The sequence below is a fragment of the Pistacia vera genome, unplaced genomic scaffold (assembly GCF_008641045.1).
Source record: "Pistacia vera cultivar Batoury unplaced genomic scaffold, PisVer_v2 Contig73, whole genome shotgun sequence".
Taxonomy (NCBI): Eukaryota; Viridiplantae; Streptophyta; class Magnoliopsida; order Sapindales; family Anacardiaceae; genus Pistacia; species Pistacia vera.
The window spans coordinates 306,849-378,937 of record NW_022196590.1 but is presented as its reverse complement, the minus strand read 5'-3'; the positions used below and the strand labels follow the sequence as shown (position 1 = coordinate 378,937).

The 72,089-nt window shown below is 35.9% G+C and overlaps 3 protein-coding genes and 5 pseudogenes across 3 annotated transcripts; 2 read left to right on the top strand and 6 right to left on the bottom strand.

The window, feature by feature from the left end:
- The window catches only part of LOC116115041, a 1,922-nt pseudogene extending 730 nt beyond the window's left edge, over positions 1 to 1,192 (bottom strand).
- A 6,061-nt stretch (positions 1,193 to 7,253) lies between these two features.
- LOC116115040 lies at positions 7,254 to 8,598 on the bottom strand (annotated as a pseudogene).
- Positions 8,599 to 17,675: 9,077 nt separating this feature from the next.
- Positions 17,676 to 19,808, bottom strand: LOC116115025 (shikimate O-hydroxycinnamoyltransferase-like). Its single transcript, XM_031401166.1, is given in 3 exon segments — positions 17,676 to 18,805; positions 18,808 to 18,835; positions 19,354 to 19,808. Coding segments are annotated over 3 exon segments (1,377 nt in total). The 5' UTR covers positions 19,771 to 19,808; the 3' UTR covers positions 17,676 to 17,873.
- Positions 19,809 to 22,725: 2,917 nt separating this feature from the next.
- On the top strand, positions 22,726 to 23,543 carry LOC116115039. The gene is made up of 2 exons (XM_031401178.1): positions 22,726 to 23,408; positions 23,504 to 23,543. The coding sequence occupies exons 1-2, from the start codon at positions 22,726 to 22,728 to the stop codon at positions 23,541 to 23,543; spliced, it is 723 nt and encodes a 240-aa protein (XP_031257038.1).
- Positions 23,544 to 33,643: 10,100 nt separating this feature from the next.
- Positions 33,644 to 36,985, bottom strand: LOC116115038 (annotated as a pseudogene).
- Positions 36,986 to 37,188: 203 nt separating this feature from the next.
- On the bottom strand, positions 37,189 to 38,962 carry LOC116115037 (annotated as a pseudogene).
- A 12,915-nt stretch (positions 38,963 to 51,877) lies between these two features.
- On the bottom strand, positions 51,878 to 53,654 carry LOC116115036 (annotated as a pseudogene).
- A 3,609-nt stretch (positions 53,655 to 57,263) lies between these two features.
- On the top strand, positions 57,264 to 58,331 carry LOC116115035. Its single transcript, XM_031401176.1, has 3 exons — positions 57,264 to 57,581; positions 57,627 to 57,960; positions 58,177 to 58,331. The coding sequence occupies exons 1-3, from the start codon at positions 57,264 to 57,266 to the stop codon at positions 58,329 to 58,331; spliced, it is 807 nt and encodes a 268-aa protein (XP_031257036.1).
- The last annotated feature ends 13,758 nt before the right edge of the window (positions 58,332 to 72,089 follow it).

The window sequence follows — 72,089 nt, the reverse complement described above, 5'->3', positions numbered from 1 at the left end:
TAAAGAAGGGTCAACGATCCAGGCCGTCTAGGATTTAGCAGAGATCGACGAAAAGATGGTAGCAAAGAAATTGGTCTGGACTGAGCTAATTCAGCCATGAAACAAGAAACATATTTTATGGAGTATGCGTATGCTATTCGGTGGTCGAAGGTGCACGCCACCACAGACCCGCCGCAATGAGTCAGTTGCCTGTAAATCAAATTCATATAATATATATTGATTACATACTTATACTGATCATAAGGGAATTAATATTTGAAGCCTATTTAGAAAAAATTTAACTGCCATCAACCGCCTCACTTGTGATTTACCCAAGACAATAACACTACTGATGTCCCCAGATTCCCCCCTTAGCTCCCCAAATTACGTGTCAAATTATTTTAGAGTAAATATAATATCAAAAATGTTTCTTCGGAATACACTCATTCGATTATCTTGTTTCCATCGATATCCGCAGGAGGTGATGGAAATAAAAAAAACATTAATTAATTTACGCATGTCATGTTCTACTAATGGTGTTGTGTTATATTTCTTGTAAAAAATTAGGTCACATTATATTTCATGTAATATCTATTTAAAAAAAAAAAAAAAAAAATTACTAAATCTCATATGGTAGTGATAATATACAAAACCATGTTCATGTAGTTGTTGATGCAATCCAAATTAAGAAGCAAAAGAACTTTGAGGGATGAAGGATAAAGACCTGAATAGAGAGCACTCCATCTTCTGTTAGGCACGAGCTTGCCACTCAATTACTTTCGTCAGGGGATACAAGTTGAGTTCACTCAACTCGACGTTCGCAAATGCTTCAACAAAGTCCAATCCACGGTTGTTGCAAAGGAGCTCAGGTCACAACAGGGTTGGGGACGACTCACCGGCGAGGGGTAGTATGACACTAGCGTTGAGCCAGGGGCCTTCTTTAGAATAGCACACATGGAGGCAAAAGCATGCTTTGAAGTGACTGGTTAGGTAGCAAAGAAACACACAACGTCAACGGTGGCGGTGGAGCAGCAAGTCGAGGTTGGAGAATGGAAGCCAATGATCCTTCAATGGTAGCACGGCTGCCAACACCTCCTTCTTGCTTACAGTCACCGTGGAAATTCCTCTGCAACCATCTTTTGCCTCTTTTTCCTCTCTCCTTTCGCCCTTCTTTTAACAAGATGGTTTGTGAAGAAGCAGAGGGGAAGGGCATAGATTATAGGCAAAAATGTAGAAATTTAATAGTAATTTATCGGAAATGACATTTTGCACCTCACACTAGCCCATATTAATATTTTTATCCTAAAAGAATTACGATGTAAGGGTATATCAGTCTTTAAGTACTCATTTATTAAGGTAAAATATGCTCTCAATCCCTAGTGAATTTAGGTGAAACACTCTCATGAAAGTGGCTACAAGTTTTGGTTTGGTTTATTTTAATTTGCATTTAAATAAACTTTTAAGTATGTTTATATTATTAAAATGTACATAGGTCAAATTTCTTTAGCTATATGGCCGATGCAGGGCTGGAAATTTCTAGAAATTTTGAAAAGAGATTTAACTTAGCCTTGGCCTTGATTATATATACGTAAGATCGATATTATTAAGGATAAATAAGAAAAGAAAAGAAAGGAGTGTGCAATGCAATGAAATTCACACGAAAGCGTAAGAGACTTGTTACAAAGAAGTTGAGTGGGTTCGATAGAGACTCTTAGGTGTTTTATTCAAGGGTTTTGAATTCGAGTCTCTTGAATAAAAATAAGAATAGCCACTAGAGTCTTATATGACCGATAGGTTCAGGTCTTCAGAGATTAACTTGACCTGAGCTTAAGCTGGGCCGAACAACCCTGATCAAAAAAACAAAAAAAAAAGGAATGTTTAACATTTAAAGTAATGGTAATTAAGTTATCCCACATTGACAAAAATTTCATCAATTTGCTAATTCAAATTGTCTATTATTATAAGAAGCAAACAAGGCAATGAAAGAGACCCTAGCTGTGTTTCCCACAACAAAAGAGCCCTAACTGGTAATTAGTTAGTCCGGACAACCCTGACCATTGAAAAAAAAAAAAAAAGGAAAGTTTAACATGTTAAAGTATGGTAATTAAGTTATCCACATTGACAACTCTCGTCAATTTGCTACTTCAAATGGCTATCATTATCAAAAGCACACAGGAAACCAAAGAGACCTAGCTGTGTTTCCTATGATAACTTCACTTCAGGTCTTTCTAATCGTTGACAATGTGAAAACTTTCTTTTTTTTCAGGGTCTCATCTTGTAAAGGTACAACTTGTAATGCATGTGGAAACATATATTTATTGCCTGCTGAGTTAGTAATCTCAATTATTTTCTCTAAAACCCACCAAATGTGTTTATTAATCCGCAGGTGTTTATATGTCCATTCATTGCTTAATGTTTTGCATCCCCTGTGTCAATATATATAGGCCTGCACGTGGTTCAACCTCTTTTTCTAAGGGAATTTATTATACACGTGAATTAACTCTTGTTACTTCATATTTTAACCAGAGCAAGAATTCATTCGATAAATAAAGAAATCATAGGACTCGCAACTAAGCACAAAATAAACCATCGAAACTTGCAAAAGAGACTCAACTCTTGGGATCTACACGAGAACCTGATGATTCTTTAAATTAGCCTTCAATTTCAACAGTTGGTGAGAAATCTCAGTTGGTATTAGTCGTTGAATTGACATAAGTTTACTTGCATAAGTAAAAATCAACAGAAGCAGGCGTCGACATGTTTGATCAACCAGTTAGAATCTCATTGGCGAATTTCATGTCTAAACCAGAGAAGCACAAAAATTGAAAAAAAAAAAAAAGGACTTGCAACTAAGTACCAACTATCGAAACTTGGAGAGGAGATTCCATTAACTAAACATCCCTGCAACACTATAAAAAGTCTTTAATCTTCATCTCTAAAGATGATCATGTTACAAAATTCATCTTAACATGTAACCTAAACTCCTATAGTACTAAACAGATTTGCGGAACCACATTTCACTGTATTTATCCAAGGTCCACTAGTCAGCTTTCACCTCGTTACAACAAAATTAGTTGTTGATATATAAAACACATAACATTAACGCACCAGGCACTATGAACTCCCTAGTTTATGATTTCCCACAAAAACAACAATCAGATACCTCCTTTTTTATTGGATTATCGACATAGCAAAATACCATGCAACTTCAGCTGAAACAACTTCTGTAAACAATGCTTTCACACCCGGAACATAAAAGTGTATTAAAACTAAACTTCAATCTGAAGAACATCCAAATTGTGGTTTGTTTTTTGAAGGTTCTTTCAGATTCTGGTCGAGTAAAGGAATTAATTATAATTTTTTTTCAATATGTTCTCAAAATTCCAATATTAAGGTTTTTAGTATATCTTTCCTTTCAGTTTTTATTTCAGTAAAATAATCAAACCAGGGGGGAATTTTCTCTTTTTCTTCAAGTGAGGAGATGTTGTGTATCAGGGTTCCATAGTCAGTCAAAACTAACAACTTTTAGCAGACTTTCACACTTTGATAGTCAAATTCAATATATGAGTTTAAAACTGTCCCCCATTCTGCAAGCCAAAAACACTAGTTAACAAATAATTATAATAGCACTTGTAGTAATTAATATGTAATTGGTGGAGCCAATCCAACTTATCCTAGAATATGTGCAAGATATTGTTAAGGATATTGAGAAAAGCAAAAGAAAGAAAGGAGTGTATATGGAATGCCATCCACACAAAAACTTGTCTCAATGTCAAATTAGTCTGCACTGAAGGAGAGTCTTGACAAGCTGAGTAACGATATTCAATGTCCCGAGTGACCAAATTATCCCATTGCTATTAAATGTTCATAATGCTAAGGACACCGAAAAAAATACATCAAAATCATGTACTGCCTACGTATAACAACGTCTTTAATTTTTTTTTACAATTTTTTTCTAGTGAACGACCGTCCATCAAATTTGTGACGACCATCACTCATATGGACGCCCGTCCATATATATGGGACGGGCGTCCATATACAAGGGACGGGCTTCCCTAAATAAGGACGCCATCCAAATAATTATGAAAATAAAAAAAAAAACTTGGGCGGCCGTCCATAAATTATGACGGCTGTCCTTACGTTTGGCTACTTTAAAAAAAAAAAAAAAAAATGTTTGGACGGGGCGTCAGCCCGGTCCATTACTTTAGTTTCTACAAATTAAAGAAAACTTTGGATGGGACAGGCGTCCGTAAGGAATGGACGCCGTCCATTACTATGTTTTGTGAAATTTTCCGCTGATAGCAATCTCATGCAGTATCTCTGCACATAATCAGCCAACTTTTTGACGTCTTCCGACTAGTATAGTAAGTTTGTATCTGTTGAAGTTCTATAGAGTATCCTATTCTTCTTCATCGCGCTGTGACTTCCTGAAAATCTTAAACTCTTGCCTCTGAAAAAAACAAAAACCGTGAATGAAGCGAAGAAGTAGACAGGCGAAGCTCGCGCTTCTCACTTGCCTCCATGAAACTTTATTGCATCCATTTTGAATTTAACAGGTTAGAATTTAAAACGCATTGACCTTAGACTTTTAAAAAAACTACATAAACATCATCATCTTTATCTTTAGCCTTATATTGTTGAACTGTATTCATGGAAAAAGAAGAAAACAAAGACTGAATCATTACCCGAAAAGATGAGATGATGATGAAGATAATTGTAGAAACTAAAATGTGGACGTAATGGACGCCATCACAAACATTTTTTTTTTTTTTTTTTTAAGTATGGACGGGTGTCCATTAGGGACATGGACGCCTGTCAAATGTAAGGGACGCCCACGGTCGTCCCAAAGTTTTTTGTTTTTTATTTCTAATTATTTATGGACGGGCGGTCTTTAAAGGGATGCCCGTCCATATAATATAGACGGCGCGTCCAGTGAGTGAACGGCCATCCACTAGAAAAAAAATTATAAAAAAAATGAGAGACGTTGTATATACGTAGCCAGTCCGGTTCACGATTTCGGTGTAGTTTTTTCCGGTTCCGTGACATTATTGTAAATTGTTTTATGACTCAGTAAAGTCTTGTAGGACATATATTTATAGTAATAATATAAATTAAAGTTAGAATATACTTCTATATGCTAACTCATCCATTCTTGATGTTGTTTCTATGGTAATTAAACAAACCCGATACTTCTTTCCTGTTTTGACGGATTTACACAGGAACTTGGTGGTTTGGTGAATCTATAGCCAACTAATTCACTCACTAATTAAGTTATGTTTGGTGCGGGAAGTCTTCTGCTAGAAAAGTATATTGTTGATGAACTTGTGAATCTGATCATCGGGTACTCTTTAGTCTTTACATTAATTTGTTAAATGTTTTATCAGTAACATGCATGCTCACGTACGTACGTGTAGTAATACTGTTTCTAAATTAATGAACACGTAAAAGATAATACTAGAATTAGTGTAGTATGAATGCGATTGAATAATCAATAATTGTGTCTTGATGATGAAGTTAACCATTAGGTTAAATAGTATTCTGCATCATCCAACTAAGTCTCTACATTTGTATATTTCTAGTTAGCTAGCTGAGCTAGCTCCATCATCAGTTCTGCCCATCTCCTCTTTCTATAACTCGATGAATTTCTAGCTACATTGTCCAAGAAGATTTATATATACTTAATCAAAACATTTATAATAATCTTTTTATAAATGTTTTAAATAAATTAATCACGGCAGACATGTTAGAATGGCCTAATAAACACATTGCTTAATTAAGTGGCCGAGTGCGACGGTAAAAACTCTTAGGTGTATTACTCAAGAGGTCTTGAGATCGATTTCCCTTAGTTGTTAACAGGGGTGACCACTTAAGAGTTTATCCAATCGTTAACTTTAAGGCATTAGAACATCTACAATGATGCTCTTTATTTTAAAGAACATCTTTTATATAAATAAAGAGTATCTTCATTAATTTCTAAATATAAAGAATAAATATTTTATTCAAATTCAATAGATTCTTTAAATTTAACGAAGATGCTCTTTATTTTCAAGAAAAAGACTTAATAGGAGTGAAAATAAATAAATAAAATGCATAGAAACTTATAACTTATTAATTAAAATTAGGATAGAGAGTAAAATTTAACTCTCTAAATATGGAGAGTCAAACTGACTCCTTAATTTATATTTAAATGATAAAGAGTCTCTTGGACTCTTGTTTTAATAGATAGACTCTTCATAATAAAGAATTTGGGTTATGTAAAGAGTCATTTGAACATACTCTTAGGAGATTAGTTGAGATACACATAAACTGATCTGGTCATCGAAAATAAAAAATAAGAATCTTATTAATTAATTAGAGTTAAAGTTTGTTTGTGAATGTGATTGATATTTGGATTCAATATTGTTAGCCTAGAAGCTCCGTGCATGAAGTAGAAAGTAATTCCCATTAGTTTGGTGATTATTGATATATATGTACATGTACTCGTATATATATTTATATATTACAATAAAGTATATATATTAAACGATATATACATAGAGAGAGAGAGAGAGAATACAACCATGACAACATGCTGCTGCTGACACACTGCAGCTAGCTTCCAGCCAATTCCAGATCATGTGCCTCCAATACAAAATATGGGATTGGAAAATTCCACAGTAGGTGACAATGACACAAAATGACAACCATAATTGTCCGATACTAAGAGCCAGACCCCATTAATTCATGTGATTTTAACGTACCTACTGTCGACTCGACATTAAACTCATTTCATCAGGTTAAGATAATCAGAAGTCAGAGGCCTAAACACATCAGATGCTTCCTTCTCAATCATCTCTATTGCTCTTCAATAGGTGTTAAATACACACACCCAGTCACCGTTCCCTAATGGACTCGGCATCGGCATATCAAATACCCCGCCTCACCACCCAGGGAAATGATATGACCGAATGCTGGTTTGCCCCACCCGAAATCCACTTTTGAACAATGGAAATCTCTGCCTGATGACACCACAAAAGCCGGTCCATTGTCACTTCCGTTTATGTATACTTAGCTACAGCTGTGGGGTCTATGTGCCTCAACCCAATCAATCAGTCCAGGAAATGATCTTGTGTCACTGCGTTTCCAAAAAAGCATGAACTTGATTTGCCAGCAGGATAAAGGTTTTCCATGAGTGAATGATTTTTTGTCGCACAAAAGGGATGTAATACATTTCCAAAGTATGCACCCATTAGTCTTGATTGTAACTATATCCTTGGCTTAACCTAATTCTTCCATCAAAACAATCCCCATTTTTGATGTCTTATCATGTCTGTAGCGCAACAATGCGACAATTTCCATAAAAATGCACTGAAAGACTCGAGTTTTGTCTCCTGCATCATTGGGGCTGGCGAGTGATTGAAGCTCATTGAGTTTGTCTTTGTAACATAATATATGGACTTATGAGATGATCATGAGTAGCTTCAACAGGTTTCTTAGGAGGTGAGGTGGTGAGAATGGCACGTACATGTCATCTAAAGACAGGGTCAACGCATCCAGGCCGTCTAGGATTTAGCAGAGATCGACGAAAAGATGGTAGCAAAGAAATTGGTCTGGACTGAGCTAATTCAGCCCATGACAAAGAAACATATTTATGGATATGCGTCTGCTATTCGGTGGTCGAAGGTGCACGCCACCACAAGAACCGCCGCAATTGAGTTCAGTTGCCTGTAAATCAAATTCATATAAATATATTTGATATTAATACATATACTGATCATTAAGATGGAATCTAATATTGAAGCCTATTTAGAAAAATTAACTGCCATCAACCGCCTCACTTTGATTTACCCAAGACATAACACTTACTGATGTCCCCCAGATTCCCTTAGCTCCCCAAATTACGTGTCAAAATTATTTTAGATAAAATATAATATCAAAAAGGTTCTTGGAAACACTCATTCGATACTTGTTCCAATCGATATTCGCAGGAGGTGATGGAAATTAAAAAACATTCAAATTATTACGCATGTCAGTTTCCTACATGGGTGGTTTTGTTTTATATTCTTGTAAAAATTAGGTCACATATATTATATGTACATATATTTAAAAAAAAAAAAAAAATTACTAAATCTCATATGTATGATATATTGTATCAAAACCATGTTCATGTAGTTGTTTGATGCATTAATCCAAATAAGAAGCAAAAAAATTTGAGGGATGAAGATAAGTGAACTGAATAGAGAGCACTCCTTCTCTGTTAGGCACGAGCTTGCCTCATACTTCGTCAGGGTTATACAAGTTGAGTCACTCACTCGACGTTCGCAAATGCTTCAACAAAGTCCACCACGGTTGTTGCAAAGGAGTCAGGCTCACCAACAGGGTTGGGTACGACCTACACCGGCGAGGGCGTAGTTATGACACTAGCGTTTGAGCCAGGCCTTCTTAGAATGCAACCATGGAGGCAAAGGTCATGCTTTGAAGTGATGGTTATGGTAGCAAAGAAAAAACACTAACGTCAACCGGTGGCAGCAGCAAGTCGAGGTTGGGAGAATGGAGGAAGCCCAATGTCCTCATGGTAGCCACTGCGCCACCACCTCCTTCTTGCTTACAGTCACCGTTAAATCTCCCTTCTGCAACCATCTTTTGCTTCTTTTCTCTCTCTCTTTCGCCCCTTCTTTACGAGAGATGAGTTTGTGAAGAAGCAGGAGGGAAGGGCACAGGATTATAAGGCAAAATGTAGAAAATTTATAGTAATTTATCGGAAATGACAATTTGACCTCTTAACTTAGCCCTATTAATATTTTTATCCTAAAAGAATTACTATGTTAAGGGTATATCAGTCTTTAAGTAATCATCTATTAAGGATAAAAATATTGCTCTAAATTCACTAGTAATTAGGGTGAAACAACTTCTCATGAAATTGGCTTACAAGTTCTGGTTTGGTTATATTTAATTCTTTCAATATAAATTTAAGTAGTGTTTATATTATAAATGAATAGGTCAAATTTCCTTTAGCTATATGGCGAAATGCAGGGCTGGAAATTTCTTGAAATTGAAAAGATATTTTAACTTAGCCTTGGCCCTTGATATATATACGTAACGATATTTATTAAGGATAATAAGAAAAGAAAAGAAAGGATGTACATCAATGAAATCACACGAAAGCGTAAGAGCTTTGTTTACAAAGAGTGAGTGGTGTAGAGATTAGTGTTTTATTAAGAGGTTTTGATTCGAGTATCTCTGATAAAAAATAGATAGCACTAGAGTTTTATTGACGATAGGTTAGTCTCAGAAGATTACTGACCTAGCTTAAGTTGGTCCGAACAACCTGATCATAAAAAAACAAAAAAAAGGAAGGTTTAACATTTTAAAGTAACTGGTAATTAAGTTATCCCACATGACAAACTTTGCATCAATTTGCTAATTCAAATTGTCTATATTATAAGAAGCAAAACAAGGCAAATGAAGAGACCTAGCTGTGTTTCCACAACCAAAAGAGCCCTAACTGGAATTAAGTTAGTCGGACAACCCCTGACCATTGAAAAAAAAAAAAAAAGGAAAGGTAACATGTTAAAGTAATGGTAATTAAGTATCCACATGACAAACTTTCGTCAATTTGCTACTTCAAATTGGCTATCATTATCAAAAGCAAACAGGCAACCAAAGAGACCCTAGCTGTGTTCTATGATACTTCACTTTCAGGTCTTTCTTAACTGACAATGTGAAAACTTTCTTTTTTTCAGGTCATCTTGTAAAGGTACATACTGTAATGCCATGGAAACATTACTATTTATGCCTGCTGCAGTAGTAATCTCAATTATTTTCTCTAAAACCCACCAAATGTTGTATTAATCCGGCAGGTGTTTATAGTCCATTCTTGCATGTTTGCATCCTGTGTCAATATAATAGGCTGCACGTGGTCAACATCTTTTTCTAAGGGAATCTTATTATACACGTGATTAAAACTCTTTTTACTTCATATTTTAACCAGAAGCAAGAATCATTCGATAAATAAAGAAATAATAGGACTCGCAACTAAGCACCAACATAAACCATCGAACACTTTGGCAAAAGAGACTCAACTCTGGGATCTACACGAGAACCTGATTGAATTCTTTAAATTAGCCTTCAATTTCAACAGTTGGTGAGAAATATCAATGTTGGATATTAGCGTTGACTTGACATAAGTTTACTTGCATAAGTAAACATCCAACAGAAATGGCAGGCGTCGTACATGTTTGATTTCACCAGTTTAGACCTATTCATTGGCGCAACTTTCATGTTCTAAACCAGAGAAGCACAAAATTGAAAAAAAAAAAAAAAGACTTGCAACTAAGTACCAACTATCGAAACTTGGAGAGGAGATTCCATTAACTCCACAAATCACCTGCAACAAACTAATAAAAGTCTTAATCTTCATCTCTAAAAGATGATCATGTACAAAATTCATCCTTACATGTAACAGTAAACTCCTATAGTAACTAAACAGAATTTGCGCTAAACACTGATTTCACTGTATTTTATCCAAGGCTCACACCTAGTCAGCTTCACCTCGTTACAAACAATATACGGTTGTTGATATATAAAACACATAAACATATAACGCACAGGCACTATGAACTCCCTAGATTTTGATTCTTTCCCCAACAAAAAACAACATCAGATACCTCTTTTTTCTTGGATTACCGACTAGCACTAATACCATGCAACTCTCAGCTGAAACAAACTTGTACACAAGCTTTCACACCGGAACATAAAAGTGTTAAAACTAAACTTCAATCTGAAGAACAATCCAAATTGTGGTTGTAGTTTTCTGAAGGTTTATGAAGATTATGGTGAGTAAAGGATATAATTATAATTTTTTTTCAATATGTTCCAATTTCAATATTCAAGGTTTTTAGTTATATCTCTTTCCTTTTCAGTTTTTATTTTCAGAAAAATAATCAACCAGGGGGAATATTTTTCTCTTTCTCAAGTGAGGAGATGATTGTGTATAAGGGTTCCATAAGTCAGTCCAAAACTAAAACACTTTAGCAGACTTTTCACCTTTGACTTGAAGTCAAGAATTCAATATATGAGTTTAAAACTGTCCCCCACTTCGTGCAAGCAAACAACATAGTTTAATCAAATAATTATAAATAGCACTTGTTTATTTAATATAATATATTGGTGGAGCAATCCAACTATCCTAGATATATGGCAAGATATTGTTAAGGATATGAGAAAAGAAAAAGAAAGAAAGGAGTGTATAGGAATGCATCCACACAAAACCTTGTCTCAATGTCAAAATTAGTCTGCACTGCAAGGAGAGTTCTTACAATTTGAAGTAACGATAATTCAATTGTCCGAGTGACCAAATTCATCCCCCATTGCTATTAATGTTCAATAAGCTAAGACACCGAAAAAAATACATCAAATCATGTACTGGCCTACGATAAACACGATTTAAGTTTTTTTACAATTTTTTTATAGTGAACGACCGTCCATCAAATTTGGACGAACCTTCACTCATATGGACGCCCGTCCATATTATATGGACGGGGCGCCATTACAAGGGACGGGCTTCCCCTAAATAAGGACGCCCGTCATAAATAAATTATGAAAAAATAAAAAAAAAAAACTTTGGGGACGGCCGTCCATAAATATAGACGGCTGTCCCTTACGTTTGGACTACTTAAAAAAAAAAAAAAAAATGTTTGGACGGGCGTCACGCCGTCCTTACTTTAGTTTCTACAAATTAAAGAAAAACTTTGGATGGGAGGACAGGCGTCCGTAAGGAATGGACGCCCGTCCATTACTTATGTTTTGTGAAATCTTTCCAGTGATAGCAATCTCAATGCAGTATCTCTGCACATAATCAGCCAACTTTTTGGACGTCTTCCGACTAGTATAGTACGTTTGTATCTGGTTGAAGTTCTCTAGCTTATCCTATTCTCTTCACGCTGCTGACTTCCCTGAAAATCTTAAACTCTTGCATCCCTGAAAAAAAACACGTGAATGAAGACGAAGAAGTAGACAGGCGAAGCTCTGCGCCTTCTTCACTTGCCTCCATGGAAACTTTATTGCATCCTTCTTTGAGTTACAGGTTAGAATTTCAAACGCATTGACTTAGACTTTTAAAACACTACATAAACATCATCATCTTTATCTTTATCCTTAATATATTTGTTGAACTGTATTCTGGAAAAAGAAGAAAACAAAGACTGGAATCATACCCGAAAAGATGATGATGATGATGAAGATAATTGTAGAAACTAAAATAATGGACGTAATGGACGTCCATCCAAACATTTTTTTTTTTTTTTTTTTTAAGTATGGAGGGGTGTCCATTAGGAAGGACGCCTGTCCAAATGTAAGGGACGCCACGGTCGTCCCCAAAGTTTTTTGTTTTTTATTTTCATAATTATTTATGGAGGGCGTCCTTTAAATGGGGATGCCGTCCTATAATATAGACGGGCGTCCATGTGAGTGGAACGGCCATCCACTAGAAAAAATTATAAAAAAATGAGAGACGTGTGTTATACGTAGGCCGGTACACGATTTCGGTGTACGTTTTTCGGTGTCCAGTAGCATTATTGTAAATTGTTTATGTCAAGTAAAGTATTAGTGACTAATATTTAGTAATAATATAAATTAAAGTTAGAATATCTTAAATAATACATCTAAGAATCCCAAATAAACTAGTCAAAATCCTTGAAAGTAGTTAAGGAAATAGTCCATATCTGTATTTCCTTGGAAATATCATCGATACTCGACTTTCTAGTGTTTCTTAATACGACAAAGTGAAAGCCTATTGTACTACGTATTTGTACAGCCGCGTGAAACAACTTTTTGGTGGTAGAGGTGGCCATCTCAATATTTTTCTCTAAAACCACCAAATGTATGGCACACAAACATGTGATCATTTCGGCAGTTTGTTTTGTACGCCCATTCTGCTTCCCTCCGTGATTTTATAGGCCTGCACTGGGTTCATCATATTTTCAAGAGGTTTATTATGAACATAATCCTTTGTGTTCTCCGGGAATTTTAGGTTCTTTTTGCTTCTATTTTAACCAGAAAGAAATAAAAAGACTTGCAACTGAGTACCAACAAAAACATCCAACCTTTTGAAGAGAGATTAATTACTGGGGATCTGCACGAGAACCGATCGAATTCTTTAGATTAGCCTTCAATTTCAACAGTTTGGTGAGAAATGATAATGTTTGAAATAGAGCTTAACCAACATAAGTGTACTTGCATTAGATAATAGTGTAGTAGCAATGCGAGCATCTTACACGGTGATTCAACCACTTGACCTGTTCGATTTGAGATACTTTAGATCTTAACCAGAGAAGCACAAAAATTGAAAAAAAAAAAAAAAAAAAAGACTTGCAACTAAGTACCAACTATCAAAACTTTGGCAAGAATATTCATCAACTCCAACATCCCTGCAACAAACTAATAAAATTATCTCCAACATGTACCCGAAGTTCATCACATTAAGTAAACTTTCATACACCAATGATGTCAACATAAATCCCTATTATTTCTGTTTCAGAGAAGCAGTAAAAGGCAATGTTAAGCATGAGTAATCCGAGTAACTAATTTTACACATTAATTGAAGTGTTCGCCTTTCAGGAGGAAGCACAATGTTTTTGTTGCCAGGGAAGGCATCACGAGAGATGTCTACAAGGGCCTTGAACTATAAGGTTCGTGCATCGACAGTTCTGACAGAACTTTCCTGTTCAGTTGGACGTTCTCCTTCATCAGCCATGCATAAAGTTACCATAGTGAACATGGTAACAAACATGATACACGAAAAATGAGAATTTATTTAAGTTCGCAGCCGTCAAGTAACATCACAAAAGAAAAGCCTAAATGTGCTCACCTACATCAGAAAGGATAAAGGTAATGAGATGCGGGATACCATAATCAGCATTTCTACTACATTAGAGGCGGAGTAACAGTAAACTCCTAAAGTAACTAGACACTATTTGCCGCTACCAGATTTGACTGTATTTTCTCCAAAGGCTCTGCCTATTCAGCCTTCACCCGTTACAACAAATATACAATGTTGATATATAAGGTACATAACACCAATAGGCACTATGAGCTCCCTAGATTATAATTTTCCCCAACAAAATAACAGTCAGATCCTCTATTTTTACTTTGGATTATCTGACATAGCATGCTATTCTCAGCTGAAACAATTCTTGACTTTAATACTTTTAGACCCAGAACAGAAAAATGTTATAAAACTAAACTTCAATGAACAATCTAATTTGAGGTTTAGTTTCTTAAAGGTCCTTTAAGGTTCTGGTGCGAGTAAGACAACTATTGATTACAAAATTTGTCAGTATGTAATTTCTCCTTTATTTTCTACAAAATATGTAATTTTTGTCTTGAGTGGTTTTTATAATAGAAATCAACCCAGGGAGAATATTTTTCTTTTTTCTTCAAGTGAAGAGATGATTGAATAACTTAAGTGTTCAATAACTAAGTCAAAACTAAAAACTTTACTAGACTTTTCCACCTTTTATAATCAAAATCAATATCTGAGTTTAAAACTGTCACCACTCTGCAAGCAAAAAACACTAGTGTCATCAAATATTTATGATATATTGAACTATATAATGTCTACTACAAGGTTAACAAAGGTTAAGTGGCTTCAAACCAGTCAATTTTAAGACAAACAGTGCACGGGGAATTGTAAACTATTTCTATAAGATGATTTACACAAATGTTTGAAGATACAAGAGAAATCTCCAAATTCACTGACCTTATTATCGATTATATTAACAATAGTGTTTCTCGACTAGGATGTAACTTTCCAGATCATATTTAAAGATTGAGACAGCTATAAGAACAAAGCTTTAGTGAAAAAAAGGGGTTGATATAGGATTAATGCCACAAAAAATTATAGACATCACAGAACACAAAATTCTATTAATTCAGAATCACAAACACTAAGCAAGACTGCCTAGCAATTCCAGCTTAATATTGCAGCAAAATCACTGACAGATGCTAAACTCAACTAAAATAGACACCAAGAGGAATTACATCATTTTGCATCCAGCCTGTCTAGGATGATGTCTATGACAATTCTTACAAATGTTTACTTTCAGGTTAAACCTTTGACCCATCAGGTGTGCCTACAGCACTTGTTCTAAAAAGACTAAGATACATTTTCTTTTGGTCTGAAAGTCATTAGAGAGTTGGTTCACGATCTAGAGACTAATTTAAAAAACAAGGATAAAACCAAGTCATTTTATACATAATTTTAATACAATCTCACAAAAACAAGAAAAGAAACTTTCAATTATTTTTAATTCTTAAACTAGGTTAAGTATTGCATCAAGTAGCTTCCCTCTCCCAACCAAACATCTTTAAGTAATACGACCATGAGTCATACGAAGTGTAGTTATCCGATTTGTAATTAAATAATCAAAATTAATTGAGCATTAGTGGAGTGGCATGGTAATTAATTAAAAAGTGGGACGTTGGTTCTGGTTTCTACGTACTCCTACTGCTCCATGTCTAAGTTAATGGCTAATGTGGATGGGCAACCCTATGCGGACATCTAACCTAATATTAATTATTGATTATCGGTAATTGTGAGTTTGCCAAAATTAGTAAATTCCAAAACATAAACAAAGTTACAAGTCATTTTCTAACTTATTAAAGGCTTCACCACTCCACCAGGTGTGTTAATATATTAGTACAAAGTAGTGTTAGCGGCATTTCTGGGGGGTGATTCAATCACATTGATGACTTGTAAAATTAAACGTCTAGACTCCAGTTTATTCTCAACCACATCATCAGAAACCAGACCCCATGAATTGAAACCTCACACGTACCCTTCAAACAGACTTATGCTAACAGCTCTTCTTTCAAAGCTAATACAACTCATTGGGTCGGTACACAAACCCAATATTATTTTTAATTTTGTTTTAATTCTGATTTCCAACCATCTTCCAATATAGAACTGTACATCACTGCAGTTGTAATAGAGTGGTTAGCTCGTAGCTCAACTACATAAAACCAGATTATATTAACCTTACTGCTCTATCTATATGCTAACTCATCCATTCTTGATGTTGTTTCTATGGTAATTAAACAAACCCGATACTTCTTTCCTGTTTTGACGGATTTACACAAGAACTTGGTGGTTTGGTGAATCTATAGCCAACTAATTCACACACTAAGTTATGTTTGGTGAGGGAAGTCTTCTGCTAGAAAAGTATATTGTTGATGAACTTGTGAATCTGATCATCGGGTACTCTTTAGTCTTTACATTAATTTGTTAAATGGTTTATCAGTAATACCGTTTCTAAATTAATGAAAACGTAAAAGTTGATACTAGAATCAGTGTAATATGAATGTGATTGAACAATTAATAATTTCGGCTTGATGATGAGGTTAACCATTAGGTTAAGTACTGTTGACTTTTGAACTTAGTCCTAATTAATTTAACTGCTGTTTGATGGAGATATAATTGGGTGCGTTTATTTCATTATTTTTGCATTATCCTATCTCTATTCTATCCAAAATACACATTTGTTTCTCTATTATATTAGTTTATAAACCCCCTAAGTTAGTTAATTTAACTAAACCCCCCCGCCCAAAAAAAAATTTAAAATTTGACAAAATCACCCCCACCCACCCACATTTACCAGATTTCGACCACCACAGCTGGAAGGTAGCCGGAATCTGGTATAATGGCGCACTACCGACTGGATCTGGTTGATAGTGCGTCGATATAACATTTTTCAACTAGATACATTGTGGATTTGGTCGGAAAAATCCAGATCTAGAACCAAATATCTAGCCGTTGACGATCAGATCTATGATCGTTGACAGCCAGATCTACGGTCGTAGCTAGTCATCAACGATGGCCAAGATATGGCCGTCATTGACCATCAACGACGATCATATCTTTGACCATCGTTGAAGATTAAACGCGGCCAGATCTGGATCTTTGGCCGTTGTTGATGACCAAATGCGACCAGATCCATAGTGGATCTGATCGAAAAATGCCATACCGACTGCGTCGATACGGCGACTCCAACCACCCTCTGACGGTGGTGGCTAACTGTCGGTATTTAATGGGTGAGTGAGAGTGTTTTTGTTAATTTTTAATGTTTAATTTATTACAGAGATGTTTAGTAAATTAACAAATCTAGATGATTGTTTTGTTAATTTTTAAATCCTACTTCTAATAACCACTCAACTCTTTTTTTTTTAAAAATCTTATCCAAAATAATAAAACAACTAAGTCTCTCCATTTGTATATTTCTAGTTAGCTAGCTGAGCTAGCTGCATCACCAGTTCTGCCCACCTCCTCTTTCTTATAACTCAATAAATTTCTAGCTACATTGTCCAAGAAGATTTGTACTTAATCAAAACATTTATAATAATCTTTTATAAAAGTTTTAAATAAATTGATCAAGGCAGATGTGTTAGAATGGCGTAATATACAAATTGCTTAATTAACGTAAACTATTGTTTGTGAATGTGATTGATGTTTGGATTCAATATTGTTAGCCTAGAAGCTTCATGAAGTAGAAAGTAATTCACATTTTATTTTTTGTGTTTTTTTGTTTTTTATGTGATCAGGAGTGTTTATACTTCTTGAGTAATACATTTAAAAATCTTTATTGAATCACTCAGCCATCTAAAGTTAGTTTTTAACTCACATTAGTTTGGTGATTATTGGTATATATGTATATGTACTCGTATATATATTTATATTTTACAATAAAGCATATATATAATATATAGAATACAACCATGACAAGATGTTGCTGCCGACACACTGCAGCCAGCTTCCAGCCTCCCATACAAAATATAGGATTGGAATATGACACAGTAGGTGACAATAACACAAAATGACAACCATAATTGTCCGATACTAAGAGCCAGACTCGACATTAAACTCATTTCATCAGGTTAAGATAATCAGAAGTCAGAGGCCTAAACACATCAGATGCTTCCTTCTCAATCATCTCTATTTGCTTCTTCAATAGGTGTAAATACACCACCCAGTCACCGTTCCCTAATGGACTCGGCATCGGCATCACATACCCCGCATCACCACCCCATGGGAAATGATATGACCCGAATGCTGGTTTGCCCCACCCGAAATCCACTTTTGAAACTGGAAATCTCTGCCCTGATGACGCCACAAAAGCCGGTCCATTGTCACTTCCGTTTATGTATATCTTAGCTACAGCTGGTTGGGGTCTATGTGCCTCAACCCAATCAATCAGTCCCAGGAAATGATCTTGTGTCACTGCGTTTTCCAAAAAAGCATGAACTTGATTTGCCACGGAGGATAATGGTTTTTCCATAAGTTGAATGATTTTTTGTCCGCCAAAAGGGATTGATAATACATTTCCAAAGTATGCATCCATTAGTCTTGATTTGTAACTATCTACTTGGCTTAACCTAATTCTTCCATCAACAACAATCCCCATTTTTGATGTCTTATCATTGTCTGTAGCGCCACACTGCGCTACCATTTTCCATAAAAATGCACTGAAAGACTCGAGTTTTGTCCTCCTGCATCCTTTGGGGCTAGCGAGTGATTGAAGCTCATTGAGTTGGTCTTTTGTAACATAATATATGCGACTTATGAGATGATCATGAGTAGCTTCAACAGCTTCTTTAGGAGTTGGAGGTGGTGAGAATGGCACGTACATGTCACCTAAAGCAGGGTCAACGCATCCAAGCCGTCTAGGATTTAGCAGAGATCGACGAAAAGATGGTAGCAAAGAAATTGGTCTGGACTGAGCTAATTCAGCCCATGAAACAAGAAATATATTGATGGAGTATGCGTCTGCTATTCGGTGGTCGAAGGTGCACGCACCACAAGACCGCCGCAATTGAGTTCAGTTGCCTGTAAATCAAATTCATATAATATTATATTTGATTACATACATACACTGATCATTAAGGGAATTCTAATCTTTGAAGCCTATGTAGAAAAATTTAACTGCCATCAACTGCCTCACTTTTGATTTACCTAAGACAATAACACTTACTGATGTCCCCCAGATTCCCTTAGCTCCCTAAATTACGTGTCAAAATGATTTTAGATTAAAATATAATATCAAAAAGGTTCTTGGAATACATTCATTCGATATCTTGTTTCCAATCGATATCTCGCAGGAGGTGATGGAAATTAAAAAAAAAAAACATTAAATTAATGTACGCATGTCATGTTCTCCTGCATGGGTGGTTTTGTTATATTTCTTGTAAAAATTAGGTCACATATATTATCATGTACATATATTTTAAGAAAACAAATTACTAAATCTCAAACGGTATGATATCAAAACCATGTTCATGTAGTTGTTTGATGCATTAATCCAAATTAAGAAGCAAAAAAACTTTGAGGGATGAACGATAAGTGACCTGAATAGAGAGCACTCCATTCTTCTTGTTAGGCACGAGCTTGCCTTCAATACTTTCGTCAGGGTTATACAAGTTGAGTTCACTCAACTCGACGTTCGCAAAGGCTTCAACAAAGTCCACTCCACGGTTGTTGCAAAGGAGCTCAGGCTCACCAACAGGGTTGGGTACGACCTCACCGGCGAGGGCGTAGTATGACACTAGCGTTTGAGCCAGGGCCCTCTTTAGAATAGCAACCATGGAGGCAAAAGTCATGCTTTGAAGTGACGGGTTATGGTAGCAAAAGAACACACTAACGTCAACCGGTGGCAGCAGCAAGTCGAGGTTGGAGAATGGAAGCCAATGATCTTGCAATGGTAGCACTGCTGCCACCACCTCCTTCTTGCTTACAGTCACCGTGAAATCTCCTCCTGCAACCATCTTTTGCTTCTTTCTCTCTCTCTCTTTCGCCCCTTCTTTTAGCGAAGATGAATTTATGAAGAAGCAGGAGGGGAAGGGCACGGATTATATAGGCAAAATGTAGAAAATTTAATAGTAATTTATCTGAAATGACAATTTTGACCTCTTATACTTTGCCCATATTAATATTTTTATCCTAAAGGAATTACTATGTTAAGGGTATATCAGTCTTTAAGTAATCATTCTATTAAGGATAAAAATATTGTTCTAAATTCACTAGTAAATTTAGGTGAAACAACTTCTCATGAAATGTGGCTTACAAGGTTCTGGTTTGGTTTATATTTAATTTACATTTTATATAAACTTTTAAGTATGTTTATATTATTAAATGAATAGGTCAAATTTCCTTTAGCTATACGGCGAAACGCAGGGCTGGAAATTTCTTGAATTTTGAAAAGATATTTTAACTTAGCCTTGGCCCTTGATATATATATGTAAGATATTTATTAAGTAAGAAAAGAAAAGAAAGGAATGTACAATACAATGAAATCCACACGAAAGCTTAAGAGTCTATGTTGCAAAGATGGTTTGATAGAGAGTTTTAGATGTTTTATTTAAGAGGTCTTGAGTTTGAATCACTTCTCGACTACTAACGAGAATAGTCACTAAAGTTTTTATCTGACCGATAGTTTCAAGGTCTTAGAGGATTAGTTGACCTACGCCTAAGTTGAATTGGACAACACCAATCATAAAAAAAAAAAAAAAAAAAAAAAAGAGGAATGTTTAACATGTTAAAGTAACGGTAATTAAGTTATCCCACATTGATAAACTTTCATCAATTTACTAATTCAAATTGTCTATTATTATCAGAAGCAAACAAGGCAACGAAAGAGACCCTAGCTGTGTTTCCCATGATACGTCACTCTCAGGTCTTTCTTAATTAACCTTGACAATTTGAAACATATTACTCTTCTCATCTTGTAAGTGTACATACTTGTAATGCCATGTGAAACATACTAGTTATTGCTTGCTGCAGTTGGTAATCTCAATTACTTTTCTCTAAAGCCCACCAAATGTATGGCACAATCACACAGAAACCTATGATCAATCCCGCAGGTTGTTTGTATGTCCCTTCCTTGTTTCATGTTTGCATCCCTGTGTCAATATATATAGGCCTGCACGTGGTTCAACGTCTTTTTCTAAGGGAATCTTATTATACACGTGATTAACATCTTTTTACTTCATATTTTAACCAGAGAGCAAGAATCATTCGATAAATAAAGAAATAAAAGGATTCGCAACTAAGCACCAACATAAACAATCGAACCTTTGGCAAAAGAGACTCAACTCTTGGGATCCACACGAGAACCTGATTGAATTCTTTAAATTAGCCTTCAATTTCAACAGTTGGTGAGAAATTATCAATGTTGGATATTAGCCCTTGACTTGACATAAGTTTACTTGCATAAGTAAACATCCAACAGAAATGCAGGTGTCGTACATGTTTGATTCAACCAGTTGGACCTATTCATTTGGTGCAACTTTCATATCTAAACCAGAAAAGCACAAAAATTGAAAAAAAAAAAAAAAAGAAAAAAAAAAGGACTTGGAACTAAGTACCAACTGTCGAAACTTTGGAGAGGAGATTCCATTAACTCCCGACATCCCTGCAACAACCTAATAAAAGTCTTTAATCTTCATCTTCAAAAGATGATCATGTTACAAAATTCATCCTTAACATGTACCAGATGTTAGCTCATATTAAGTAAACATCCAATTGCAATGTGCATGGTATAAAGATTAACCAATTGATTTGGCCGAATGAGGCAAAAAGTCAAAGAATGCATAGAAATCTAAGATAGAATTCAGGTCTAGAAAATTTGCTTTCATAGGTAACGGTATTAATATAACTCCCTGATTGTTCTGTCTCAGACAAGCAGTAAAAGGCAATGCTAAAGCCTGAGTAATCTGAATAACTAATTTTACACATTAACCGGAATGTTCGCCTTTCTGGGAGGAAGCACAATGTTTTTGTTCCAGGGAAGGCATCCCGAGAGATGTCTACAAGGGCCCTGAAATTAGAAGGTTCGTGCATCGACAGTTCTGACAGAACTTTGCTGTTTAGTTGAATGTTCTACTTCATCAAACCATACATAAAGTTACCATAGTTAACCTGGTTAACAAAATGATACAGGACAAATGAGAAATTGATGAAAATTATTAGCCCTCCAGTAGCATCTGTAAGTGTTAGCCTACTTCAAAAGGGATAAAGGTAATGAGATGTGGGTTACCATAATCAGCATTTCAACTATCGTCTAATGACAGAACATTGTATAATTTGCTTGTTTTAACACAGGGAGGGGAACATTAGTCGATGTATTGTATAAATTTTTTACCCTCATCAGTTTTTTTTTTTTTTTTTTTTTAATTGATGTTTTTGTGGATTTCTAGTCCACTGATGTACCTCAATCTATTCTTTAACTGATGAAGTCATGATATTTTGCTGGAAATGCAATGTTCAAGGGCTGGTAGTTTGAAGATGTTTTTTTTGGCACCAAGGAAGAGCAGTGTGTTGTGCTGGAAGAAGTGGTTTAGGGGCTGTTGGTTGATATCTTTTGTTGTGATGTAATTAGGTAGATGCAGCCAGAAATGTGGCTTTATATCCCTTAATTGTAATGCATTTGTTCACATTGTGTGGCTTAGTTTTAATCATGCAAAAAGGTCCTTGATAGAGTGGTTGTAACAGTGGACTGCAAGCATTATATTGTGTGTAAGTTGTGCTTAATGGTTCAATGAATGTAGCTTGTTCTCTCCGGATTTTTCTTTCTTTGTATAATCTGACATTCAAACCAACAAAATGGTATCAGAGCCATCTCACCAGACCTCTATATAAAATCACAAAACTGATCTTGAACCTTCATCACCCTCCAGCTTTCTTAAAGAACAACTCTGTCCCAAGTCACATAACCTGCATCTATGGCATCTCAATCAGCCTCCTTTTCACCTCCTGTCTTCAATGGTGAGCAATACCATATTTGGGTTGTAAGGATGAAGGCCTATCTAAGAGGGCAGGGGCTCTGGCAATACGTTGAAGAAGAGAAACAACCTATTCAGTTGGGTCCAAATCCCACTCTGAATCAAATGAGGTTGTATGAAGAAGAAATGTTAAAGGCTCCAAGGGCTTTATCTCACATTCATTCGGCTGTTACAGACCTTGTGTTTACAAGGATAATGGCATGTGAAACAGCAAAAGAAGCATGTGATAAGCTGAGAGAGGAGTTTATGGGAAGTGATACAATGAGAAATATGCAAGTGATGAACCTGAGGAGGGAATTTGAGATGTTGAGAATGCAGGAAGTTGAGAAAGTAAAAGAATATGTGGATAGACTGATGAGTGTGGTTAATAAGGTCAAGTTACTTGGAGTGGAAATGAGTGACAAAATGATTGTTGAGAAGGTGCTAGTGAGCTTGCCTGAGAGGTTTGAATCAAAGATTTCCTCTCTAAAGGATTCCAAGGACCTATCACAAATCACTCTTATTGAGTTGGTCCATGCATTGCAAGCTCAAGAACAAAGAAGATTAATGAGGCAGGAGGATGCTAATGAAGGTGCTATGATGGCAACTCAAAGAGGAAAGATTATGCAGGGGAATAATAGAAGGTATGCCGGAGATAAAGAACATTGCATTCATTTAAAAACAATCAATTTTTGAATTGGGTGGGTTGAATTATCAAGTTACCACCTTAAATGTGCAGAATCAATATTAGCTTTAAAGGTTCAAAAACTGCAATTTAGCCCCTGTGTGAAAAACGGAACAGTAGGTTTCTTGTCGCGGAGAAGAAATTCTTTTCCCTAGCGAAGTTCATGCATACTTGGTTGCTGCAGCGAAGTTTTATTTTGCCGCTGTGACCGTGAACTTCCAGAAAACACAAATCGTTCTAGAGAGTTTTATGCAGCGGCGAAGTTTTATTTCGCAGCGGCTAGATCTACTTTTCCAGAATTTCACAACAGCGAAGTTTTATTTTGCCACAGCCAGATTCACTTTTTGCATCTCGCCGCGGCTAACGCCACAAAACAGTGAATTAGGCACAGTAACGTCTTTTGCAATTTTTTCACATAATGACACAGATACAAATCAAATTGAATGATCAAACATTCGACCAGGACACCAACCAACCAATACACATTGAATCAACACATTATTTAATCAATTGATTAATTAAGACATTCAACATACAAAATTTTTCCAGATTTAAAAACACTTCAAATCATGCAATAACATGTTATCAAACAAATATACATGTTATCAAACATCAATTAGACAATATAATCTAATACCCAGGCTCTGATACCACTGTAAGTAATTGATCTACCATACGCAGCGGAAAACAAAAATTCAATCGGTAAATCAATTATCGTTCTTGGCCTAGATCCGAGTATAGATTATACCATTTACAAGTTTATAAACAAAAATCTGTATAAAGTAAATCCATTCAAGGATTAGAATACTTACATACGTTTGGAGGCTCCTTCGAATATCTCTGATTTTGGCAGGAACACTGTTCACGCGATTTTTTGCCAATCGATCTAAAGTGGGATCCCATTCACAGAAGTCCACACGAAGATAATCCGCAGAACCCTTGATTATTTTGCTAGAATAATCAAGGGCTTCAAGAATCAAGAAAGAAGAACAAAAAAAATTTTCTTCTTGAGAAAGAGAGAGATAGGGTGGCTAGGGTTTTAATTGAATGAATAATTCCCTATGTTTTAATTATAAGTTGCACTTATATAGTGCAACAATTAAAACCCTATTCCACTTAGGAATAGCCATGGGCTCCAACCCACTTTGTTTACAAAGATGATGTGTATTTGTGGTCGACTGAAGAGACTCTAGTGTTTTATTAAAGAGGTTTTGAACTTCGAGTATCTTCTGAATAAAAAATAAGAATAGCCACTAGAGTTTTATGACGATAGTTTCAATGGTCTCAGAAGATTACTGACCTGAGCTTAAGTTGGTCCGAACAAACCCTGATCATAAAAAAACAAAAAAAAGGAAGTGTTTAACATTTTAAAGTATGGTAATTAAGTTATCCCACATGACAAACTTTCATACAATTTGCTAATTCAAATTGTCTATTATTATAAGAAGAAACAAGGCAAATGAAGAGACCTAGCTGTGTTTCCACAACAAAAGAGCCCAACTGGGATTAAGTTAGTGCCGGACACCCCTGACCATTGAAAAAAAAAAAAAAAGGAAAGGTTAACATGTTAAAGTAATGGTAATTAAGTTATCCCACATTGACAAACTTCGTCAATTGCTACTCAAATTGGCTATCATTATCAAAAGCAAACAGGCAACCAAAGAGACCCTAGCTGGGTGTCTATGATACTTCACTTCAGGTCTTTTTAACTTGACAATGTGTGAAAACTTTCTTTTTTTCATGGTCATCTTGTAAAGGTAAATACTGTAATGCCATGTGAAACATACTATTTATTGCCTGCTGCAGTTAGTAATCTCATTATTTTCTCTAAAACCCACCAAATGTTGTATTAATCCGGCAGGTGTTTATATGTCCATTCTTGCTATGTTTGCATCCTGTGTCAATATAGATTAGGCCTGCACGTGGTTGCAACATCTTTTTCTAAGGGAATCTTATTATACACGTGATTAACTCTTTTTACTTCATATTTTAACCAGAAGCAAGAATAATTTCGATAATAAAGAAATAATAGGACCGCAACTAAGCACCAACATAAACCATCGACTTTGCAAAAAGAGACTAACTCTTGGGATCTACACGAGAACCTGATGAATTCTTTAAATTAGCCTTCAATTTCAACAGTGGTGAGAAATCATCATGTGGATATTAGTCGTTGACTTGACATAAGTTTACTTGCAAAGTAAACATCCAACAGAAATGCAGGCGTCGTACATGTTTGATTCAACCAGTTTAGAACCTATTCATTTGGCGCAACTTTCATGTCTAAACCAGAAGCACAAAATTGAAAAAAAAAAAAAGACTTGCAACTAGTACCACTATCGCAACTTTGGAGAGGAGATTCATTAACTCCCAAATACCTGCAACAACACTAATAAAAGTCTTAATCTTCATCTCTAAAGAGATCATGTACAAATTCTCTTCACATGTAACACTGTAATCCTATAGTAACTAAACAGAATTTGCGCTAACACATTTCACTGTATTTTATCCAAGGCTACCACCTATCGCTTTCACCTCGTTACAACAAATATACGGTTGTTTGATATATAAAACACATAAACATTTAACGCACCAGGCACTATGAACTCCTAGATTTTGATTCTTTCCCCAACAAAAAAAAAATCAGATACTCTTTTTTCTTGGATTACCCGACATAGCACAATACCATGCAACTCTCAGCTGAACAAACTTCTGTACACAAGCTTTCACACCGGAACAAAAGTGGTTAAAACTAAACTTCAATCGAGAACAATCAAATTGTGGTTAGTTTTCTTGAAGGTTCTGAAGATTTGGTGAGTAAAGGATTATAATTATAATTTTTTTTCAATATGTTCTCAAATTTCAATATTCAAGGTTTTTAGTTATTATCTTTCCTTTTCAGTTTTTATTTTCAGAAAAATAATCAAACCAGGGGAATATTTTTCTCTTTTTCTTCAAGTGAGGAGATGATTGTGTATAAGGGTTCCATAGTCAGTCAAAACTAACAACTTTAGCAGACTTTCACCTTTGTAGTCAAGAATTCAATATGAGTTTAAAACTGTCCCCCACTTCTGCAAGAAAAACATAGTTTAATCAATAATTATAAATAGCACTTGTTTATTTAATATAATATATTGGTGGAGCCAATCCAACTATCCTAGATATATGGCAAGATATTGTTAAGGGATATGAGAAAAGAAAAAGAAAAGAAAGGAGGTATATGGAATGCCATCCACACAAAACCTTGTCTCAATGTCAAAATAGTCTGCACTGCAAGGAGAGTCTTTTAATATTGAAGTAACGATACTTCAATTGTCCCGAGTTGACCAAATTCATCCCCCTTGCTATTAATGTTCATAAGCTAAGGACACCGAAAAAATTACATCAAAATCATGTACTGGCCTACTAAACACTTTTAATTTTTTTACAATTTTTTTCTAGTGAACGACCGTCCACTAATTTGGACGACCATTCACTCATATGGACGCCCGTCCATATTATGATGGACGGGGGTCCATTACAAGGACGGGCTCCCTAAATAAGGACGCCCTCAAATAAATATGAAAAATAAAAAAAAAAAACTTTGGGACGGCCGTCCATAAATTATAGACGGCTGTCCTTACGTTTGGACTACTTAAAAAAAAAAAAAAAAATGTTTGGACGGGCGTCACGCCGTCCTTACTTTAGTTTCTACAAATTAAAGAAAAACTTTGCAGGGATGGACAGGCGTCCGTAAGGAATGGACGCCCGTCCATTTACTTATGTTTTTGTGAAATCTTTCCATGATTAGCATACTCAATGCAGTATCTCCTGCACATAATCAGCCAATTTGACGTCTTCGACTAGTATAGTACGTTTGTGATCCTGTTGAAGTTCTATAGCTTATCCTATTCTCTTCATCGCTGTGACTTCCCTGAAAATCTTAAACTCTTGCATCCCTGAAAAAAACACGTGAATGAAGACGAAGAAGTAGACAGGCGAAGCTCTGCGCCTTCTTCACTTGCCTCCATGGAACCTTTATTGCATCCCTTTGATTTACAGGTTAGATTTCAAACGCATTGACCTTAGACTTTTAAAACACTACATAAACATCATCATCTTATCTTTATTCCTTAATATATTTGTTGAACCTGTATTCTGGAAAAAGAAGAAAACAAAGACTGGAATCATTACCCGAAAAGATGATGATGATGATGAAGATAATTTGTAGAAACTAAAATAATGGACGTAATGGACGTCCATCAAACATTTTTTTTTTTTTTTTTTTTAAGTATGGAAGGGTGTCCATTAGGAATGGACGCCTGTCCAAATGTAAGGACGCCACGGTGTCCCCAAAGTTTTTTGTTTTTTATTTTAAGTTATTATGAGGGCGTCCTTTAATGGGGATGCCGTCCTATAATATAGACGGGCGTCCACTGTGAGGGTGGAACGCCACTCCACTAGAAAAAAAATTATAAAAAATAGAGAGATCGTGTGTTATACGTAGGCCGGTAACACGATTCGGTGTACGTTTTTCGGTGGTCCGTAGTTACATTATTGTAAATTGTTTTATGATCAAGTAAGTATTTAGTGCTATCATTTATAATAATATAAATTTAAAGTTAGAATATCTGAATAATACATCTAAGAATCCCAATCAACTAGCAAATCTTGAAATAGTTAAGGAAATATCCATATCTGTATTTCCTTGTGAAATCATCGAGTACTCGATTTCTAGTGTTTTAATACGCACAAGGAAGGCTATTGTTATACGTATTTGTACAGCGCGGTGAAAAGCTTTTTGGTTGGTAGAGGTGGCCATCTCAATATTTTTCTCTAAAAACCCACCAAATGTATGGCACACACAAACATGTGATCATTTCGGCAGTTTGTTTGTACGCCCATTCTGCTTCCTCCGTGATTTTTATAGGCTGCACTGGTTCATCATATTTTCAAGAAGGTTTATTTGAACATACATCCTTGTGTTTCCCCGGAATTTTAGGTTCTTTTTGCTCTCATATTTTACCAGAAAGAAATAAAGAACTTTGCACTGAGTACCAACAAAACAATCCAACCTTTTGAAAGAGAGATTCAATTAATGGGATCTGCACGGAACCGATCGAATTCTTTAGATTAGCCTTCAATTTCAACAGTTGGTGAGAAATGATAATGTTTGAAATACGAGCTAACCAACATAAGTACTTGCATTAGATAATATTTAGTAGCAAGCGAGCATCTTACACCGGTTGATCAACCACTGACCGTTCGATTGAGATACTTTATATCTTAAACCAGAGAAGCACAAAAATTGGAAAAAAAAAAAAAAAAGATTGCAACTAAGTACCAACTATCAAAACTTTGGCAAGGAATATTCTCAACTCCAAATCCCTGACAAACTAATAAAATTTCTCCAACATGTACCCGAAGTTCATCACATAAGTAACTTATACACACAATGATGGTCAAATAATCCCATATGTTCTGTTTCAGAGAAGCAGTAAAAGGCATGTTAAGCATGAGTCATACCGAGTAACTAATTTTACACATTAATGAAGTGTCGCCTTTCTAGGAGGAAGCACAAGTTGTTTGTTGCCAGGGAAGGCATCACGAGAGATGTCTACAGGGCCTTGAACTATAAGGTCGTGCATCGACAGTTCTGACAGAACTTTCCTGTTCAGTAGTGGACGTTCTCCTTCATCAGCCCATGCATAAAGTTACCATAGTAACTGGTTAACAAACATGATACACGAAAAATGAGAATTATTTAAGTTTCGCAGCCGTCAAGTAACATCACAAAAGAAAGCCTAAATGTGCTCACCTACATCAAAGGATAAAGTAATGAGATGGGGATACCATAATCACTTCTACTAACATTAGAGGCGGAGTACAGTAAACTCCTAAAGAACTAGACACTATTTGCGCTACGATTGACTGATTTCTCAAGGCTCTGGCTATTCAGCCTTCACCCGCGTACAAACATAACAACTGTTGAATATAAGGTACATAACACCACAATAGGCACTTGAGCTCTAGATTATAATTTCCCCAACAAATAACAGTCAGATTCCTCTATTTTTACTTTGGATTATCTGACATAGGCATGCTATTCTCAGCTGAAACATTCTTGACTTTAATACTTTTAGACCAGAACAGAAAAATGTTTAAAACTAAACTTCATGAACATCTAATTTGAGGTTTGTTTCTTAAAGGTCCTTTAAGGTTTGGTGCGAGTAAGACAACTATTGATTACAAAATTTTGTCAGTTATGTAATTTCTCCTTTTATTTTCTACAAAATATGTAATTTTTGTCTTGAGTGGTTTTTATAAAGAAATCAACCCAGGGAGAATATTTTTCTTTTTTCTTCAAGTGAAGAGATGATTGAATACTTAAGTGTTCATAACTAAGTCAAAACTAAAAACTTTACTAGACTTTTCCACCTTTATAATCAAAATCAATATCTGAGTTTAAACTGTCAATCCACTCTGCAAGAAAACACTAGTTCATCAATATTGAGATTATATTGACTATATAATGTCTAACTACAAGTAGTCAAAGTAAGTGGCTTACACCCAGTCAATTTTAAGAAAACAGTGCACGGGAATTGTAAACTATTCTATAAGATGATTGACACAAATGTTTGAAGGATACAAGAGAAATCTCCAAATTCACTGACCTTATTTATCGATTATATTAACAATAGTGTTTCTCGACTAGGATGTAACTTCCAGATCATATTTAAAGATTGAGACAGCTATAAGAACAAAGCTTAGTGAAAAAAGGGGCTTGATATAGGATTAATGCCACAAAAATATATAGACATCACAGAACACAAAATCTATTAATTTCAGAATCAAACACTAAGCAAGACTGCTAGCATTCCAGCTTAATTTTGCAGCAAAATCACTGACAGATGCTAAACTCAACTAAAATAGACACCAAGAGAATTAATCACTTTTGCATCCAGCCTGTCAGGATGATGTCTATGACATTCTTACAAATGTTTACTTTTCAGGTTAAACCTTTGACCATCAGGTGCCTACAGCCACTTGTTCTAAAAGACTAAGATACATTTTCTTTTGGTCTGAAAGTCATTAGAGAGTTGGTTCACGTCTAGATACATTAAAAAACAAGGATAAAACCAAGTCATTTATACTAATTTTAATACAATCTCACAAAAACAAGAAAAGAAACTTTCAATTATTTAATTCTTAAACTAGGTTAAGTATTGCATCAGTAGCTCTCCATCTCCCAACCAAACATCTTTAAGTAATACGACCATGAGTCATACGAAGTGTAGTTATCCGATTTGTTAATTAAATAATCAAATTATTGAGCATTAGTGGAGTGGCATGGTAATTATTAAAAAGTGGACGTTGGTTCTGGTTTCTACGTACTCCTACTGCTCCATGTCTAAGTTAATGGTCTAATGTTGGATGGGCAACCCTATGCGGACATCTAACCTAATATTAATTATTGATTATCGGTAATGTGAGTTTGCAAAATTAGTAAATTCCAACATTAAACAAGTTACAGTCATTTTCTAACTTATAAAGGCTTCACCACTCCACCAGGTGTGTTAATTATATTAGTACAAGTAGTTGTTAGCGGCATTTCGGGGGTGATTCAATCACATTGACTGACTTGTAAAATTAAACGTCTAGACTCCAGTCTTCTTCTCAACCACATCATCAGAAAACCAGACCCCATGAATGTGAAACTCACACGTACCTTCAAACAGACTTATGCTAACAGCTCTTCTTTCAAGCTAATACAACTCATTGGGTTCGGTACACAAACCCATATATATTTTTTAATTTTGTTTTAATTCTGATTCCAATCCACTTCCAATAAGAACTGTCATCTGCAGTTGTAATAGAGTGGTTAGCTCGTAGCTCAACTACATAAAACCAGATTATATTAACCTTACTGTCTATCTATATGCTAACTCATCCATTCTTGAGTGTTTCTATGGTAATTAAACAAACCCGATACTCTTTCTGTTTTGACGGATTTAACACAAGAACTTGGTGGTTGGTGAATCTATAGCCAACTAATTCACACACTAAGTATGTTTGGTGAGGAAGTCTTCTGCTAGAAAAGTATATGTGATTGAACTGTGAATCTGATCATCGGGTACTCTTTAGTCTTTACATTAATTTGTTAAATGGTTTATCAGTAATACCGTTTCTAAATTAATGAAACGTAAAAGTTGATACTAGAATCAGTGTAATATGAAGTGATTGAACAATTAATAATTCGGCTTGATGATGAGGTTAACCATTAGGTTAAGTACTGTTGACTTTTGAACTTAGTCCTAATTAATTTAACTGCTGTTTGATGGAGATATAATTGGGTGCGTTATTTCATTATTTTTGCATTATCCTATCTCTATTCTATCCAAATACACATTGTTTCTCTAGAATATTAGTTTATAAACCCCTAAGTTAGTTAATTTAACTAAACCCCCCCGCCCAAAAAAAATTAAAATTGACAAAATCACCCCACCCACCCACATTTACCAGATTTCGACCACCACAGCTGGAAGGTAGCGGAATCTGGTATAATGGCGCACTACCGACTGGATCTGGTTGATAGTGCGTCGATATAACATTTTTCAACTAGATACATTGTGGATTTGGTCGGAAAAATCCAGATCTAGAACAAATATCTAGACCGTTGACGATCAGATCTGATCGTTGACAGCCAGATCTACGGTCTAGTAGTCATCAACGATGGCCAGATATGGCCGTCATTGACCATCAACGACGATCATATCTTTGACCATCGTTGAAGATTAAACGCGGCCAGATCTGGATCTTTGGCCGTTGTTGAGACCAATGCGACCAGATCCATAGTGGATCTGATCGAAAAATGCCATACCGACTGCGTCGATACGGCGACTCCAACCACCTCTGACGGTGGTGGCTAACTGTCGGTATTGTAATGGGTGAGTGAGAGTGTTTTTGTTAATTTTTAATGTTTAATTTATTACAGAGATGTTTAGTAAATTACAAATCTAGATGTTGTTTTTGTATTTTTAAATCCTCTATCTAATAACCACAACTCTTTTTTTTTAAAAATCTTATCCAAAATAATAAAACAACTAGTCCTCCATTTGTATATTTCTAGTTAGCTAGCTGAGCTAGCTGCATCACCATTCTGCCCACCTCCTCTTTCTTATAACTCAATAAATTTCTAGCTACATTGTCCAGAAGATTTGTACTTAATCAAAATTTATAATAATCTTTTTAAAAGTTTTAAATAAATTGATCAGCAGATGTGTTAGAATGGCGTAATATAAAATTGCTTAATTAACGAAACTATTGTTTGTGAATGTGATTGATGTTTGGATTCATATTGTAGCCTAGAAGCTTCAGAAGTAGAAGAATTCACATTTTTTGTGTTTTTTTTTTGTTTTTAGGTGATCGGGAGTATTTATACCTCTTGAATAATTATTTAAAAATCCACTCAGTCATCAAAGATAGTTTTTAACCATATAGTTTGGTGATTATTGGTATATAGTTATATACCGTATATATATATTTATATTTTACAATAAAGCATAATATAATATATAGAATACAACCATGACAAGATGTTGCTGCCGACACACTGCAGCCAGCTTCCAGCCTCCCATACAAAATATAGGATTGGAATATGACACAGTAGGTGACAATAACACAAAATGACCCATAATTGTCCGATACTCAAGAGCCAGACTCGACATTAAACTCATTTATAGGTTAAGATATCAGAAGTCAGAGGCCTAACACATCAGAGCTTCCTTCTCAATCACTCTATTTGCTTCTTCATAGGTGTAAATACACCACCCATCACCGTTCCCTAATGGACTCGGCATCGGCATCACATACCCCGCATCACCACCCCATGGGAATGATATGACCCGAATCTGGTTTGCCCCACCCGAAATCCACTTTTGAAACTGGAAATCTCTGCCCTGATGAGCCACAAAAGCCGGTCCATTGTCACTTCCGTTATGTATATCTTAGCTACAGCTGGTGGGGTCTATGTGCCTCAACCCAATCAATCTCCAGGAAATGATCTTGTGTCACTGCGTTTTCCAAAAAGACAGAACTTGATTTGCGACGCAAGATAAAGGTTTTTCCAAGTTGAATGATTTTTTGTCGCAAAGGGATTGATAATACATTTCCAAAGTATCATCCATTAGTCTGATTGTGTAACTATCTACTTGGCTAACCTAATTCTTCATCAACAACAATCCCCATTTTTGATGTCTTATATTGTCTGTAGCGCCACACTGCGCTACCATTTTCCATAAAAATGCACTGAAGAACTCGAGTTTGTCCTCCTGCATCATTGGGGCTGGCGAGTGATTGAAGCTCATTGAGTTGGTCTTTGTAACATAATAATGCGACTTATGAGATGATCATGAGTAGCTTCAAAGTTCTTTAGGAGGTGGAGGTGGTGAGAATGGCACGTACATGTCATCTAAGCAGGGTCAACGCATCCAGCCGTCGGATTTAGCAGAGATCGACGAAAAGATGGTAGCAAAGAAATTGGTCTGGACTGAGCTATTCAGCCCATGAACACAAAACATATTTATGGAGTATGCGTTGCTATTCGGTGGTCGAAGGTGCCGCCACCACAGACCGCCGCAATTGAGTTCAGTTGCCTGTAAATCAAATTCATATAATATTATATTTGATTACATACATATACTGATCATTAGGGAATTCTAATCTTTGAAGCCTATTAGAAAAATTTAACTGCCATCAACCGCCTCACTTTTGATTTACCCAGACAATAACACTTACTGATGTCCCCAGATTCCCTTAGCTCCCCAAATTACGTGTCAAAATATTTAGATAAAAATATATCAAAAAGGTTCTTGGAATACACTCATGTCGATATCTTGTTTCCAATCGATATCTCGCAGGAGGTGATGGAAATTAAAAAAAACATTAATTAATTTACGCATGTCATGTTTCCTTCATGGGTGGTTTTGTTATATTTCTTGTAAAAATTAGGTCACATATATTATCATGTAAATATTTTAAAAAAAAAAAAAATTACTAAATCTCATAGGTATTATATTGATATCAAACCATGTTCATGTAGTTGTTTGATGCATAATCCAAATTAAGAAGCAAAAAAACTTTGAGGGATAACGATAAGTGACCTGAATAGAGAGCACTCCCTTCTTGTTAGGCACGAGCTTGCCTTCAATACTTTCGTCAGGGTTATACAAGTTGAGTTCACTCCACTCGACGTTCGCAAAGCTTCAACAAAGTCCACTCCACGGTTGTTGCAAAGGAGCTCAGGCTCACCAACAGGGTTGGTGAACCTCAACCGGCGAGGGCGTAGTATGACACTAGCGTTTGAGCCAGGGCCCTCTTTGAATAGCAACCATGGAGGCAAAAGTCATGCTTTGAAGTGAGGGTTATGGTAGCAAAAGAACAATAACGTCAACCGTGGCAGCAGCAAGTCGAGGTTGGAGAATGGAAGCCAATGGTCTTCAAGGTAGCACTGCTGAACCACCTCCTTCTTGCTTACAGTCACCGTGAAATCTCCTCTGCAACCATCTTTTGCTTCTTCTCTCTCTCTCTTTCGCCCCTTCTTTTAGCGAAGAGAATTTTGAAGAAGCAGGAGGGGAAGGGCACGGAATTATTAGGCAAAATGTAGAAAATTTAATAGTAATTTATCGGAAAGACATTTTGACCTCTTACGTTAGCCCATATTATATTTTTATCCTAAAGAATACTATGTTAAGGGTATATCAGTCTTTAAGATATCATTCTATTAAGGATAAATATGTTCTAAATTCACTAGTAAATTAGGGGAAACAACTTCTCATGAAATGTGGCTTACAAGGTTCTGGTTTGGTTTATATAATTCATTTTATAAAACTTTTAAGTATGTTTATATTATTAAATGAATAGGTCAATTTCCTTTAGCTATACGGCGAAACGCAGGGCTGGAAATTTCTTGAATTTGAAAAGATATTTTAACTTAGCTTGGACTTAATATATAGTAAGATATTTATTAAGTAAGAAAAGAAAAGAAAGGAATGTACAATACATGAAATCCACACGAAAGCTTAAGAGTCTATGTTGCAAAGATGGTTTGTAGAGAGTTTTAGATGTTTTATTTAAGAGGTCTTGAGTTTGATCACTTCTCGACTACTAACGAGAATATCACTAAAGTTTTATCTGACCGATAGTTTTCAAGGTCTTAGAGGATTAGTTGACCTACGCCTAAGTTGAATGGACAAACCAATCATAAAAAAAAAAAAAAAAAAAAAAAAGAGGAATGTTTAACATGTTAAAGTAACGGTAATAAGTTATCCCACATTGATAAACTTTCATCAATACTAATTCAATTGTCTTTATTATCAGAAGCAAACAAGGCACGAAAGAGACCCTAGCTGTGTTCCATGATACGTCACTCTCAGGTCTTTCTAATAAACCTTGACATTTGAAACATATTACTCTTCTCATCTTGTAAGTGTACATACTGTAATGCCTGTGAAACATACTAGTTATTGCTGCTGCAGTTGGTAATCTCAATATTTCTCAAAGCCCAACAAATGTATGGCACCTCACACAGAAACCTATGATCAATCCCGCAGGTTGTTTGTATGTCCCTTCCTTGTTCATGTTTGCATCCCTGTGTCAATATATAAGGCCTGCACTGGTTCAAGTCTTTTTCTAAGGAATCTTATTAACACGTGATTAACATCTTTTACTTCTTATTTAACCAGAGAGCAAGAATCATTCGATAAAAAAGAAATAAAAGGTTCGCAACTAAGCACCAACATAAACAATCGAACCTTGGCAAAGAGAGACTCAACTCTTGGGATCCACACGAGAACCTGATTGAATTCTTTAAATTAGCCTTCAATTTAACAGTTGGTGAGAAATTATCAATGTTGGATATTAGCCCTTGACTTGACATAAGTTTACTTGCATAAGTAAACATCCAACAGAAATGCAGGTGTCGTACATGTTTGATTCAACCAGTTGGACCTATTCATTTGGTGCAACTTTCATATCTAAACCAGAAAAGCACAAAAATTGAAAAAAAAAAAAAAAAAAAAAAAAAGGACTTGGAACTAAGTACCAACTCGAACTTTGGAGAGAGATTCCATTAACTCCCGACATCCCTGCAACAACTAATAAAAGTCTTATCTTCATCTTCAAAAGATGATCATGTTACAAAATTCATCTTAACATGTACCAGAGTTAGCTCATATAAGTAAACATCCAATTGCAATGTGCATGGTTAAAGATTAACCAATTGATTTGGCCGAAGAGCAAAAAGTCAAAGAATGCATAGAAATCTAAGATAGAATTCAGGTCTAGAAAATTTGCTTTCATAGGTAACGGTATTAATATAACTCCCTGATTGTTCGTCTCAGACAAGCAGTAAAAGGCAATGCTAAAGCCTGAGTACTTGAATAACTAATTTTACACATTAACCGAATGTTCGCCTTTCTGGAGGAAGCACAATGTTTTTGTTCCAGGGAAGGCATCTCGAGAGATGTCTACAGGGCCTGAACTAGAAGGTTCGTGCATCGACAGTTCTGACAGAACTTTGCTGTTTGTTGATGTTCTACTTCATCAACCATACATAAAGTTACCATAGTTAACCTGGTACAAATAATACAGGACAAATGAGAAATTGATGAAAATTATTAGCCCTCCAGTAGCATCTGTAAGTGTTAGCCTACTTCAAAAGGGATAAAGGTAATGAGATGTGGGTTACCATAATCAGCATTTCAACTATAGTCTAATGACAGACATTGTATAATTTGCTTGGTTTTACATTGATATGACCCGAATGCTGGTTTGCCCCACCCGAAATCCACTTTTGAAACTGGAAATCTCTGCCCTGATGACACCACAAAAGCCGGTCCATTGTCACTTCCGTTTATGTATATCTTAGCTACAGCTGGTTGGGGTCTATGTGCCTCAACCCAATCAATCAGTCCCAGGAAATGATCTTGTGTCACTGCGTTTTCCAAAAAAGCATGAACTTGATTTGCCACGGAGGATAATGGTTTTTCCATAAGTTGAATGATTTTTTGTCCGCCAAAAGGGATTGATAATACATTTCCAAAGTATGCATCCATTAGTCTTGATTTGTAACTATCTCCTTGGCCTAACCTAATTCTTCCATCAACAACAATCCCCATTTTTGATGTCTTATAATTTTCTGTAGCGCCACACTGCGCTACCATTTTCCATAAAAATGCACTGAAAGACTCGAGTTTTGTCCTCCTGCATCCTTTGGGGCTAGCGAGTGATTGAAGCTCATTGAGTTGGTCTTTTGTAACATAATATATGCGACTTATGAGATGATCATGAGTAGCTTCAACAGCTTCTTTAGGAGTTGGAGGTGGTGAGAATGGCACGTACATGTCACCTAAAGCAGGGTCAACGCATCCAAGCCGTCTAGGATTTAGCAGAGATCGACGAAAAGATGGTAGCAAAGAAATTGGTCTGGACTGAGCTAATTCAGCCCATGAAACAAGAAATATATTGATGGAGTATGCGTCTGCTATTCGGTGGTCGAAGGTGCACGCACCACAAGACCGCCGCAATTGAGTTCAGTTGCCTGTAAATCAAATTCATATAATATTATATTTGATTACATACATACACTGATCATTAAGGGAATTCTAATCTTTGAAGCCTATGTAGAAAAATTTAACTGCCATCAACTGCCTCACTTTTGATTTACCTAAGACAATAACACTTACTGATGTCCCCCAGATTCCCTTAGCTCCCTAAATTACGTGTCAAAATGATTTTAGATTAAAATATAATATCAAAAAGGTTCTTGGAATACATTCATTCGATATCTTGTTTCCAATCGATATCTCGCAGGAGGTGATGGAAATTAAAAAAAAAAAACATTAAATTAATGTACGCATGTCATGTTCTCCTGCATGGGTGGTTTTGTTATATTTCTTGTAAAAATTAGGTCACATATATTATCATGTACATATATTTTAAGAAAACAAATTACTAAATCTCATACGGTATGATATCAAAACCATGTTCATGTAGTTGTTTGATGCATTAATCCAAATTAAGAAGCAAAAAAACTTTGAGGGATAAACGATAAGTGACCTGAATAGAGAGCACTCCATTCTTCTTTTTAGGCACGAGCTTGCCTTCAATACTTTCGTCAGGGTTATACAAGTTGAGTTCACTCAACTCGACGTTCGCAAAGGCTTCAACAAAGTCCACTCCACGGTTGTTGCAAAGGAGCTCAGGCTCACCAACAGGGTTGGGTACGACCTCACCGGCGAGGGCGTAGTATGACACTAGCGTTTGAGCCAGGGCCTTCTTTAGAATAGCAACCATGGAGGCAAAAGTCATGCTTTGAAGTGACTGGTTATGGTAGCAAAAGAACACACTAACATCAACCGGTGGCAGCAGCAAGTCTAGGTTGGAGAATGGATTCCAATGATCTTTCAATGGTAGCTCTGCTGCCACCACCTCCTTCTTGCTTACAGTCACAGTGAAATCTCCTTCTGCAACCATCTTTTGGTTCTTTCTCTCTTTCGCCCCTTCTTTTAACGAAGATGAGTTTGTGAAGAAGCAGGAGGGGAAGTGCATTTATTATATAGTCAAAATGTAGAAAATTTAATAGTAATTTATCTGAAATGACAATTTTGACCTCTTACTCTTAGCCCATATTAATATTTTTATCCTAAAAGAATTACTATGTTAAGGGTATATCAGTCTTTAAGTAATCATTCTATTAAGGATAAAAATATTGTTCTAAATTCACTAGTAAATTTAGGTGAAACAACTTCTCATGAAATGTGGCTTATAAGTTTCTGGTTTGGTTTATATTTAATTTGCATTTCAAATAAACTTTTAAATATGTTTATATTATTAAATGAATAGGTCAAATTTACTTTAGCTATATGGCGAAATGCAGGGCTGGAAATTTCTTGAAATTTGAAAAGATATTTTAACTTAGCCTTGGCCCTTGATATATATATATATATATAAAAGATATTTATTAGGGATAAGTAAGAAAAGAAAAGAAAGGAATGTACAATGCAATGAAATCCACACGAAAGCTTAAGAGTCTTTGCTGCAAAGAGGTCGAGTTGTTCGATAGAGACTTTTAAATGTTTTATTCAAAAGGTCATGAGTTCGAGTCTCTACTAACGAGAATAGCCACTAGAGTTCTTATCTGGCCGATAGTTTCAAGGTCTCAAAGGATTAGTTGACATGCACCTAAGTTGGTCCGGACAACCCCGATCATAAAAAAGAAAAAAAAAAGAATGTTTAACATTTTAAAGTAATGGAAATTAAGTTATCCCATGTTGACAAACTTTCATCAATTTGCTAATTCAAATTGTCTATTATTATAAGAAGCAAACAAGGCAATGAAAGAGACCCTAGCTGTGTTTCCCACAATGAAAGAGACCCTAACTGGTAATTAAGTTGATCCGGACAATCCTGATCATTACAAAAAAAGAATGTTTAACATGTTAAAGTAATGGTAATTAAGTTATCCCACGTTGACAAACTTTCATCAATTTGCTAATTCAAATTGTCTCTTATTATAAGAAGCAAACAAGGCAATGAAAGAGACCCTAACTGTGTTTCCCACAACGAAAGAGACCCTAACTGGCAATTATGTTGGTCTGGACAACCCTGATCATTACAAAAATAGGAATGTTTAACATGTTAAAGTAATGGTAATTAAGTTATCTGACATTGACAAACATTCATCAATTTGCTAATTCAAATTGTCTATTATTATCAGAAGCAAACAAGGCAACGAAAGAGACCTTAGCTGTGTCTCCCATGATACTTCACTTTCAGGTCTTTCTTAACTTTGACAACGTGAAACATATTACTCTTCTCATCTTGTAAAGGTACATACTTGTAATGCCATGTGAAACATACTAGTTATTGCCTGCTGCAGTTAGTAATCTCAATTATTTTTCTCTAAAACCCACCAAATGTATGGCACAATCACACAGAAACCTATGATCAATCCGGCAGGTTGTTTATATGTCCATTCCTTGCTTCATGTTTGCATCCCTGTGTCAATATATATAGGGCTGCACGTGGTTCATCATCTTTTTTCTAAGGGAATCTTATTATACACGTGATTAACATCTTTTTACTTCATATTTTAACCAGAGATCGAGCAAGAATCATTCGATAAATAAAGAAATAAAAGGACTCTCAACTAAGCACCAACATAAACAATCGAACCTTTGGCAAAAGAGACTCAAACTCTTGGGGATCCACACGAGAACCTGATTGAATTCTTTAAATTAGCCTTCAATTTCAACAGTTGGTGAGAAATTATCAATGTTTCATATTAGTCCTTGACTTGACATAAGTTCACTTGCATAAGTAAACATCCGACAGAAATGCAGGCGTCATACATGTTTGATTCAATCAGTTGGACATATTCATTTGGTGCTACTTTCATATCTAAACCAGAGAAGCACAAAAATTGAAAAAAAAAAAAAAAAAAAAAAAAAAGGACTTGCAGCTAAGTACCAACTACTGAATCTTTGGAGAGGAGATTCCATTAACTCCCAACATCCCTACAACAACCTAGCATAAGTAAACATCCAACAGAAATGCAGGCATCGTACATGTTTGATTCAACCAGTTGGACCTATTCATTTGGTGCTACTTTCATATTTAAACCAGAGAAGCACAAAAATTGAAAAAAAAAAAAAAAAAAAAGGACTTGCAGCTATATCAACTATCGAAACTTTGGAGAGGAGATTCCATTAACTCCCAACNATATATAATAATATATTAACATTCAATTAATAATAATAATTCATTTAAATATATACATAGATATATAATATATAATAATATATTAACATTCAATTAATAATAATAATTCATTTAAATATATACATAGATATATTTAAATATAATCTCACTAATCTAATTTTAATATTAAAATTAAATATAGGCAACAACCTCAGCAAATTTAATTGCATTGTGAGATTACCAAAATACCCTTTCGTCTTGAAAGATGAAAATACCCTTCTCCCAAATTGATTCTTAAATTACCTTCTAAGTGTGTGACCCGTAGGCTCCTTATCATATCGGCAGTGAGTAGTATCGCGATTAACACCAATTAATCATCTCACTACGCACAGACCAAGATTGGCCCTTACCAAGACATCATGGCCACCTGATAGATTCGGATTCAACGAAATCGCAACTTGTTAACGGTTTGGTTACAATGCAATCAAATCTTTTTATCAACTGTTATCTCATCGAGACTGAGGTACAGAAATAGTGTCAACCTCAGATATCCTCAACATATTTGTATTCAGTTATCGGACCAATGACAAGAATATTAAATTGGATTGAGCATCAACTCAATCCCATTGTGGCCATAGATTTAGTGTCATTGACATTTACTAAATTACCTAGTGAGATAACTTCTCCCATGCCCAGGAGTGATGAATCCTTTGTTGATCCACCATAGTCTCGATACACTTCTCAATGTAGCTAATCACTACCGTATTGATAGCTCTGAATAGAACTACGTTGGGCTAGTGTTAAACTACACCAATTGGTACAAAAGGCGCTCTGGTGATCTCAAGTCTAAGGATCACATACACCACCATCCGTTAGAGGATTTATTCCATAGACACTAGGGTTATCATCCATATGGAATCCTCTGGTGGGTCTGTCTAGTGAACTTGCCTCTAGCAAACACCCATGCGTTGCACTAGGTTGTCTGCAAACAACCTTGACAAGTGAGATCAGTCACCGCCTTTCGACAGGGTCGTTCAACACTATGATAGCCTTACCGTATTATCTGTATCTTTGGTCAAAATAATACTAGGGCTATGGACGTTTCTAGAATGGCCACCATATGTGATCATAGGGTTCTCACTATCAAGATTTGAAACACTTGATACCCTCGTCATGGTTCTACCATCCTAAAGACATATATGAATACATATAATATGATTTACGTGATATAGTAGAATATGTCTTTTATTGATAAATAAACATTTATCACAGAGTCAATTTTAAAATAATTGATTCGCTCTAGGGCACCTATTCTAACAAAAATATCAAGGAGGAGTGATGAAGTCATGATATTTTGCTCGAAATGCAATGTTCAAGGGCCGATAGTTTGAAGATTTTTTTTTGGCGCCAAGGAAGAGCAGTGTGCTATGCTGGAAGAAGTGGTTTAGGGGCAGTTGGTTGATATTTTTTGCTGTGATGTAATTAGGTAGATGTAGCCAGAAATATGGCTTTATGTCCCTTAATTGTAATGCATTTGTTCACATTGTGTGGCTTAGTTTTAATCATGTAAAAAGGTCCCTGATATAGTGGTTGTAACAGTGGACTACAAGTATTATATTGTGTATAAGTTGTGCTTAATGGTTCAATGAATGTAGCTTGTTCTCTTCGGAATTTTCTTTCTTTGTATAATCTGGCATTCAAACCAACATTAAAATATGGTTTTATCGTTTCTTATAAGAAAACTAACATTAGAGGTGGAGTAACACTAAACTCCTATAGTAACTAAACGGAATTTCCGCTAACACTATTTCACTGTATTTTCTCCAAGGCTCCACCTAGTCAGCTTTCACCTCGTTACAACAAATATACGTTGTTGATATATAAAGCACACCTAGAACATAAAGGGTGCATTTGGTTTAATATTCCTATCCATATTCCCAATCCTATTCCCAAAATTTTTGTTTGTTTAATTATTTAGGAAATATTAGTATATTTTTTAATTACTTTTAGACTCCTTAAGTTTATTACTTTCATTAAATACCCCAAAAAAACAAGTTTAAAAATTAACAAAAATACCCCCACCCACCGATAATTACTAGATTCCAGCAACCACAGTCGGTGGTAGTTGGAATCTGTCACAACGGCCTACAAACGATCGAAACTAGCTGGTAATTCACCGATCTGGCCTTTTCCGGCTAAATTTGGTCATCGCTGACGGTTAGATCTTGACTTTTACGGCCATCGACTGCCAAATCTGGCCGTAGATCTGGCCCTTTCCGATATGGCTGGAAAAGGCCATATCGACACCCTACCTGTCAGATCCGACCGGTCTGCGTTGTAACGCCGTTTTCCGGCCAGATTCCAGTAGTGGTGGCTGGGGGTGGGTGGTAGACTTGGCAAAACAGGTTGGGACCCGTGGGTCGACCCCATACCTAGGTAAATTATATAGGGTTCGGGTCTGTATTATTAAACTCGTTTTTTAAGACCCGTACTTGGCCCTGCCTGTTTTGTAAACGGGTAGACCGGGTACACCCGTGGGTGCCCGCAGGTACCCGTTTTCAATTTAAAGAAAAAAACCCTAGCATTCTTTGACTTTCTCTTTCATAGCATGTGATGTGAGCAGACGCCTAAAACACCTTTTGTTTGCCAAACTTAACTTCTCTTCTCTTTTTTCATTTCGTAGTCCGTGCCTTTCCTATCAAAATCATTCACAATCTCCCTTCATTCCCCTTCCCTAACCCACTAATTTTTCTTCCCAAAGTGTTTTTCAACAACCCACTCTTCTTCTTTGCGACTAAGGGGCTACTGGTATAATAGATCCAATTGATGGCGTAAAAAAAACTTGAATTCACCCAGCCCTTCTCACTTCTGGTTCATCAAGATAGGTTGTAGAGCAGCACATTTCCATTTCTTCAAATTGTTTTCTCTTCGTGTTTCTCAAGATTTCGGAGCTTTTAAGAATTTTCTTTTTTGGGTTTGTTTCGTGTGGTTGAGTTATGGGAAGAATGAAAAACATTGTGTAATTTTGGAAACAAGTTTTCTTTTCTTTTTGTTTTTCTAAGGATTTGAAGATTTTGAGGTTGTTCTTTTTTGGGTATTTGCTTTTGGGTTTGGGTTTGGTTTGAAGAATGGTGATAAAGATGATGAGGTGGCAACCATGGCCGCCTCTTGTGAGTTGTGACGAAGAAGTACGAGGTGAAATTGGTGGTACAGAGGATGGAGGGGTGGGATTTGGCGCATGAGATTGCAGAGAAGAAGGAAGAACAAAGAACAAAGATTAGCAGTTGAGATTCGTCGGCAGGGTTCTAAAGTCACCTTGAGTACTTTGAGAAGAAGCGTCAAGAGGAACTTCACCAGAAAAGCGGGCACCTGCGGGTCTACCCGTACCCGTATAGGGTAAGGTACGGGCCTAAAGTATTGGACCCGTTTAAAATCCGTACCCATTTAGTCCCGGACCATACCCGTCTCACCCGCCCGTTTTGCCAGGTCTAGTGGGTGGGGGTAATTTTGTCATTTTATAAAATTTTTATATATTGGGGTGTTTAGTTAAATTAGCAAATTTAGGGGTTTTTTTGTTAATTTTTAAATTTTACCTCGTAACACTCACCCTATTCAATTACCCAATATTATTCTCAAAATCCTATCCAAAATAACAAAACAAACAGAGCCAAAAATGTTAAAACTAAACTTCAATCTGCAGAACAATCCAAATTGTGGTTTAGTTTTCTTGAAGGTTCTTTAAGATTCTGGCCGATTAAGATGATATAATAATAATTTTTTTTCAATATGTTCTCAAATTTCCAATATTTAAGGTTTTTAGTTATTATCTTTTCCTTTTCAGTTTTTATTTTCAGAAAAATAATCAAACCAGGGAGAATATTTTTCTCTTTTTCTTCAAGTGAGGAGATGATTGTGTATAAGTTTCCATAAGTCAGTCAAAACTAACAACTTTAGTAGACTTCTCCACCTTTGATAGTCAAGAATTTAGTATATGAGTTTAAAACTATCCTCCACTTCTGCAAGCAAAACACTAGTTTCATCAAATAATTATAAATAGTACTTGTTTATTTAATAATAAAATTATTGGTGGAGCCAATCCAACCTATCCTAGATATATATGCAAGATATTACACAGTAGGTGACAATAACGCAAAATGACAACCATAATTGTCCGATACTAAGAGCCAGGCCCCATTAATTCATGTGATTTTACTGTACCTACTGTCGACTCGTCATTAAACTCATTTCATCAGGTAAAGATAATCAGAAGTCAGAGGCCTAAATGTTAGACTTTTTACATTATGGTCCTACACTTTTAATATAATTTCATTAAGGTCCTACACTTTTATGATGATGTGGACTGATGTGGATTTTAATGTAAAAGTTGTGTCTCTTCCCTTGAGCAGTTGTCTTTGATGGAAAGACAACTGCATATAAAGGAGATTTTATAGGTCCCCATTGGACGCAATTTTTATTTTGATTTTTCTCATAAACCATCACCCAAAAATTGCAGTCAGTGGAAGATCCTGTAATTTATAAAGGAGCAAGAAGATCAAAGAACAATTGCTATGGCTGGAGGTTTGTCATTTACTTCCGCATATATTCCATGGAGGTTTTATATTGAAATTGATTGTATTATCACTTTTATATGAATATTGGAATATGAATGTATTTTACATTTGGTATCAGAGCCTTATTTGAATCTCTGCCTAGCATGAAGTTGTTTGTTGCAAATATGAAAAATATTGCATAAAATTGGGATTTTTTCCATTAAAACCCGTACTGTAAATCAAGCATAACTTTTATTATAAATAGAATCTGTTTTCGATTTTGATGTCATTGGAATCCTTGTTGAAAAAGCTTTCCAACGGTATATTATTTGTCAAAAACGGAGTTCTAGATGCAAAGTTATACTAGTTTAAAGTTTTGGTTAGAAATTATTGTTTGGGTGTTTTCGGAAGCCATTTATGGCATCGATTTAGGACGAAATTGTCATTTGAGATGTCACTGATATAGGTTATATGTCCACATTCAAGTTTCCCATTGAAAACGCCGAAAAAATGGCCGGAAACGGGCTGTTGAAAATCTAAAAAAAATTGGGTAAAAGTTGCAGAAAAACGGGTCAAGAAGAACCGACCCAATAGGATAAACGGGTCAAATTGACCCAGTCAAAGTCAAAAGTCAAAACGGGTCAAACAACCCGATCAACCCAACCCAAAACCCGTCAGGTCAACCCGACCCGGTCAACAGTCCAGACCGGTCAACGGGTCAAACCTGTCAACAAACCGGTCCAACGGGACAAACCGGGTCAACCGACCTGGTCAAACTGGACAACCCGACCTTGGTCAAGACTCGGTGCGTGCAGGCGCGTGAAGAGTTTGTGCTTGTGTCAGGCGCATGAGGGTGTGTGTTTGGGCGCGTGCAGGCGCGTGAAAGGACCGTGGAGGCGCGTGAGAGTGTGTGCTGCCTTCTGGCGGCACGTAGGGGCGCGTCCTTTAGTCACGGTGGCGCGTGGAAGTCGGTGACAGCTTGTATGATGGTTTTTTTATGTTATATATTAGTTTGTTATGCATAAATAATGTATTATGCTTGTATTGATTTGTGTTATATTATATAATTCATGTTATACATTATTTGATGTTTTATGATCGTATATATTTGATTAATTTAGAGTAGCCGCAACATCTAAATTATGATAATATATGCATTAAGAAATATTAGTTATGATCATATTAAGGTTAATAACATCGTTTTGTAGTTAATCATATTAATATAATCATTTTACCCACAGGGAATGTTATATTTTTATGATTAATTAGGGATGAAATAGAAATTATTCTTATTTCTTAATTAGCCCACAGGTATTATGAAATATTAATAATTTCTAGTTTCATCATTAAAGGATAATGAATCATAATATGTAATGTCTTTACCCACAGGGAGATTTTATGATATGTCGATTCATTTATGATTTATTATTTGTTTTACATTGGTAAACTTATAATTGTTATTGATGGTTTGTGCCTCATAATTTATTTAGTAAGCATGTCTATTGAATTACCTACAGTTGATCAAACTTTGATGATGGTTGAGGATAAGGTTCCTAATTTAAATGGTGATAACTACAAATCCTGGAGAGATGCTGTCCTCCTTCATTTAGGGTGCATACATCTTGACTATACTCTTCATAAGGAAGAGCCACCTACACCTACAGATACTAGCTCTCAAGCTGAGATTGCTTTGTATGAACGGTGGGAGCGATCCAACCATTTAAGCATGATATTTATCAAATCTCACATTACGACTAGTATCTGTGGGTCGATACCGGAGTGTGAAAATATCAAGGATCTGATGGATGCAATTCATGCACAGTTTGAAACATCAGGTAAGGCATTAGGCACCATCCTAATGAGTAGATTGACATCCATGAAATTGACTGGTATTAAAGGAGTCCGTGAGCATATTGTGAAAATGAGGGACATAGCTGCTTAGTTGAAATCCCTTCAGATGGTGATTAATGATGACTTCCTGGTGCATTATGTCTTGAACTCTCTCTCGTCTCATTATACTCCTTTCAAGATATCTTATAACACACAGAAGGATAAATGGTCAATCAATGAGCTTTTGACCATGTGTGTTCAGGAGGAGGAGAGACTGCTTCAGGAAGTGAATGAAACTGCAAATACAGTGACAGGAAATGTCAAGTACACTTCAACAAGAATAAGAGTGGAAGGGAAAAGGCAGCTGCATGGGTTGAGCAAAGGTAATAAGGACAATATCAAGTGTTCTTCTGTAAAAAGACGGGACATAGAAGAAGGATGTCCTAAGAGGAAGGCCTGGCTTGACAGAAAGGTAACCTCTCATCTCTGTGTGTTATGAATCAATAGATTTTGTTTCACAAGATTGGTGGATTGATTCTGGTTCTACAATCATGTTTCTAATACCATAAAGGGTTTTTCTGGTCAAAGGAAGCCATAGGAAGTGAATGCAGCATCTATTCAGGAAACAGGATGCCTTCACGTGGTGTGAGCTATAGGAACTTTTAGACTTATTAAGTACTAATTATGTTCTAGATTTGGAACGAACCTTTATATTCTAGTTTTTCTAGGAATTAATTCAGTTTCTAAACTTGTACCATGTGGATACTCTTTCAACTTTTATGGTGGTTCTTTTAATTTAATAACAACTCATCTATGTTGGAAATGGTACTTTGGTTGATGGTTTGTTAAATTCATTTAGTGATAATGTTCTTATAGTTTATACTCACATGCTAACACTGGTATGAAGTGTAATTATGTATGAAAAATCTTCTTTTTTGTGGCATAGGAGATTAGGACACATCTCCATCGTAGGAATAAAGGTTGGTAAATGCGGAGGTCTTGAAACTTGACTTTACTGACTTTGATACTTGTGTAGACTGCATTAAGGGAAAGCAGACTAACAAATCCAAGAAGGTTGCCAGGAAGAGTTTCGAACTTTTAGAAATCATACACACAGATATTGTTGCCCTGACATGAGCTCTAGTGGTCAGAAATATTTCATCACCTTTGTGATTTACTCACGATATATTATCTCTTATGCTTTATCACAAGGATGAAGCGTTGGTTGCTTTCAAAATATATAAAGTAGAAGTAGAGAAACAATGTGGAAAACAAATTAAGATCATGAGATCTGATAGAGGTGTGAATATATGGTAGATACACTGTAAGGACAAGCACTGGTCCACTTGCTAATTTCTTCAAGAGCAAGGTATTGTGGCCAGTCCATTGCCTGGCACACCATCTCAGAATGGTGTAGCAGAATGGAGAAATAGAACATTATGGATTGGTACGGAGTATGCTGTGAGAACTCCAAACTTCCTCATTCTTTGTGGATTGAAGCTCTCAAACTGCAGCGTATATATTAAACCGAGTTCCAACTAAGGCAGTTCCCAAAACGCCATTCGAATTATGGAAAGGTTGGAAACCAAGTTTAAGTCATTACGCATCTGGGGTTGCTCAGTGAGGTTAGAGTTTATAATACAAGAACGGAAGTTAGATCCTAGGACTATTAGTGCATATTTTATTGGATATGCAGAAAAATCCAAGGGATATAAGTTTATTGTCCTAACCATTCCAATAGAATTGTTGAATCAAGAAATGCAAATTTCTTGAAAATGATGTGGTCAGTGGGAGTGATCAATCACAGACTCAGTTTCTGAGAAAATTGATGTTTCAGACAATGCTCCTACATCAAGTAAAAGATTGGTTGTTCATCCAAACAGGGTGAATAATGAGGAACCACTCAATCAAAATCCACATACTGATGCGATTGTTTTAGAAGTCATTTTGAACAACCTCAATACAAGTGGAATAACCAGTTGTGCAATAGTCCAAGAGACTACTATAACAACTTAGGGATCTACTAGAACAAAGAAATCAGCAATTCCTACTGTTATGAAGTGTATATGCAAGAGTCTGACTGTGACATGGTATGGATGATCCAGACACGTTTTTACAAGTTATGAACATCAGTAATCTGAATGTGGTATAAGCCATGATTGACGAGATGATTATGGCGGATAATAAAGTTTGGGACCTTGGTACTTGCCTACTGGAAGAACCTATTGGTTGTAAATGGGTATTTAAAACCAAAAAGGATTCATTAGGCAACATTGAGAGATACAAGGCTAGACTTGTTGCCAAGGGGTTCACGCAAAAGGAAGGAATAGATTATAAGAAACATTTTCTCCAGTTTCTAAAAAGGATTCATCGTATCAAATGGCATTAGTTACCATTTCAATTTAGATTTACATCAAATGGATGTTAAAACAACTTTTCTCAATGGAGATTTGGAGGAGAGGTTTATATGAAATAGCGATGGGTTCATTTCAAGTGATGGTGAGCATTTGTTTTGCAAGCTTAAGAAGTCCATTTATGGACTTAAACAAGCCTCCCGATAGTGGTATTTAAGATTTCACACTGTTATCTCTCATTTGGTTTGTTAGAGAATGTCAGGATCAGTGTATATACCACAAGGTCGTGGGGTAAAATCATTCTCTGTGTTATATGTAGATGATAATCTTCTTGCAACCAATGATTTGGTTTGCTGCATGAGGTGAAACAATTCTCTCTCAACATTTAGTATGAAGGATATGGGTGAGGCGTCTTATGTCATTGGCATTAAGATTCATAGGGATAGGTCTCAACATGTTTTAGGACTATCTCAGGAAGCCTATATTAATAAAATCCTTGAGGATTTAGGATGAAAGATTGTTCACCCAGTGTTGCACCCATTGTTAGGGTGACAGGTTCAATCTGAACCAATGTCCTACACTTGAGATTGAAAAGGAACAAATGAACCTATTCCTTATGTTCAGCTGTTGGAAGCCAAATGTATGCTCAAGTTTGTACTAACCTGACATTGCTTTGTAGTTGGCATGTTAGGAAGATATCAAAGTAATCCAGGTTTGGATATTGGAGAGCTGCAAAGAAAGTCATGAGGTATCTTCAAGGAACTAAGGTTTCATGTACTTATAGACGGTCCGACATTTAGAAGTAGTCGGATTCAGACTCAGACTTTACTGGCTGCGTTGATTCTTGCAAATCAACATCCGGATATGTTTTTAGCTTGCGGAGGTGCTATAATCTGGAGAAATGCCAAACAATCTTTAGTTGCCCCTTCTACCATGGAAGCTGGTTTGTTTCCTGTTTTGAGGCCATTACACAGGGTATTTGGTTGAGAAGTTTCATTTCGGGCTTGGAGCTGTGAGTCTACTCTAGGCCAATAAAGTTATATTGTGATAATTTAGTGTTGTGTTCTTTGTTAAGATAATAAGAGTGGAAGTCGAAGTAAACACATCGACATTAATAGTACTTAGCAATAAGGGGCACATTAAAGCCAAAGAAGGGCTCATTGAACACATACATACTGAGCAGATGATTGTGATCCCTAACGAAAGGCATGCCACCAAAGACATTCAAGGATCATGTTCAAATGGACTATGGTCGCTTTGTCACTATGAGAGGTAATACTTTCATTGTCTGAAACTTGTAATTTAGTTTGTTTTCTCTTTAGTTGTATACATTTTGGTTGGGCAAAAAAACATTTTAGAGGAATGGAATAAACATTTGAGGTTTGTTCATAAGTGAATTCCACATTTAAGCGTTTATTTGAAAGAGAAAAATTGCATTGAATACATGGAATATACTGTTTCAAAGGGACTTACCGCTAGATTCATGTACTTTTCTCTTTTTATTGAACATACCGCACTATACATCTCTTGTGTTCTGGATTTTTAGAGTTTGGACCAAGGGGGAGATGTTAGACTTTTTAATATGGTCCTACACTTTTAATGTATTTCATGAAGGTCCTACACTTTTATGCTGATGTGGACTGATGTGGATTTTAATGTAAAAGTTGTGTCTTTCCCTTGAAAGTTGTCTTTGATGGAAAGACAACTGCATATAAAGGAGACTACAGGTCCCCATTGGACGCAATTTTTATTTTGATTTTTCCCATAAACCATCACAAAAATTGCAGTCAGTGGAAGACTGTAATTTATAAGGAGCAAGAAGATCAAAGAACAATTGCTATGGCTGGAGGTTTGTCATTACTTTCGCCTATATTCCATGGAGGTTGATATTGAAATTGATGTGATTATCACTTTATATGAATATTGGAATATGAATGTATTTTACACTAAACACATCAGATGCTTCTTCTCAACATCTCTATTTGCTTCTTCAATAGGTTAAAACACCACCAGTCACCGTTCCCTAATGGACTCGGCATCGGCATCACATACCCCGAATCACCACCCCATGGGAAATGAATAGACCCGAATGCTGGTTTGCCCCACCCGAAATCCACTTTTGAAACTGGAAATCTCTGCCTGATGACGCCACAAAAGCCGGTCCATTGTCACTTCCGTTATGTATATCTTAGCTACAGTGGTTGGGGTCTATGTGCCTCAACCCAATCAATCAGTCCCAGGAAATGATCTTGTGTCACTGCGTTTTCCAAAAAAGCATGAACTTGATTTGCCACGGAGGATAATGGTTTTTCCATAAGTTGAATGATTTTTTGTCCGCCAAAGGGATTGATATACATTTCCAAAGTATGCCCATTAGTCTTGATTGTAACTATCTCCTTGGCCTAACCTAATTCTTCCATCACACAATCCCATTTTTGATGCTTATAATTTTCTGTAGCGCACACATGGACCATTTTCCATAAAAATGATGAAAGACTCGAGTTTGTCTCTGCCTCCTTTGGGCTAGCGAGTGATTGAAGCTCCTTGAGTTGGTCTTTTGTAACATAATATATGCGACTTATGAGATGATCATGAGTAGCTTCAACAGTTCTTTAGGAGTTGGAGGTGGTGAGAATGGCAGTACAGTCACCTAAGACGGGTCAACGCATCCAAGCCGTCTAGGATTTAGCAGGATCGACGAAAAGATGGTAGCAAAGAAATTGGTTTGGACTGAGCTAATTCAGCCCATGACACAGAATATATTGATGGAGTATGCGTCTGCTATTCGGTGGTCGAAGGTGCACGCACCACAAGACCGCCGCAATTGAGTTCAGTTGCCTGTAAATCAAATTATATAATATTAATTGATTACATACATACACTGATCATTAAGGGAATTCTAATCTTTGAGCTATGTAGAAAAATTTAACTGCCATCAACTGCCTCACTTTTGATTTACCTAAGACAATAACACTTACTGATGTCCCCAGATTCCCTTAGCTCCCTAAATTACGTGTCAAAATGATTTAGATTAAATATAATATCAAAAAGGTTCTTGGAATACATTCATTCGTATCTTGTTTCAATCGATATCTCGCAGGAGGTGATGGAAATTAAAAAAAAAACATTAATTAATGTACGCATGTCAGTTCTCCTGCATGGGTGGTTTTGTTATATTTCTTGTAAAAGTGTCACATATATTATCATGTACATATATTTTAAGAAACATTACTAAATCTCATACGGTATGATATCAAAACCATGTTATTAGTTGTTTGATGCATTAATCCAATTAAGAAGCAAAAAAACTTTGAGGGATAAACGATAAGTGACCTGAATAGAGAGCACCATTCTCTTTTAGGCACGAGCTTGCCTTCAATACTTTCGTCAGGGTTATACAAGTTGAGTTCACTCAACTCGACGTTCGCAAAGGCTTCAACAGTCCACTCCACGGTTGTTGCAAAGGAGCTCGGCCACCAACAGGGTGGGTACGACCTCTCACCGCGAGGGCGTAGATGACACTAGCGTTTGAGCCAGGGCCTTCTTTAGAATAGCAACCATGGAGGCAAAAGTCATTGCTTGAAGTGACTGGTTATGTAGCAAAAGAACACACTAACATCAACCGGTGGCGCAGCAAGTCGAGGTGGAGAAGGGACCAATGATCCTCAATGGTAGCACTGCTGCACCACCCTTCTTGCTTACAGTCACAGTGAAATCTCCTTCTGCAACCATCTTTTGGTTCTTTCTCTCTGCGCCTTCTTTTAACGAAGATGAGTTTGTGAAGAAGCAGGAGGGGAAGGGCATAGATTATATAGACAAAATGTAGAAAATTTATAGTAATTTATCGGAAATGACAATTTTGACTCTACGCTTAGCCCATATTAATATTTTATCCTAAAAGAATTACTATGTTAAGGGTATATCAGTCTTTAGTAATCATTTATTAAGGATTAAAATATTGTTCTAAATTCACTAGTAAATTTAGGTGAAACAACTCTCATGAAATGTGGCTTATAAGTTTCTGGTGGTTTATATTAATTGCATTTCAAATAAACTTTAAATATGTTTATTATTAAATGAATAGGTCAAATTTACTTTAGCTATATGGCGAAATGCAGGGCTGGAAATTTCTTGAAATTTGAAAAGATATTTTAACTTAGCCTTGGCCCTTGATATATATATATATATATAAAAGATATTATTAGGGATAGTAAGAAAAGAAAAGAAAGGAATGTACAATGCAATGAAATCCACAGAAAGCTTAAGAGTCTTTGCTGCAAAGAGGTCGAGTTGTTCGATAGAGACTTTTAAATGTTTTATCAAAAGGTCATGAGTTCGAGTCTCTACTAACGAGAATAGCCATAGAGTTCTTATCTGGCCGATAGTTTCAAGGTCTCAAAGGATTAGTTGACATGCACCTAGTTGGTCCGGACAAACCCGATCATAAAAAAGAAAAAAAAAGAAGTTTAACTTTAAAGTAATGGAAATTAAGTTATCCCATGTTGACAAACTTTCATCAATTTGCTAATTCAAATTGTCTATTATTATAAGAAGCAAACAAGGCAATGAAAGAGACCCTAGCTGTGTTTCCCACAATGAAAGAGCCCTAACTGGTAATAAGTGATCCGGCACTCCTGATCATACAAAAAAAGAATGTTTAACATGTTAAAGTAATGGTAATAAGTTATCCCACGTTGACAAACTTTCATCAATTTGCTAATCAAATGTCTCTTATTATAAGAAGCAAACAAGGCATAGAAAGAGACCCTAACTGGGTTTCCACAACGAAAGAGACCCAACTGGCAATTATGTTGGTCTGGAAACCCGATCATTACAAAAATAGGAATGTTACATGTTAAAGTAATGGTAATTAAGTTATCTGACATTGACAACATTCATCAATTTGCTAATTCAAATTGTCTATTATTATCAGAAGCAAACAAGGCAACGAAAGAGACCTTAGCTGTGTCTCCCATGATACTTCACTTTCAGGTCTTTCTTAACTTTGACAACGTGAAACATATTACTCTTTCATTGTAAAGGTACATACTTGTAATGCCATGTGAAACATACTAGTTATTGCCTGCTGCAGTTAGTATCTCAATTTTTCTCTAAAACCCACCAAATGTATGGCACAATCACACAGAAACCTATGATCAATCCAGCAGGTTGTTTGTATGTCCATTCCTTGTTTCATGTTTGCATCCCTGTGTCAAATATATAGGGCTGCACGTGGTTCATCATCTTTTTTCTAAGGGAATCTTATTAACACGTGATTAACATCTTTACTTCATATTTAACCAGAGATCGAGCAAGAACATTCGATAAATAAAGAAATAAAAGGACTCTCAACTAAGCACCAACATAAACAATCGAACCTTTGGCAAAAGAGACTCAAACTCTGGGGATCCACACGAGAACCTGATTGAATTCTTTAAATTAGCCTTCAATTTCAACAGTTGGTGAGAAATTATCAATGTTTCATATTAGTCCTGATCTGCACTAAGTCACTTGCATAAGTACATCCGACAGAAATGCAGGCGTCATACATGTTTGATTCAATCAGTTGGACATATTCATTTGGTGCTACTTTCATATCTAAACCAGAGAAGCACAAAAATTGAAACAAAAAAAAAAAAAAAAAAAAAAAAAAAAAGGACTTGCAGCTAAGTACCAACCTGAATTTGGAGAGAGATTCCATTAACTCCAACATCCTACAACAACCTAGCATAAGTAAACATCCAACAGAAATGCCGGCATCGTCATGTTTGATTAACCAGTTGGACCTATTCATTGGTGCTACTTTCATATTTAAACCAGAGAAGCACAAAATTGACAAAAAAAAAAAAAAAAAAAGGACTTGCAGCTATATCAACTATCGAAACTTTGGAGAGGAGATTCCATTAACTCCCAACATCAATGCAACAACCTAATAAAAGTCTTTAATCTTCATCTTCAAAAGATGATCATGTTACAAAATTTATCCTTAGCATGTACCAGAAGTTAGCTAATATTAAGTAAACATCCAACTGCAATGTGCATGATATAAAGATTAACCAATTGATTTGGCCGAATGAGGAAAAAAGTCAAAGAATGCATAGAAATCTAAGATAAAATTCAGGTCCAGAAAATTCATAGGCAACGGTGTTAATATAACTCCCTGATTGTTCTGTTTCAGACAAGTAGTAAAAGGCAATGCTAAAGCCTGAGTAATCTGAAAAACTAATTTTACACATTAACCAGAATGTTCGCCTTTCTGGGAGGAAGCACAATGTTTTTGTTCCAGGGAAGGCATCTCGAGAGATGTCTACAAGGGCCCTGAAATTAGAATGTTCGTGCATCGACAGTTCTGACAGAACTTTGCTGTTTACTTGACTGTTCTCCTTCATCAAACCATACATAAAGTTACCCATAGTTAACCTAGTTAACAAATTGATACAGGACAAATGAGAAATTGATGAAAATTAGTAGCCCTCCGGTAGCATCTGTAAGTGTTAGCCTACTTCAAAAGGGATAAAGGTAATGAGATGTGGGTTAGTCTACTTCAAAAGGGATAAAGGTAATGAGATGTGGGTTACCATAATCAGCATTTCAACTATCATCTAATGACAGAACTTTGTATAATTTGCTTGTTTTCACACAGGGAAGGGAACATTAGTCGATGTATTGTACAAATTTTTTACCCTCATCAGTTTTTATTTTTTTATTATTATTTTTTTTTATTGATGTTTTTGTGGATTTCTAGTCCACTGATGTACTCAATCTCTTCTTTAACTGATCAAGTCATGATATTTTGCTGGAAATGCAATGTTCAAGGGCTGGTAGTTTGAAGATGTTTTTTTTGGTGCCAAGGAAGAGCAGTGTGCTGTGTTGGAAGAAGTGGTTTAGGGGTAGCTGATTGATATTTTTTGTTGTGATGTAATTAGCTAGATGCAGCCAAAAATATGGCTTTATATCCCTTAATTGTAATGCATTTGTTCACATTGTGTGGCTTAGTTTTGATCATGCAAAAAGGTCCTTGATATAGTGGCTGTAATAGTGGACTGCAAGTATTATATTGTGTATAAGTTGTGCTTAATGGTTCAATGAATGTAGCTTGTTCTCTCCGGATTTTTCTTTCTTTGTATAATCTGGCATTTAAACCAACAAAATGGTATCAGAGCCATCTCACCAGACCTCTAGATAAAATCACAAAACTGATCTTGAACCTTCGTCACCCTCCAGCTTTCTTAAAGAACAACTTTGTCCCAAGTCACATAACCTGCATCTATGGCATCTCAGTCAGCCTCCCTTTCACCTCCTTTCGTCAATGGTGAGCAATACCATATTTAGGTTGTAAGGATGAAGGCCTATCTAAGAGGGCAGACACTCTGGCAATACGTTGAAGAAGAGAAACCGCCTCTTCAACTAGGTCCAAATCCCACTTTGAATCAAATGAGGTTGTATGAAAAAGAAATGTCAAAGGCTCCAAGGGCTTTATCTCACATTCATTCGGCTGTTACAGACCTTGTGCTTACAATGATAATGGCATGTGAAATAGCAAAAGAAGCATGGGATAAGCTAAGAGAGGATTTTATAGGAAGTGATACAATCAGAAATATACAAGTGATGAACTTGAGGAAGGAATTTGAGATGGTGAGAATGCAGGAAGTTGAGAAAGTAAAAGAATATGTGGATAGACTGATGTGTGGTTAATAAGGTCAGGTTCTTGGAGTGGAAATGAGTGACAAGATGATTGTTGAGAAGGTGCTAGTGAGCTTGCTCGAGAGGTTTGAATCAAAGATTTCCTCTCTAGAGGATTCCAAGGACCTGTCACAAATCACTCTTACTGAGTTGGTCCATGCATTGCAAGCTCAAGAACAAAGAAGATTAATGAGGCAAGAGGATGCTAATGAAGGTATTATGATGGAAGCTCAAAGAGGAAAGATTATGCAGAGGAATAATAGAAGGTATGCTAGAGATAAGAAAGGGAAAGAAAAAACCAGTGGTCAGTGGGGAAAATCAAGTGGAACAAGGGGCTATCCACCATGTCCCCACTGTAAGAAAAAGAGTCACTCAGAGAACAAGTGTTAGCTTGGGCCTGGAATCCAATATAGGGCCTGCAAAGAATTTGGCCACATTGAGAAGGTGTGCAAGAACAAAGAATTTGGCCACATTGAGAACGTGTGCAAGAACAAAGGAACTCATCCACCACAATAAGCTCAAGCTGTAAAAGATCAACAGCAAGGCCATGAGTCTGAACAATTGTTTGCAGCTTCCTGTTACACAGCTCAGGCCAGCAATGAAGTGTGGTTGATAGATAATGGGGACATCAACCACATGGCAGCAGATTTGCAGAATTTCATCAGGCTGGACAAGTCTTACTACTCTAGAGTCAAAATTGGGAATGGAGACTATGTAGAGGCCTAGAGAATTGGTGATATTGCTGTCCTAACACAATTAGGTACCAAAGTTATATATATTTCAAATGTTTGTTATGTACCCAAAATCACTCAAAACTTATTAAGTGTAGTACAAATGCTAGAAAAGGATTATTCCCTACACTTTCAAAACCAATCATGTGTTATATTAGATAGTAAGGGAAATGAGCTGATGAGTGTCAGGATGTTGGGAAAGAGCTTCCCGGTTTAGTGGAAAAAATCAGAAAATTGTACACTAACCAGGAAGTCTGAAGAATCTGAGCTTTGGCATAAAACAGTTGGCCATTTCCATTACATAGGTCTTAAAGAACTTAGAAGTAAAGACATGGTCCTATACTTACCTAAAATTGAAGAGAAGAAAAACCTTTGCACCGCCTGCCAGCTTGGCAAACTCAGCAGGCCATCTTTTCCATCAGATCAAGCCTGGAGAGCTAGTGATAAACTGTAGCTGATCCGATGTGTGTGGTCCCATGAAGACTGAATCTCTGAATGGAAGTAGATTCTTTATGTTGTTTATTGATGATTTCTCTCGGATGGCCTGGGTGTATTTCTTGAAGCAGAAAAGTGAAGTAGTTGATGTATTTAGAAAATTCAAGCTCCTATGGAGTATCAAGCTGGGACAATGATCAAAGCCATAAGAAGTGACAATGAGATATAATATACATCAAGTGAGTTTAGCTCAATTTGCCAAGAGGCTGGAATTTTGCATCAGTTTACTACTCCTTATACCCCACAACAGAATGGGGTTAGTGAAAGGAGAAACAGAACCATCATGGAGATGGCAAGATGTATGATGGCAGAGAAGAAGCTTCCCAAGATGTTTTGGGCTAAAGCTGTCAATATGGGAGTTTATCTCCTAAACAGACTACCAACTAAAGTAGTCAAGAACAAAACTCCAGTTAAAGCCTGGAGTGGAATAAAACCAACAGTGGGCAACCTGAGAATATTTGGGAGTATTTGCTATGTCATGGTTCCAGCAAACAAGATAACCAAGTTGGATGACAAAGTTGAGGTATGTATCTTTATAGGATACAACAACCAGTCAAAAGGTTAAAGAGTTTACATTCCTGAGTCCAAGAAAATTGTGATTGCAAGGGATGTAAATGTGGATGAAACATCAGTATGGAACTGGGAAGAGAAGAGAATAGATGAAGGAACCAGTCCACGGCAGGAAGAGCCAACAGGGGAACTAATTAATGAGGCAGATTCTGATGAAGAGGAAGAACCTTCAGTGAGAGGAACTAGATCCTTAGCTGAAGTGTATGAAAGGTGCTATTTGGCTATGTTTGAACCTCGAAATTACAATGAAGCTGCAAGGTCAGAAGTGTGGAAGGTTGCAATGCAAAATAAGCTTTCAATGATAGAAAAGAATAACACCTAGAAACTTGTTGATAGACTAGGAAATAGAAAAATGATCCACGTGAAGTGGATTTTCAAGATGAAAGTCAACCTTAATGGATCAGTCCACAAACAGAAGGCAAGACTTGTGGTTAAAGGATTTGCACAATAGCAAGGGGTATATTTTTCAGACACTTTTGCACCTGTAGCCAGGCATGACACCATCAAGTTGTTACTTGCACTTGCAACTCAGTTTGACTGGAAAATTTTCCAGTTTAATGTTAAATCATCATTCTTGAATGGCTGGATTACTAAGGAGATCTACGTGGAACAGCCGAAAGGCTATAAGGTTAGAGGTAAAGAGGACCAGCTGTATCTACTGAAGAAGGCCTTTTATGGCCTAAAACAGGCTCTTAGAACTTGGTATAGCCAGATAAATGACCACCTATGCAACTTAGGATACACTAGGAGTCTTACTGAATATACACTCTATGTTAGGAAGACTAAAAGTGGCTTGATTGTGGTCTCATTGTATGTTGACGACTTGCTGATTACAGGAAGCAACTCTGAAGAATTGAATAAGTTCAAAGCAGCCATGCAAACTAAATTTGAAATTATTGACTTAGGATTGATGACTTACTTTCTTGGTATGGAAACAAGTCAATCTAGAGATGGTATTTTTGTATGCCAACCGAGGTATGCAAGTGAGATCCTCAAGAAGTTTGGCATGGAAGGTTGTAAACCTGTGGATATTCCATTAGTTCCCAACCTAAAGCTGAGCAAAGAGGATGGTGCAGAAAGAGTGGATGAAGGTTAGTATAAAAGCCTGGTTGGTTGCCTGTTGTACCTTACAACCACTAGACCTAATCTCATGTTTAATGCAAGCTACCTTTCCAGGTTCATGAGTAATCCAAGTGACCTGCATTTTAGAGCAGCCAAGAGAGTTTTGAGGCATGTGAAAGAGAGTACCATGCTTGGTATTTGGTTCAAGAAATCAGAAAACTTGGAGCTATTGGGTTACACTGACAATAATTGGGGTGGATCCCTTGATGACTTGAATAGCACCTCTGGTTATGTGTTTTACATAAACTCGTGTGCAGTTTGTTGGTTACCAAAGAAGCAAGAGATTGTGGCTCAGTCCACAGCAGAAGCAGAGTACATCTCTGCTGCTGCAGCCGTGAACCAAGCTGTATGGCTAAGGAAAATCTTGGATGATTTGAAGCAAACTCAAGAAAGTCCAACACTGATTTTGTGTGACAATCAGTCTGCTGTAGCCATGGCCAAAAATCATGTACTCCATGGCAGAACCAAGTACATTAAGATTAAGTGCCATGCCATGAGGAAAGCTGAACAATGTAGGGAAGTCAATTTGGTGCATTGCAAAGGAGAAAATCAGATTGCTGACATTATGACAAAAGCCTTGTCCAAAGTCAAGCTTGAAGACTTAAAGCTAAAACTTGGTGTTTCCAGCAAAAATATCAAAGAGGAGTGATGAAGTCATGATATTTTGCTCGAAATGCAATGTTCAAGGGCTTGTAGTTTGAGGATTTTTTTTGGCACCAAGGAAGAGCAGTGTGCTACGCTGGAAGAAGTGGTTTAGGGGCAGCTGGTTGATATTTTTTGTTGTGATGTAATTAGGTAGATGTAGTCGGAAATATGGCTTTATGTCCCTTAATCGTAATGCATTTGTTCACATTGTGTGGCTTAGTTTTAATCATGCAAAAAGATCCCTGATATAGTGGTTGTAACAGTAGACTACAAGTATTATATTATGTATAAGTTGTGCTTAATGGTTCAATGAATGTATCTTGTTCTTTCCGGATTTTTCTTTCTTTGTATAATTTGGCATTCAAACCAACATTAACACATGGTTTTATCGTTTCTTATAAGAAAACTAACATTAGAGGTGGAGTAACACTAAACTCCTATAGTAAATAAATAGAATTTCCGCTAACACTATTTCACTGTATTTACTCCAAGGCTCCACCTAGTTAGCTTTCACCTTGTTACAACAAATATACGTTGTTGATATATAAAGCACATAACATATAACGCAGCAGGTACTATGAACTCCCTAGATTTATGATCTTTCCCCAACAAAACAACAGTCAAATACCTCATTTTTTTACTTTGTATTATCCAACATAACACATATCCCATGCAACTATCAGCGGAAACAACTTCTGTACACAATGCTTTCACACCCAGAACATAAAAATGTTAAAAATAAACTTCAATCTGCAGAACAATCCAAATTGTGGTTTAGTTTTCTTGAAAGTTCTTCAAGATTTTGGTCGAGTAAGACAATATAATTATAATTTTTTTCAATATGTTCGCAAATTTCCAATATTTAAGATTTTTAGTTACTATCTTTTCCTTTTCATTTTTTATTTTCAGAAAAATAATCAAACCAGGGAGAATATTTCTCTTTTTCTTCAAGTGAGGAGATGATTGTGTATAAGTGTTCTGTAAGTCAGTCAAAACTAACAACTTTAGTAGACTTTTCCACCTTTGATAGTCAAGAATTCAGTATATGAGTTTAAAATTGTCCTTAACTTCTGCAAGCAAAACACTAGTTTTTGTTGATCAAGATGATATTATGCTGGAAACTCATGAAGTTGGTCACATTTTTGTAATACTGAAGCTGCATATTCTGGCAGCAAAAACTGGAGTTTTGTTGCTGTTAGTTTCTATTGTAATGCATCAGCATTTTTTTAATTATTATAATGTACACCTTAGGTGAATTAAGCTAAAAATGTGCTGTTGATTAGGTGTTGATGTAATGTGATGTGTTTGTAGTAGTTAGTAAAGTATGGCTGTTTAATTTTGATTGTAAGCCTACTGCAGAGTAGGTGTAACAGCATTACAAACCATGTATTTTATTCTGCATTTTTTTCAATGTAACATTAAAATTCCTGTATGCAATATTTTGAGTGTGTGTGCCAACATAACAGTAGGGTTTTCCTTAGAATTCTCCAGCTCTAAAACCATCATTTGGTATCAAAGCCATCGTGAGCTTCCAGACCAAAAACCTTAACTCTACAAACACAACTCAAGTCCCTTAAGATCTCCTCCACGGCAACAAATTCAGCATCTCTTTCTCCACCTATCTTTAATGGTGAGCAGTACCATGTTTGGGCTGTCAAAATGAAGACCTACTTGAGAGGCCATTCCTTATGGCAATATGTGGAGGAAGAGAGACAAATCCCTCAACTTGGAGCAAACCCAACATTGAATCAAATTAGGATACATGAAGAAGAGGTTGCAAAGGCTCCAAGAGCAGTCTCCTGCATCCATTCTACAGTAACCGACCAAGTCTTCTCCAGGATAATGGCATGTAATACTCCTACAGAAGCTTGGGACAAGCTCAAGGAGGAGTTTGGGGGAAGTAACTAAACCAGAAACATGCAGATCTTAAACTTGAGGAGAGAGTTTGAAGTGCTCAAAATGCAAGAAACTAAAAATGTCAATGAGTATGTGGATAGATTAATGAATGTTGTAAACAAGATTAAGCTACTTGGTGAAAAGTTGACTGATCAGAGGATTGTGGAGAAGGTTTTGGTCAATTGACCCGAAAGATTTGAAGCAAAAATCTCCTCACTTGAAGACTCGAAAGACCTATCCTAGATCAGCCTAGTTTAACTTGTGCATTCCCTTCAAGCACAAGAATAGAGGAATTTGTTGAGGCAGGAAGATTTGGGTGAAGGAGCTATGTTTGCAAGCCAAAAAAAAAGGGGATTTCAAGGTGAAAGCAGGAGGTATGTTGGAGAGAAGAAGGGAAAAGAAAAGTTGAGTAATCATGGAGGAAAGAATGCGGGTGCTGCAAGAACTTTTGCTCTTTGTCCTCATTGCAGGAAAAAGAACCACTCTGAAAACAGATGCTGGTTCAGGCCTAGCATACAGTGCAAGTCTTGTAAACAATTTGGGCACATTGAAAGAGTGTGTAAGAACAAAGGGAATTAGCAGGAACAGTAAGCTCAAGTTGTGGAAAGTTCCCAGCACTCCTAGTAGATAAAAGAGAGTAGAGCAGCTGTTTGTGGTCTCTAAATGCATGGTTGCAAGCAACCCTGACGTGTGGTTGATTGACAGTGGCTGCACCAACCATATGACTCCAAATGCCAGCAATTTTGTGAGCCTAGATGAGGGTTATCAATCCAAGGTGAAGGTGGGAAATGGTGAGCTGCTGGAGGTGAAAGACAAATGTGATATTGTTGTTCAAACCAAAATAGGTACTAAACTCATAGCTGATGTTTTGTTTGTACCTAAAATTAGTTTGAGCCTACTTATGTAGGACAAATGTAAGAGAAAAATTACTCTCTACATTTCAAGGACCTCACTTGTGTTATTTTAGAAAGTGATGGGACTGAATTGATGAAGGTTAGGATGCAAGGAAAAAGCTTCCCTGTAGAATGGGGAAAACTTGCCTTTCAAAACCACTTAGCTAGGATAGATGATTCAGAGTTGTGGCATAAGAAATTTGGACTCTTTCATTATCATGCCTTCAAGGAACTCAAACACAAAAAACTTGTCCATAATCCACCTGAAATTGAACAAGGTGAAGGATTGTGCAAAACTTGTCAATTTGGCAAGCTTAGCAGGCCTCCATTCCTTGCAAATAAAGCCTGGAGAGCAAATGAAAGACTCCAGCTTGTGCACACTGATGTGTGTGGTCAAATGCAGCAAACTTCTCTAAGTAGAAGTAGATATTTCATCCTTTTCATAGATGATTTTTCTAGGATGATATGGGTGCATTTCTTGAACCAAAAGAGTGAGATAGCTGTTATATTCAAAAGGTTCAAGCTGTTGGTTGAAAACCAAATAGGTTTGACACTCAAAACTTTGAGAAGTGATAATGGTGGAGAGTATACATCCAATGAGTTTGAAGAAGCATGCAAAGGGGCTGGAATATGGCATCAGTTCAACAGTTCACTCCACAACAAAATGGAGTGAGTGAGAGAAAGAATAGGATAGTGCTGGAGATGGCTAGGTGCATGATGATTGAGAAAAATTTGCCAAAAATTTTCTGGGCAGAAGCTGTCAATACTGGGATCTATCTCCTTAATCGGTTACCAACCAAAGCACTTGACAACAAGACTCCCTTTGAAGCCTGGTATGGTGTCAAGCCAAATGTGGATCATTTGAAGGTATTTGGAAGTGTGTGCTATGTTTTTGTTCCAACAAACAAAAGGACCAAATTGGATGAGAAGGCTGAAGTAGGCATCATGATTGGATACAACAGCCAGTCTAAAGCCTACTAAATTTACAATCCAAGCACCAAAAGGATTGTGATCAGTAGCGATATTAAGGTTGTGACCAAGGTTGACTTTTTCATTAAGGACAAAACTGTAAAAAGGAGAAACGGTGTCGTTTCTCTCTTTACTTTCCCTTTTTGCTTTACTTTCCCTTTTGCTTTCTTCTTCCTCTCTTTCATTTAATCACTTCTTTATATAAAAGTGAGTTGAGCTTGTTTGTAACAGTTTAGCTAATCAAGAAATACAGAGCATTCTTCTTCTCAAATTCTTCATTTTCTTTCTAATTTTACATTCTCTTTGAGTTTCACATGGTATCAGAGNTAGGTTTTACGTGAAAGATAATGGGAAACAACCTGTTTTTCAAGGCCAGTGGGTTGATTTTGTGAAGAGGAAGCAGCTTCGAGTTGGCGATGAAGTGATGTTCTACATGGTCATTGATGCCAATGGTAAACTCACCTACAAGATGAAACCTTTCCGTAATTTTATGGGGTACTGAGATTTGTTGCATGTCCCAGTGTTAAAATGGTTTCCTTTTTATCTGGTGACAAGTCTGTTCTACATTTTCATTGGTGCAGTTCTGTTTGTTTAGTTTTAATTACGTTGTCCAGCTCTTTGCGCCAGTGTCTGTTATTAAAATATCTGACTTCCGTAATGGAAAACTCACCTATAAGATGAGACCTTTCTGTAATTTTATGGGGTACTGAGCTTTGTTGCGTTTCTTAGTATTAATATAGTTTCCTTTTTATTTGGCGATGCAGTTCTGTTTGTTTAGTTTTAACGTTGTCCAGCTCTTTGCTCCATTGTCAATATTGAAATTCTCTCTCAATTTATTTGTTATTATGCAATAAAGATACATAGTTTGGGACTGGATGAAGAGGAGTTTATTACCTGTGAGACTCAGACCGATGAAGAAAGAATTTGTTCAGAAGCAGCTGGTTTTCAGAAGCAAAATAAGTAAGATATGGCTGGCTCCACCGCACAGTATCTTTAAGAATTTTTAAATGCACTAACATGGTAATGAATTTAATAAACGAGAGGCTTAATCAAGCTAGGTAATAATTTGCATTTTTAATCTCTAAAAGTGGCTAGGCTTTTGTTTGCCGCATATACTGATATTGATCATGTAACATTACAGGATTATTAAGGTACCGGTGGGATAATATTACCCCCTTCCTGCTCTTGGATTATATGGTCGAGTCGATCCTTGAACTAAATACGATCAAAGGGGGTAACATTACATGACCCTCTCCCCCAAATACTGTAGCAGTACCCTTTAATATCATTTTTATTATATATATAATAAAAATAAAAATTAATTTTTGTATTTAAAACTCTAAGAATGCGTCGACCCTTTAATATCATTTTCTGAAAAACAATCTCTGAAAAATATCGACCCTGTAATTTTTGTATTATTTGNTAGATTATAGATCAATGGTTTCGTGTTTCGCAATCCCAACAGTATGTGAATTGAATCTAGAATAGAAGTCTGATAAAATCTAGATGAATTGAACCAAATTATTGGTGGTTATAGTGGAATTTTCTAATCAGTCAAGCTTGTACACTTGAGCCTGACAGTCAAACAGTACAGCTGGTCTAACTTTGGTTAAAGCAGAAGCCTAATTGAGATTGTTCACTGGGGTATGTGAATATGAAAGAAATTACTGCCTGACAGTGTTTTTGGTTATTGCCAGTGTAACTGATACTATTGAGTCCTGTGTTTTGGTGATGACAGTGGGAAGGTTACTAAAGAGCCAAGTGAATCCAGAGCAACTGGAGACCTACATGGCTCAAGAAAGAGGCAAGAGGAGAGAATTTCTGCAGAAATTCTTTGATGCATGCCCTGCTTCTGAGGTACAATACTGGAAAGAATATTATGCTGATGCATACTAACATAAAATAAACTCTTATATTTGATGTTCACATGAAGAAACTTTACAATGAAACAGGTGAAGGTAGACACCATGCTTATTGAGAGTGATACCGTTGCAAATGCTATTGTCGACTGGATTCCAATTCTCAACGTAAGGAAACTAGTAGTTGTTTGTTGATCAAGATGATATTATGCTGGAAACTCAGGAAGTTGGTTACTTTTTTGTAATACTGGAGCTGCATATTCTGGCGGCAAAAATCTGGTGTTCTGTTGCTGTTAGTTTCTACTGTAATGCACCAGCATTTCTTTGTTTTTTATAATGTTTATCTTAGGTGAATTCAGCCAGAAATCTGCTGTTGATTAGGTGCAGATGTAATGTGATGTGTTTGTAGTTGTTAGTAAAGTATGGCTGTTTAAATTTTGATTTTAAGTCTGCTTCATAGTAGGTGTAACTGCAGTGCAAACCATGTTTATATTCAGCATTTCTGTTCAATGAAAGTTAATTCCCGTGTGAAACATTCTTGAGTATGTGTGTGACCCAACATAACAACTACATTTCCTTAGAATTCTCCAGCTTCAAAACCTTCAGGAACCTCGAAATCTAGTCTAAGGTATCATCTTTACTCTGAGAAAGTCTTCAAAATAAACATATGAATGATGTGACACACCTATTTAAAGTTAGATTCAACATTCAAAGGATACTATCTTGTGATTCATTTTCTTCTTACTTATCCAATTCTTTTTTGATGGGGACTGATAGGAAATTGAAGTCCAGAAAAGGGAATGGAATAGCTGATCAGATACTGCAGAGTGCACCAGAGGGTTGTGAGATTAAGTAATTAAGATAGTATGTGAAGGAAAGGAAGTTATGTCAATAAAAGAGAGAGAGAGAAAAGATAAAAGAGGGAAAATAAAAACAGGAGTCAAGGAAGGCGGGTCTACTTATGATTACTGTTGATTCCCACCTAGAAAAAAATGAAGCTTCAGTCAGATTTCAATAAAAGACAGACAGCTCAAAGTCTAGTTTTTGTTTTTATTGTTTGCTGTGTTTCCACCTCAATGTTAAATGAAAGCAAAAACAGAAGCTTCAGCCTTCATTCATTTCATTGATTGTTTTTTACTGATTTACCACCAACTGAAAGTGCTTAATAGTTAAATAAAAAATCAATCTTTATATACTTTCCTTTCTGGTTTCTTCCAATCTTTAATGTCTACAAGTATTTATATAAAATAGTAAGATCAAACCGCGCGGACAAGATTTGTGAAAAAATAAACACGAATGTCATTAAATTTCTTAATCAACTTTTCACCATGAGATCGATATCAAACACATCAGATTACGGAGTTCACCAATTGTAAAAACCTTCACTTTTTCTTATTTTCTTCTTCTAATTCATTGCTTTCGTACCATTATGGCTAATCTTTGAGAATTGATTACCTGCAACTAATTCTGAATTTATTTGGGCTTAAATTGACAAAACTTAAATAAAAATGTCAATTTAGAGTTGCAACAACTATAAGGATAAAGTGGTGATTATGAAAATTTTAAAGTTTAAAAAATCCAATGGTAATTTCATTCATTTAAAAATTATTTTTAATAAAAGATTGAAAAGACAAATTGATCATTTATGTTCTCATATATATCAATTATTTATATTTAAAGAGTCGGTATAACATTCACCGTGTGGTCCATAAATAGCAACATTAAATTGATATTTATAACAGTGGGGTTAACTATATCCAGAGGTCGTTCTACGCCAAGATATTTAAAGATGTTTTGGTATTTGACTAAAGTATTAATAGAAGGCATAACTTACAAGTTACAAGGTATGGCAAGATAGTCAAGGCATAACATTCACCGTGTGGTCCATAAAGAGCAACATTGTCGCGTCTTATGCAAAGAAAGTGCAGGTCACTGAAGTCAAGTGAACAAAAGGGGGCACTGAATGTTTTTTTTTTTTTTTTGTCTCCCTTCATTAACCACGTTTTTTTTATTTTTTGTTTTTAATTTTTGTTGTAAGTTGTAACCGTGGTGGATAAACCAGGTGACTCCTTTACTGTTTCTTGTTTTTATAAGTATTATGATGTGTTGTAGGGCACAAAGGGTGTTTGGATCAAGTTGCCTATTGAGTTAGTCAATCTTGTGGAACCTGCGGTTAAGTACTTACAGGAATATTTGGTGATTGGGTGGAAGAGGATGGTGTCTTCATCTCACGGGAATATTTGGTGATTAGGTGGAAAAGGAGGGTGTCTTAATCGCAAAGCTATGTCGACGATTGATGCAACAACAGGAGATTGATGGAGTCGTTATTCATTAATCTTATGGGGTTTACTTTCTAGTTTCTACTGGTTCCAAGAGAAAACCACGCACTCTCACCACTAATAATGATTTTCTGAAACACGATGACCGCCAGCCCTGAAATGTTGTCCAATTCCATTAATTTATAAATTTGACTTTTTTGACTTTCAATTCCAAATGAACCACGGTAATCATATCAATTTGCAATTATTTTTTAATTAAACGATATTTGGTTAATTATCATAAGTAATTAGAAGGTAAATATAATGGGTGTCCCATAAGCTCAAAGAAGGGATGTGTTCCACACACCAAATCCTTAAATTATCTCACAGTTTCAAATCACATGATACGCCAAGAATACAAAATTCCAGAATAAACACCAGTAAACAAAAATGAAAACAGCTCTTATAATCTTTTGCTGTCCGTTAACCTTTTGGCCTTCATAAATTAACCAATAATCACAATTTGATAATTTCAATAGATGATCAAGGCATTTGATATCATGGTTTGTGTTAAATATAAATGCAGTAATACTATACTAACAAATACTTTTTATTAACTTTTCTTGCATAAACGTGTTAATTCGTAATTGTTCAATTTGTAACGAGTCTTACATGCCCAATAATAGGTCATGTTTGACTAAATACGAACTAACTAATTACAAGATATTATGTTAATGTTTTGAAAAGTTTATCAACTTATGTTTATTGGTATAAATATACATAGAATACTACAGTAACATGTATGAAACACACTCCTCGATAATTTCAATAGATGATCAATGCATTTAATATTCAAAGTCAATTAGGATGAAATAAGGCAGTTATGTAAGACAGTACGATAAATCTAGCAATTTCAAGAGCTTGCTACTGTTACAGGCTAGGCCTATGATACCTGCGGGGTACGGCTCGTCCTTAAAATGTTCAAACTTTTATGTTAATCGGGCAGGATCACATCTAAAAGTGGGAAAACCAATCTAGAGACCTTAAGCAATGATAAGAGGGTATAACTGCAGCCCTTTTTGAGCACCTCGCAAATGAATACATTCATATTAGAGAAAACGATGATGAAGTAACAAAAGCAACATGTCATATAACTGTTACCATAATATGATATCTGCAGCATTTGTGAAAAAATAAATTATCCCATTTGAGTAATCAAAAAGTTATATTAAGATTCTAAACTAAAATATTCTGGCCTATTTCAGGTGAAAATGAATTACATTCGTGATCATCCTGCCTAACATTCAGTAGCTCATCCTTACAGTAAGGACATAGGCTGGTACGGGAAATATACACTCTTGTAGGGAAAAAACAGAGAAGCACCCCTGTTGCTAGTTGTTACTATGAGTATATTGGAGTTTTTCATGTATTTTGTTCTGGTTCTGTGTTACCATGTAGATCAAATTAATCTAAACAGGATTGTAGAATAATCGAGTTAATGCTTTTTCCATCATGATGCTTTTCTTGAAACCAATGACAACTCTTGGACCGTCGAGCTACATCAGCAGCACCAGTTTATTCTTTAACTTTAGGAAGCAATGAAGGTGCATGCTCCTCTTCTTTTTTAGTAGAATAATGCTACATTTACATCACTCTTTTACACCATATTCATTACATCATGATGTGGCATATGTCACAATCATACAAATTTTTAATATTATAATAGAATTTGTGTGGTTGTGACATATGCCACATCATGATATAATAAAAATGGTATAAAAAAATTATGTAAATGTAGCATTACTCTTTTCAGCATTAGCTGTCAGTTCCCATTTTTTGGTGGCTTCAAAAATATCTGGTTTCTGGGATGTATTTTTTATATTATATTTGTTTGTATGAAAAAAATTTAGGTTTTCATTTTTCTTATATTCACGTGTGTCTTTTGAGCCAGTTCGGCATTACACACATACGTTTAGTTGGTATAAAAATCACGCATATCAGGCAGAAAAATAAATTAAAAGGAATGACAGGAGTTTAAAAGAAGAAAAACTCTTTTTACTTTTGAAATTTATGTAAAAGTAGAAAAGCAAAGAAGTTGGGAACAAGTTCGTTTTAGTAATTTTAGGTCCAAATTCGTTTTAATAATCTCACATTAATCCCTATGTTTGGTTTGTTCTTGAAACTTACCTTGTTTCTTAGAATTTTTTTAAGGTTCAAATTTGTTTACAAGGACACGAGAATGAAAAGACAATTTCGTTTTATTATTTTGAGTAGTATTATTGACAAATCTAAGAAGTTAAAAAAATTAATATTTTGAATTTAATAAAATATGACTAAATTTTGAAAATAGTAAAATAAACATGTATTTTGAATAACACATAATAGAAATAACAAAAGAAACACACCCAATTAGTGCTCACACTTTTTATCACGACACATGCATCATTGCAAAATGCCCCCTTTTGTTCATCATTGCAAATTCATACATTTGAAGACACACGTACACATTTATATTTATATACTTTCTGCTTTCTGGTTTCTCCACGAGAATTAATGTCACTAGTATTTATATAAACAGTAAGACACGAATGTGATGATCAAACCATTGATTCAAATAGGTACTTTAACTTGCTTATATTTTAATCATTTTTTAATAAAAGAACTATCCGTAGATACAAATACAACAATGTTAGTCTTACAAAAATAAACACCAAGGATGTATTTGATTAAGGGTTACAAAAATAAACACCAAGGGTGTATTTGATTAAGGGTTACGTGAGATTACTAGAGTTAAACCATCTTATATTATTTGATTATCACGTTTGGTTGTTAAGTGATATAAGATTCTGGTAATCTTCAAATACTAAAAGTGGTTACTATTGGTAATATTGAAAGTAATCTGATTACCTCTATTTTCGTAGGTATTATAAGATTACTTGGATAATCTTATTTTTATTACAATTTTATCTTTTATTAATTAAATTTTAACCTTTATTTTTAAATTTATTTACATGAATCTTGTTTTTACTATTTTATCCAAATTAAT

Bases quoted from the DNA above. Each gene is read 5' to 3' on its own strand.
- LOC116115039 (XM_031401178.1), top strand. From the start codon at position 22,726: ATGGCATCTCAATCAGCCTCCTTTTCACCTCCTGTCTTCAATGGTGAG. The intron at 23,409-23,503 runs GTATGCCGGAGA...TTAAATGTGCAG, and splicing joins ATGCAGGGGAATAATAGAAG to AATCAATATTAGCTTTAAAG.
- LOC116115035 (XM_031401176.1), top strand. From the start codon at position 57,264: ATGAAGGCCTATCTAAGAGGGCAGACACTCTGGCAATACGTTGAAGAA. The intron at 57,582-57,626 runs GTAAAAGAATAT...TAATAAGGTCAG, and splicing joins GAATGCAGGAAGTTGAGAAA to GTTCTTGGAGTGGAAATGAG. The intron at 57,961-58,176 runs GTAAGAAAAAGA...AATTGTTTGCAG, and splicing joins CTATCCACCATGTCCCCACT to CTTCCTGTTACACAGCTCAG.